General features: G+C 49.5%; 1 protein-coding gene across 1 annotated transcript; it reads right to left on the bottom strand.

Annotated features, from left to right (window-relative positions):
• Positions 1 to 9636: 9636 nt before the first annotated feature.
• On the bottom strand, positions 9637 to 55309 carry LOC115383365 (protein INSYN2B). The gene is made up of 3 exons (XM_030085551.1): positions 54112 to 55309; positions 50067 to 50141; positions 9637 to 9826 (listed from the first exon to the last, which is right to left on the bottom strand). Exons 1-3 carry the CDS (start codon positions 54741 to 54743, stop codon positions 9637 to 9639), a joined length of 897 nt encoding a protein of 298 aa, XP_029941411.1. The 5' UTR covers positions 54744 to 55309.
• Positions 55310 to 65000: the final 9691 nt, after the last annotated feature.

Genomic DNA, 65000 nt, shown 5'->3' with positions numbered 1-65000 from the left:
TTAAAGGATGAGTACCAGGACCAGGTCTCAGCGGCTTGCTAATGCCAAGCAGTCAGAAGAGGCTCTGCTCACCGCCAGCAGCCTGACAGCCTGCAGCTCACACAGCTCAGCTCAGAGCGCCCGCCGCACGCCCACACCACTGTTAGCATGTAGCATGTAGCAGCACTGGAGCATCAGCCTGGGGTGCTTTAGAATGTAGCATGTAGCATGTAGCATGTAGCAGCACTGGAGCATCAGCCTGGGGTGCTTTAGAATGTAGCATGTAGCATGTAGCATGTAGCATGTAGCACAGCTCAACCTAAAATGCTCCTGATCCACTAAACAGTTAAATTGCTGACAGACATGGTTTACTGTCTGTTTTACTCATTGAGTTGCTGGTTAAATTGATGATGAAGTTACTGGTTAAGCTACTGGTGTTGTACCAACTGTCTCTCTCTTCCTCTTGAGTTTTTCAGAACATAGTTCCAGTACCATGTGTCTGCCTGTTGGCAGACTGTCCTTGCTGTGGACATTGCGGGTCCTCTGTTGACAGAGGGGGCAGCGTCAGGCCCGGTGGCCGGTCCCGGTGGCCGGTCCCGGTGTGGGTACCGGTCGTCGCCGGCTGCAGCCCCTCCCCCTCCTCCATGTGATTGACTGTGAAGTGACCTGTTCAGCTGTAATGTGGCACAGGGAAACACGATATCTGGGTGACTCATGCGGCATGGCCGAGCGGGTCGGAGCTGTTTTCATTATGCTCGCTTGTTGACGCCCCGAGACACGCTCCTCTTCCCTCCTCCTCTTTCAGCGCCGCCTCCACTCATGTTGCGCCGAGTTGCATGAGCCAACTTTGACCCTTGATGTTTCTTTGAAGACGCCTGGATGTGAGCTGCTGCTTGTGTCTGCAGTGCTCCACAAGCACTGGTCTGGACCGGAGCGGGTTCTGGATCTGATGTGTCAGGGTCCAGGATGCTCTCCGTGTAAAGCTTTGGTGTGCCAGCATTCTTCAGTAGCACTGCAGCAACGCTGACAAAATAGTTACCTAGCTCACCTCGGTATCCTGAATCCCTGCACACACACACGCACACACACACGCACGCACGCACACACACCCTTCCCTTCCCTTTATGGATTCAGAGCAGCCTCTCCGGCTCCTTTGTTCGTCTCCAGGCTGGCTCAGACCCTCTGTCTGTCTGTAAGCTGGCTCTGCTCTGTCATCAGGATTACAGGCTGTGCTGTAGCAGATTAATGACTGACAACTCCACACTCCTCTCAGCGCAGCGTGGCGAGCGTGGCGCCGCCGGGACGCAGAGAGGGAGAGCGGAGAGCCTGCGTCGTGCTGGTCTGACAACGGGATGGAGATGGCGCGGCTGGTGTGGCGGGGAGATGGCGAGCAGCTTCACACCTCGCAGTCGAACCGGCTCAGGTCGATGACGGGGAGGAAGGACAGAGAGTTGTGACACTTTCATTACGTTGTTGGTGAAGCTGTGTACATGACAACAACAACGCCAGCAGCGGTGGCCTCGAACCCAGCGCCATCAGGAGCGCCTGCAGGACCCAGAAATGTGCTTTCGCCCTGTTTTTGACCGTGTTCCTGTCGGCCGGACTAGTGCTGCACGATTATCGCAATCGCTATGTCAGCACGTGCAATTACTTAATCACAAAAGGGGTGCGATTGTGCAATTATTAAAAAAAGAGTAAAAAAAAAAACCCTAACCCGGAGAGAGAGCAGAGGTCTGCTGCAAGTCGTCTGCACTCGCTCACAGGACAGCCGGAGGGCAATTGTTTGGGTGTATTTGTGCATTTTCACAGCGTGTCCCGACGTGGTGCGGGGTTTGTTGGCTGCGTTTCATTGGTCAGGTCAGCACAGGGTGCGCTCGCGAACAACACCAGCGTCTCCAGGAGAGGTGGAGCCATCATGGCGGATGCAGAGACGAGCGGCTCCAGGAGTGGCGCTGAAAACTCAGGTCTTTCTTTCTTTCATGTTGTGATTTTTTTTAATAATTGAAGTTATATAAACCGGAGTTTAAAAAATAAAACGGGACAATGAGCAAATGTGATAATTTGGTTATTTTTAAGCAACTGAATTTACAGGGGAAAAATACATACGGTGATTTATACAGTTACCGTGATGTGAAATTTGTGATACCGTGATATAAGATTTTGTCGCAGCGCCCAGCCCTCTGTGGTGAAGGTTTGTGTTATCATTCCAGTGTGTATCACACAGAAGATACTTCACTGTTTTCACTTTACAGAGATGTGCCTTTTAGTTTGCATAATTGTGCTATTTTGGATAAAAACAGAACCGTTCTGTTGTGCTGGACACTGTTGTTTGCTTACAGTAAATTTGGATATTTTGAGAATTATTACACAATTAAAATCCTCAGTAATCCATCTCTGCTTTTACCTTCATTTACTCCCCGTGATAACCAAGCAAGTCTGAAGACTCATGATGAACCAACTTTTTTTATTAAATCACAAGCACAATTGTAATCGCAATATTGTCCACCTAATCGTCAATCGCACCTTTTCCCCAAATCGTGCAGCACTAGCTCGGACTGGAAATCACCAGAAAAACTAGTCCATTGTCTGCATTTGGAAGGCGTCCTCTCCAGGTGTGTTAACAACAGAAAGCATGTCCGTGCACGTGAATCTCAGCGAGCCCGTCGTCAGAGGTCTCACAGCAAGTCCAGACTCAAAGTTCGTCTGCTCAGTGGACGTTACTGGTTTTCACAAAGAAAAGTCAGACTGGGCTCAGAACACCAGCACCTCAGGTTTGGTCCTTTTTCGTCACATGAAACCTTCTGAAAGTGAAAACTGCTGCTGTCAGTTTTAATCACATTAATCATGATTAATTAAGGGAGGGCTGTCAAGTGTTCATTTCTTAAAAATTGTGATCAATCTGAGAGTTGGGGTTATCAGACAGGGCTGTTAGAAGAGAGGAGAGGAAACTCCTGTTCCCGTCACGGAGACTTCCTGGTTTCTCCTCCTGTTCAGTCCAGCTGGTTCATGAGGATTGATTCTTCATCTGAAGCTTGAAATGTTCCAAACGTCCTCCTGAGGCGTCGATGTTCTGGACTGTTCTACACCCAGACAGACACTGGGACTGACCTTCCCTTGAGCAACTCAACTTTAATATGTTGGCTGGTTCAAATCCCACATTAGTGTTTTCTGCTGAGAAACTGCTTCAGTTCAGTTAAAACATTCACAGAAAGACGTTTTACTGCCTTATCTGGTGATTTTTTTTGTGTCCATTTCAACTTCACAAACGATGTGATTAACCGTGATTAATTGAGGTCAGAGTTGCAGTTAATTAGTTTTTTTAAAAAAATTATCAATTGACTGCTGGAAGCTACGGAGCCCCGGACATGACATGGTAAAAAAAAAAATTTAATTGTGGCCACGAATTACTAATTCGTTCCCACGAATTAGTTCTATCATTCATATACTGAACAGTTCAGTAAAGTTGGCAGCATATTGACAGATACGGACTTTCAGTCTCAATAACTCTTTAACAGAATGTCAGTAACATACAAAGGGCGCCTGGATCCCATCGTTGTGAGGTGGACGATATGCTACAAGCTCATTTTATTAAAAATATCTGTCTATCAGGCAGCAGAAAGTGCTGCGGGCTTCAGGGACCGTCTACAATTTACAAGACGCTGCAACAGTGAAGACAAAGACCATATCCAATAAATTTGATAGGAGACAAATGAGGGTTGTAGCGATTATGGCGACACTGTAAATCCCAGTGGTGGTATTACGTTTTTTTTGTTGTTGTTGTTTTAGTTGTTGGTTTTTTTTTGTGTTTTTTTTTGAGCTATTTGTCTTCACTGTCGCTGCGTCTTGTAAATTGTAGACGGTCCCTGAAGCCCGCAGCATTACCGGGTGCTGATTGAAACCAATATTGTTTCTGCTGCTTGATAGACAGATATTTTTAATAAAAATGAGGTTATAGCATATCGTTCACCTCACAGCGATGGGATGCAGCGCCCTTTGTATGTTACTGATGTTTTGTTAAAGAGTTATTGAGACTGAAAGTCCGTATCTGTCAATATGCTGCCAACTTTACTGAACTGTTCAGTATATGAATGATAGAACTAATTCGTGGGAACGAATTAGTAATTCGTGGCCACAATTACATTTTTTTTTTACCATGTCATGTCCGAGGCTCCGTAGGAAGCACATTGTTTTTGTGTTTTCCTTCACATGATGTCTGTTTCCATGGAAACGGCAGGAATGCTGAAATGGGTGTCGTCATGTGCAGCGAGTGAAACACGCCTGTGAGGCTGGCCGGTCAGATGAAGCGGTGGAGGGGTGATCTCAGCTGCAGATGTCCAAAAAGTGTATTAAAAAACTTTCAGTTGGTTCAAAATGCAGCCGCCAGATTATTAACTGGAACTAGAAGACGTGAAGACATTACTCCCGTTCTAAAATCTCTTCACTGGCTTCCAGTCGAGTTTAGAGTTAGATTTAAAATCCTTCTCCTCACTTACAAAATCCTAAATGGGATGGCTCCAACCTATCTCCAAGATGCTTTAACGCCTTATCAACCAATCAGAGCACTTCGCTCTCAAAATGCAGGGTTACTGGTGACTCCTAGAGTCTCTAAATGGACACGAGGTGGAAGAGCCTTTAGCTATCAGGCACCGTTTTTATGGAACCAGCTTCCAAGTGGTGTCAAAGAGGCAGACACAGTCTCCACATTTAAGGTTAGGCTCAAGACGCTTCTCTTCAATGCAGCCTATGATCAGGTCAGCTAGGGATTCTAAATTAAACTAAACTAAACTAAACTAAACTAAACTAAACTAAACTAAACTATCTAAACTACACCAACTAAATACTAGTTTAAACAGTTAAGTATCCACAAAGCTGCCCTAGGAGCTAGAATGCTGTGGGAAGTACGGTGCACTGAGCCCTGTCCTCTAATGTCTGAATGTTATTCCCTTTAGTCCGTTCATTGCTTTTCACCTGCTGTCCCCCCCTTCGAGGGGGAGTCTTCTCCAGTTTCAGTTGCTGACTCCACTATTACGAAGGCCTACGAACAAGCTCCATCCGGACCGGGAGGACACTCCTGTCGGTCCTGCCCGCGGACTGGCTTCAGTTCTACCTCTGGGATCCGTGGTTCTTGTGCTGGACCGTCCAACGGACTGTCCTCAACATAGTCCTAGGCTTTACTTCTTGTTGTCTCATGCTAGCTGTTGCCAAAGCTGTCCGTCCCTGGGAGAGGGATCCCTCCATACTGTGGTTCTCCCCAAGATCTCTTCTTCTCCCACTGGGTTTCTGGAGTTTTTTCTTGCCGGATGTGAGGGTCGAAGGCGGTGGTTGCTTCGTTCTGTCTCGTTACTGGAAATATTGACATATTACCATTATGCTTATTCACTGTTTTTACTTTAACCGACCAATGTAACATCTTGAAGCCTCTGAGGCAACTGTTGTTGTGATACTGGGCTATACAAAAATACATTGAAATTGAAATTGAGATGTTTTGGTGTGAAGCTGCCGGTGCTCACCAGAGGGGGCAGGAGTCAGGCTGTACTGAGCATGCTCAGTCAGCCACTTCCTGTCACAGCCGGCCATGTTACAGCTCCAATCGCTCTGCCCTTCAGAAGCAAAAACACCAGAAAAAACACTGGCAAGTGGAGGAAGAGTCCAGTGAATAGAGGAGTGTGGACGGCTGCCTGACACTCTGCAGCAGCTCAACGCGTTTCCAGCTGCTTTGTTTGAGGCAAAGTGGAGGCTGGCAGCAGCCGCACCGCCCAGACAAACCCAGAGCCGAGTCCTTCCCCAGCTCACGTCACGCCACCGCAGAGCCTGGCTGGGGAGGAGGATCTGCCTGCTCCTCCACATGTTCCTGGAGGTCAGCAGTCCTTCAGCCAGCCCCACCAGAAACAACCTTTCACCTCAAAACCGTCTGTTCACACAACAACGCTGCTCGGACCACTGAAAACACACCTCTGCTCCCTCCACATGGAATCGGGGGAAAACATAACTTATTGGAAACACAGCTCCTTCAGGGAAGCTACTTTTGGAAAAGCGATGCCACAATGAACTGTGAAATACAGTGGTAAACTGGTGGACTCGTCCATCACCAAGCTGAAGTCTCCTCGGTGGCAAGGCACCGGCGGTGAACGAGATTCGCCCCGAGTACCTCAAGTCTCTGGATGTGCAGGGACTGTCTTGGTTGACACATCTCTGTAACATCGCGTGGCGACCGGGGCCACCGGGGTGGCGGTTCCTTTTTTAAAAAGGGGGACCAGAGGGTGTGCTCCAACTACAGGGGGATCACACTCCTCAGCCTCCCTGGGAAAGTCTATTCCAGGGTCCTGGAGAGGAGGATTCCACCGATAGTCGAACCTCGGATCCAGGAGGAACAATGCGGTTTTCGTCCTGGTCGCGGAGCCCTGGACCAGCTCTAGACCCTCCATAGGGGCTGGAGGGTTCGTGGGAGTTTGCCCGACCAGTTCACACATGTTTTGTGGACTTGGAGAAGGCGTTCGACTGCGTCCCTTTTGGTGTCTTGTTTGGGGGTCTTCCGGAGTAGGAGTCTGGGCTGCATTGTAAGCTGGACCTGTTCCCGGTGCCTGTTGGACTCCGGCAGCGCTGCCCTTTGTGACCGGTTCTGTTTATAATCTTTATGGACAGAATTTCTAGGTGCAGCCAGGGGCCGGAGGGGTCCGGTTCGGGGACCGCAGGATTTTGTCTCTGCTTTTTGAAGAGTTTGCCCTGTTGGCGTCATCGAACCTGGACCATAATGCACTGGGGGAAGCCGAGTGTGAAGCGACAGGGATGAGAATCAGTACCTCCAAATCCGAGGCCATGGTCCTCGATCGGAAGAAGGTGGTCTGCCCTCTCCAGGTCAGTGGAGGGACTCTGGCTGAAGTGGAGGAGTTTCAGTATCTTGGGGTTCATGAGTGGAGGAAGGATGGAGGTGAGACTGACAGGAGGATCGGTGCAGCGGCTGCAGTGATGCAGTCGTTGTTTCTGTTGTGGTGAAGAGGGAGCTGAAACGAGAAGCTCTGGATTTACCGGTCAGTCTACGTTCCCACCCTCACCTCTGGTCATGAACGTTGGGTCATGACCGTAAGAAAAGATCCCGGATACAAGCGGCTGAAATGAGCTTCCTCCGTAGGGGGGCTGGACTCCCTTAGAGACAGGGGGAGGAGCTCAGTCACCAGGGAGGAGCTGGGAGTAGAGCCGCTACTCCTCCACATCCAGAGCAGCAGCTGAGGAGGCTCGGGCATCTCTTCAGGACGCCTCCTGGACGCCTCCCTGGGGAGGAGTTCCGGGCATGTCCCACCAGGAGGAGACCCCGGGGAAGACCAGGACACGCTGGAGAGACTATGACTATGTTTTCATGCAGTCAATATTGGGGCTAAGGTCAGTATTCCGGTTTCTGAAACATTTGGAATAACTCGTTTACATGCCTAAACAGAGTTACTGCTGTTTACATGATCAGAGTAATGAGCTGGATATCCCCATCCAAACCACGGTGCACAGACGACCTCATGACACAAATTGCATCATTTCCACACACAAGTTGTTGTATTTTATTTTAGTATTGATTTAAAGTTATTGATATTTGGACAGTTCACCTTTAATAGTTAAAAGAAAGAACATTATTGTGTTTAATAGGATGTTGTTTAATTCACCTGCATTTGCACTTCATGCCACTAGGTGTGCTGTTTGCATGTTCAACATTATTTTTACACAGACACCACAGAAGAAGAAGGGCCCCTGAAGCCAGGCTCTCTCTGCATGTTGTTAGAAGCCCAGAAGAAGCTGTAACGTGTTCAATGATGCGATGCACCGTTTTTCAGTAAAAGGAATAATTGAATGATCGTTGGTTAAACTTTATCACAAGTAGCTCCTGTACTCAAAAGACCACATTCCTTGTGGATAGAACACGGCACAGCAGTATTTCTTGACCCTTTCAACCGGGATATTCCGATGTGCATTTATATGAGCAGAAACTCGGGTTAGAAAAGGAGTAACCTAGAGGTAATTTTCAGGTTTTTAAAAACAGGAATATGAGCATATTGGGGTTTTTGCAGGTGTTTACGTGGCTGTGAGCAGCCAGGTTATTGTGAATATTCCGGTTTAGAAAGGGTTACTGCCTGCATGTGAACGTAGCCTGTCTCTGGGCTGGTCTGGGAAGGCCTCGGGATCCTCCAGGAAGAGCTGGAGGAAGAGTCTGGGGACAGGAAGTCTGGACATCCCTGTTTAGACAGCTGGATGGATGGATGGATGGATGGATGGATGGATGGTAGTAAATACGTCTCGTATCAAGAGATAACACTTATTGAGCTAAAGTCAAGTCAGCTCCAGACTCCACCCAGGCCTTCACCCATCGTCTCCATTTTCACCTGACCTCATTAGATTCGTCATTGGATTAACCAATCACTGCTGACCAAAACCATTTTCCACTCAAGAGCAGTGAGGACGGAGCACATGGAGGACATTTCAGAAGTATGACCTGAGGAGGGAACCCTGAAGCTGTCTTCCTGGAGTGTGGCAGCTTCCTGCTCAGTGAGCCGCTTACTGGCTCCATTTATTTCATTCATTCATTCATTGAAAATGTATCTTTTGAACATCCTATTGAATCCTATCATCCAAAATCATCAATGGCATAGTTACACATGAACTTTTCTTAATTTGTCCACTTTTTACAGATTTCTATTCAATCAAGCAATGATAAGAAAATCATGAAAATCCTTTTATATCCGTTGTACATCCAGTCGTTTTAATCATCTTTTCTAATGTAAATGTTGTCAAAAGTGGACTACATGATGAGAAAAGCTGTAAGCAGAGTCAAATGGCTCTCAGGTTCCACTGTGAGGGGCAGAGGTGAAACTGAAAGACACGACAGACACCAGGCAGCTGTGGTAAAATACTTTTTATAGAGCAGTAATCCATATCTGAAATATAGCATCCAAGCAGATTCACTCTGCTATTTACAGAACTCTGCGCTCCTTTTCTCCACTTATATAGCTTTATTTGTTAATATGTCCATTTATTTGTGTGTGTGTGTGTGTGTGTGTGTGTGTGTGTGTGTGTGTGTGTGTGAGACGTGTTGTGGATGTTCATCATTACAGTATATTAAAAGTTTTAAATACAGCTCATAATAATTCTTTTCTTGTTAAATGTCTGATATAAAAGCTGGTGTTCTGACCCTCATTATTCCAGTAATGCAGAGAAACCTGTTTCTCAGGAGCTCTCTTCTTCCTGCTCCGGTCGTGACCCTTTGACCTCTGTGTGAGTCCTGCTGTGGCTGAACGCTTTGCAGCTGCGTTTGGACCAGCAGTGGAACCGTCGCCATCGGCTGCTCCTCCGCCCACAGCTCCAACAGCTCCGCCCACCGCTCCAACAGCTCCGCCCACCGCTCCAACAGCTCCGCCCACAGCTCCAACAGCTCCGCCCACAGCTCCAACAGCTCCGCCCACAGCTCCGGTGTTTTCTTTGCATTTTAATCCTCCTGGTCATTTCAGCATTTTTTTTTCCCAAATAAATCTTTACGGGTGATATTTTGTCTTTTTCTTGGTAGTATGCAGTGCGTTCTGGCAGAGACGTCCTGCCCCGCCCCACCCCGCCCCGCTCCACCTGGTCCTGCCCGTGCCATCCCGTTAGGGCCCCGCCCCACCCTGTCTGGCCCCGCCCCCCTCAGAGGAACCAGAAGCATTTCTTGCGGTTCTTCTTGGCGGGGGCGGGCGGTCGCACTGCCTGAGGGGAGTCCTGCTGGCTGGGCGTGGAGGGCTGGGGGGTCGGGGGCTGCGGCGAGCCCTCGGGGGGGTCGCCCACCTTCCAGGTGCGGACCACCTGGCCTTCCTGCAGACGGAAGTCGTGCTCCACACTGCAGAGGGGAAGAGAAAGAAGAGAGGAGGCGTCAGTTCACCTTCTGTCCGTTCTTAAAGCCACTCAAATCCAGCTTCCTGAAAACGGCTCCCAAGGTGGAACTTTCTGAAAATGCATGGGAATGTTGGGTTTTTCCCCGGTTTCCACGGAGATGGAATCAGAAAGAACATAAAGTTTATGTCATGAAGAGGCTGAATGTGGCTGAGTGGCTGCAGGACGGCTGGGACCACGCTTCGGTCTGACACCGCACTGCTCTGCAGTGTGTCGGGCTGCTGGGCCCGGCTGGGTGTGGGGGGGTGCTGGGTCTGGCTGGGTGTGGTGGGGTGCTGGGCCTGGCTGGGTGTCGGGGGGTGCTGGGTCTGGCTGGGTGTGGGGGGGTGCTGGGTCTGGCTGGGTGTCGGGGTGCTGGGTCTGGCTGGGTATCGGGGGGTGCTGGGTCTGGCTGGGTGTGGGGGGGTGCTGGGCCTGGCTGGGTGTGGGGGGGTGCTGGGCCTGGCTGGGTGTGGGGGGGTGCTGGGCCCGGCTGGGTGTGGGGGGATTGGACCACGTCGTACCGTGACAGATCAGACTGAATCTTTGTCTCCAGGAGGCTGTGTGCTGTGTCCACCCTCCACACTCCGGCAGACTAAAGCTTCTCCAGGAGAGAACCGCCATCGAAGGCCAGACAGCTGAGCAAGGAGGCGGTACAGGTTCCATAAACGCTCCCACAACCAGTCAGGACCCTGCTCTGACCACCGCTGCTCCGACGCAAACTACTGGGCTTCAAGCAGACCATAATAATCCAGAGGTAAAACGCTGAGCATCAGTGAAATGTTGCAGCACGCACGCACACACACACACACACACACGCTCAGTCTTGTATTTCTATCCTTGTGGGGACCGTCCATTGACTCCCATTCATGTCTAGCCCCTAACCCTGACCCTTACCCTAACCCTAACCCACACCACAACAAAGCCTAACCCTAAAGAAATGTTTTTGCACTTTTACTTTTTTCAGTAACAACAACATGGTCAAGAAAACACTGTTTCTCCTACTTAGGACCGGAAAAAGGTCCCCACAAGGCACGTCGTTCCACGTTTTGCTATCCTTGTGGGACATTTGGCCCCAACAAGGATAGAAATACGAGAACGCTCACACACACACACACACACACACACACACACACACCCCAGAGGAGGAGTCAGCCAGGTGAGGCGATGGCTCGGGGCTCCGCCCAGCCGTCCAGAGGTCAGTCATATTAAATGGAGCCTCTGCAGTGAAGGAGTAGGGACAATGTTTGCTGGCTGAATCACTGTTGTCAGCAGTTGCATGCTGGGAAAGCGTCCCCCTCGTGAACCGAGTCTTCTCTCTGGTTCCACTCTGCTGCTGTTGGTGCTTATTATGCAGTGGCCTAGTTAGCTGGAGCTCCTCATCGCAGCACATGCTGAAAATAAAGAGGACTCCCTCAGCTGAGGATGTGAGCGCAGAGCGCTGCAGAGGAAGTGAGGAGGAGGGCGGCGGCGGCGGCGGCAGCGTGGCCGGGAGTTTTCAGGAAAAGAACAATGAGGACTCTCACATTCACATGGATCCAGCTTTATAACTCCTTCTGTCTCTCCACACACACACACACACACACACACACACACACACACACACACACACACACACCGGAGCACAGTGCAGTCAGCGGAGTGAGAGGGTCCACAGCGCTGGAGCTGGCAGCTCTGACCGTCATGATGAAGGAACCGGAACATTCTGAGGCAGAGCCGCTGTGGCTCGGCCGTGATCGAACCGTGAACCTCTCAGAGCAGCAGAGGAGCGTCACCTCTTCACCTCTCATCTACCTCTTCTCAATCCGTTCCGTAAATAGAACGGTCTTTTCTGATTGGTTGGGAGGAGGTCATGACCTGAGTGCTTGGTGAATGACGGACAGCTGCTTCTCAGTTTACCTCACCACAGTAATCAAACCAGTGTTCTCCAACCCTGTTCCAGGAGAACCCTGTTCCAGGAGAACCCCTCTGTTCCTGGAGAACCCTGTTCCTGGAGAACCCTGTTCCTGGAGAACCCCTCTGTTCCAGGAGAACCCCTCTGTTCCAGGAGAACCCCTCTGTTCCAGGAGAACCCCTCTGTTCCAGGAGAACCCCTCTGTTCCTGGAGAACCCCTCTGTTCCAGGAGAACCCCTCTGTTCCAGGAGAACCCCTCTGTTCCAGGAGAAACCCTCTGTTCCTGGAGAACCTCTCTGTTCCAGGAGAACCTCTCTGTTCCTGGAGAACCTCTCTGTTCCTGGAGAACCTCTCTGTTCCAGGAGAACCCCTCTGTTCCTGGAGAACCCCTCTGTTCCAGGAGAACCCCTCTGTTCCAGGAGAACCCCTCTGTTCCAGGAGAACCTCTCTGTTCCTGGAGAACCTCTCTGTTCCAGGAGAACCTCTCTGTTCCTGGAGAACCTCTCTGTTCCAGGAGAACCTCTCTGTTCCAGGAGAACCTCTCTGTTCCTGGAGAACCTCTCTGTTCCAGGAGAACCTCTCTGTTCCTGGAGAACCCCTCTGTTCCAGGAGAACCTCTCTGTTCCTGGAGAACCCTGTCCAGCATGTTCTAGTTCCCTCCCTGCTTCCACACACTGAGCAGTGCTCAGTGCTGATCTGGCAGTGAAGCAGGAACGTTCCCCGTTCAGCTGCTTTAGACGGAGAACCACTATGAAGAGTTGTGATCTAGATGTTTCGGAGGTCGCTGTGTAGAACCAGAGAGCAGCAGCAGGAGCTGAGAGCCGGGAGAGCAGACGTCACCGATCGAGGGATAATCATCAGTCCTGTCAGAGTTTCAATCAGTCCAGAGCTAAGCTAAGGGGGAGGAGTCAGCTGGTTGATTGGTCCAGAGCTAAGGGGGAGGAGTCAGCTGGTTGATTGGTCCAGAGCTAAGGGGGAGGAGTCAGCTGGTTGATTGGTCCAGAGCTAAGGGGGAGGAGTCAGCTGGTTGATTGGTCCAGAGCTAAGGGGGAGGAGTCAGCTGGTTGATTGGTCCAGAGCTAAGGGGGAGGAGTCAGCTGGTTGATTGGTCCAGAGCTAAGGGGGAGGAGTCAGCTGGTTGATTGGTCCAGAGCTAAGGGGGAGGAGTCAGTTTATTGGTGCATTGCTTCCTATATGTAGATATATACATTTTCACTGATACAGCATGATATTAGTTTACTATTAATTTATCTTACAGTTTTTTACAGATCCCAAACTGACTGGCTGTGGCTCTGGTCAGACGGGGACGAGACCCAGCCCGGGTCTTGCGGGGCTCAGTGTTTGATCAGATTAAAGGAGTGTGAGTCTCCTGGGTGTTCACATGAGAGGAGCTGACATTTCCTCTGTTTGACTTCTGCCAGAGAGCAGTTACCCTCTGAGACGACTTCCTGCTGTACAACATGACAATATTCGTCTGATAGACACAGTCAGCCTTCTCTGCAGCTACATCAAGAGAAATATTGCAGATATCTGTATCAGGACCAGCTGTGAGCCCAAAAATCAGACCAATCAAATCCCAGACACTGCTTTACGGGAACGAATTAGTATTCGGACACCTTTTGAATGTGTGCTAAGTCCAGTTTACTCTGTCTAGTTCACGCCAAGTTCAGTCCTTTACACATCATCATGGCTTCAAAACATTCATTCCTAGAAACTGCTGTAGTTTAATTTTTATGACAGAATTTGTTTAAAAGTGAAACTTTAATCCAGGTAAATTATGACTTATTGACAAAGTGATAAAATGCTGGGAGAAAAATAAGCTTTAAAGAAAATGTGTTTTCTTGTCCAGCTGAAGCTTTGGGTTACGGCAGGCGTAACGGAGGAGAGTTTCAGCTCTTCTTTCTCTCAAGTCAGCACAGAGAAGCAACTTCCAGAGAATCACATGTTAAAGGAGAGACTGAGTCATGACTGAGACTTCTGCCGTCGCTGCTTCTTGCTGTCAATGATTCTGTCCAAACAAAGTCCAATTATTTTAAAACAAAGGTTGGAACTTACTTTTAGGGAATTTTCTCTGGCCAAATGATCACAAGAAGAAAATATCTGATGAATACATTAACAAGGCAATTTTTGAAAACTACTGTTCTTATTTATCAATCTTACGCAGAAAGCAGAGCAGATCTGAGCGCAGGATTCATCGTATGACGTGAAACATTCTGATCTGACCCGTCAGCGAACAAATGCGCCGGTCTCGATGAGTACAGCGGCGGAAGCTGATTGTTAGAAACATTAAATATTCATGGTTCAGAAGCCCCGCCCACTGAGGTCAAACCTGGAGAGGAGAAGCCTGGGTTAAAAAAAACAAAGTTCTCTGAGGTGTAAACTGATCCACTCACATCTGGAACCTGGTCTCCACAAAGGGACGTTCAGAGGAAACTGAACAGTGGAGCACGGAGAACAACACACTCTGACAACACTGGAGAACACGGAGAAAAACACACTCTGACAACACTGGAGAACACGGAGAACAACACACTCTGACAACACTGGAGAACACGGAGAACAACACACTCTGACAACACTGGAGAACACGGAGAACAACACACTCTGACAACACTGGAGAACACGGAGAACAACACACTCTGACAACACTGGAGAACACGGAGAACAACACACTCTGACATCAACACTGGAGAATACAGAAAACTGTTTTTTGTACCTGTTGAGCAAAACTGAAGTCAACTGAAGTCCCGGCCTGCAACAGTAACACTATTTTTTGGGGAAATTCGTCAAACACTCATGACTTTGAGAGTAATTTGCTCACAACCATCTGACTGATTGGAGCCTCCTGTGAGCTGGTTTTGGCCCCTGGGCCTCATGTTTGACACCCCAGACTTGAAGTCCAGCACATGGGCTGAGAAGCTGCTGGATCGGCGGACTCTTCGGGTCTTGACGGGACCGTGGCTCTGTGTTCTCAGGCTCTCAAGGCTCCCAGTGAAGCGGTGAATCCTGAGGAGGAAACACGCTGTTCGGCGGCTCTGCAGCACCAAAAGGGTTTTTTCTTCATCAGGCCAAGGATTCTCCGCTCCTCCGCCAAACTCATGTTTTTCTTGTGAACAGTAAAAATTGAGCACTTGATTTTTTTTTTTTTTTGTTTGGCAAACCGAACATGTTCATTATCTTCCAGGCAGATTTTTGTTGTTATTTTTTTCTTTAACAAGACTGATGAGAAATGGAAAGTGAATAGTTATATTCTGTTGAGGCTGAAACTAGATGGAGGGATGGATGGATGAAGGATGGATGGATGGGTGGATGGTCTCAGGACAGAAGTTAAAATCACAAAAATTAAGAAGAAAATGGCAAAACATAACCGTGTAAAATTGTTTTAAAAAGTTAAATAAGGGCAAAGTTCTTTGGAAGTCAAATCTAAAATCAGTATTAAGGCCATCTCGTTGTCAGGAAGTCAAGTCATACAGCGGTCAGTGTGAAACGCGTCCAGCTGACCACAGTCCACACACCACACCACATTTTGAAATCATGATATAACTTCTAAACGGGAGCTACTTTCAGACTCCAGGTGCTTTCATTGTCAGGACTGATGAAATGAAATTACAATCCGATGAGAGCACAGCCTCGGTGTCCCTGCTAGCAGACACCCCGGTCACAGAGGGACCAGGGTCTGCTGCACGAGCCCAGAAACTCGAGCATGAAGCACAGCGTGGAGGAAATTCCTCCTGGATCCACTTAGCAGCTAAACTAGAGAGCAACATGGGGATAACTGTGGGCTAAAACATGTAAACTGCAGAGGAACGACGTTATGTAACACCAACCGGGGGTCAGCACACCGGTGTCCTACCACCACCTTTCTAGAGGGTTTTTTTCCTTCATTCTCAATATGGGACTGTGACTGACTCTAGGAGAAACAAACGCAGATGACAACCTCATCGAATAAAGTCTCTGGATATCAGTGTGCAGCTGTCTTCTCCACAGCAAACAAACCATGACGGACGCTACTTTCAACGGTGACTGTGAAGCCATCAGGCTGTAGCTCCGCCGACAAAAACAACCAGAGAGAGAGACACTGGAGGACGGAGACAGAGACTCTGTCTGGAAGGAGGAGAAGGTCTGCCGACTAAAGTGAAAGGATCGACTCGCTCGGGCACCTCCCCGCAATTCAGAAACTTAAAAAGGCAAAATAAACTCTGATATGAAATGATAATAGACGAGCAATGTATGAGCTTCATTTTCCATAAATATTCTGTAATGAAAGAGCAGATAAGCAGGCGGGAGCATCGGGAAAGCTCCCCCAGGATGCCTGGATTGAACGTGTGCCGCTGAGCCCAGAATGTAGCAGGAGAACAGACACGTGCGCATCGGTGGTGCACGGACGCTCCACAGCGGACATGTGAAACATGGACCAGGCTTCACTGAGCACACATGCTTCTATCAGGAGAGACTCGCTTTATTAATCTCCCTCATAATCATTCAGTTTGGGAAGCAGTGACCTTGAGCAGGAGGTCAAGGCGGCCACGGCGCTCCTCTAGAGAGGACCCCATCAGCTGATTTGCAATGAAATTTAAGGGGATTCAAATTTATATACAACAAGCAACAACGAGTCACGACTAACGTACAGGTAGAGATGCCCTGATCAGGGATCAGGTTCCACACCGCACAGAGTGCTGCTGCTCGTGAACGACCCCGACAGCAGCGTGGCCAGAAAACCAGATGGTACAACGCCAGCAACTTAACCAGCAACTCAACCAGCAACTCAACCAGCAACATAACCAGAAAGTTAACCTGAAACTTAACCTGAAACTTAACCAGCAGCTTAACCAGCAGCTTAACCAGAAACTTAACCAGCAACTTAACCAGCAACTCAACCAGCAACTGAATCAGCAAATAAACCAGCAACTTAACCAGCAGCTTAACCAGCAAATTAACTAGCAACTCAACCAGCAACCTAACCAGAAACCTAACCAGCAACTTAACCAGCAGCTTAACCAGAAACTTAACCAGAAACCTAACCAGCAAATTAACCAGCAACTTAACCAGCAAATTAACCAGCAACTTAACCAGCAAATTAACCCGTAACTTAACCAGCAACTTAACCAGCAACTCAACCAGCAACTTAACCAGCAACTCAACTAGCAACTTAACCAGCAACTCAACGAGCAACTTAACCAGAAACTTAACTTGAAACTTAACCAGCAAATTAACCAGCAACTTAACCAGCAACTCAACCAGCAACTTAACCAGTAACCTAAAGGTGCTGTAGGCAGGATTCGGCATCTCCGCCATCTTGCTTAGGGTTACCTAAGCAAGATGGCGATTTGACCCATCTAAGATGGCGATTTGAAACCCAGCACAGCCAATCCTGTCCCGTTTTCTCTGACGTTACGCCCTTATGCAAATTAAGCCCCTCCCACAAGAACGTGCGATGAATGCCCCTCGACCAATCATGGTTAGAGCCTCATGGGCTCTTCTGATTGGTCAAAGATACCTGGAGCTGTCGAGATTCCTTTTCAGCTCAGAACAGAGACAGATGGAAACACTGTGCCCTCGTGGTAGTGCAGTTATGCTACACTCCTAAAGGATTATCAATGGATACTCTAACATTTAATCCAAAGAAAACACAAAAAAATTAGCATTGACTAGCAAAATCCTGCCTACAGCACCTTTAACCAGAAACTTAACCAGAAACTTAACCAGCAACCTAACCAGAAACCTAACCATAAACTTAACCAGCAAATTAACCAGCAGCTTAACCAGTAAATTAACCAGCAACTTAACCAGCAACTCAACCAGAAACTTAACCAGCAACTCAACCAGCAGCTTAACCAGCAACTTAACCAGCAACTTAACCAGCAAATCAACCAGCAACTTAACCAGAAACTTAACCGGCAACTTAAGCAGCAGCTCAACCAGTAAATTAACCAGCAACTTAACCAGCAGCTTAACCAGCAACTTAACCAGCAACTTAACCAGAAACATAACCAGCAACTTAACCAGCAGCTTAACCAGTAAATTAACCAGCAACTCAACCAGCAACATAACCAGCAACCTAACCAGAAACTTAACCAGCAAATTAACCAGCAGCTTAACCAGTAAATTTACCAGCAACTCAACCAGCAACTCAACCAGCAACTTAACCAGCAACTCAACCAGCAACTCAACCAGCAGCTTAACCAGCAACTTAACCAGCAACTTAACCAGCAACTCAACCAGCAACTTAACCAGCAAATCAACCAGCAACTTAACCAGAAACTTAACCGGCAACTTAAGCAGCAGCTCAACCAGTAAATTAACCAGCAACTTAACCAGCAGCTTAACCAGAAACATAACCAGCAACTTAACCAGCAGCTTAACCAGCAACTTAACCAGCAACTTAACCAGAAACATAACCAGCAACTTAACCAGCAGCTTAACCAGTAAATTAACCAGCAACTCAACCAGCAACTCAACCAGCAACATAACCAGAAACTTAACCAGAAACTTAAACAGAAACTTAACCAGCAACTCAACCAGCAGCTTAACCAGCAAATTAACCAGCAACTCAACCAGCAACATAACCAGCAACCTAACCAGAAACTTAACCAGAAACTTAACCAGCAAATTAACCAGCAGCTTAACCAGTAAATTAACCAGCAACTCAACCAGCAACATAACCAGCAACCTAACCAGAAACTTAACCAGAAACTTAACCAGCAAATTAACCAGCAGCTTAACCAGTAAATTAACCAGCAACTCAACCAGCAACTCAACCAGCAACTCAACCAAAAACTTAACCAGCAACTCAACCAGCAACTCAACCAGCAGCTTAACCAGCAACTTAACCAGCAACTTAACCAGCAACTCAACCAGCAACTTAACCAGCAAATCAACCAGCAGCTTAACCAGAAACTTAACCGGCAACTTAAGCAGCAGCTCAACCAGTAAATTAACCAGCAAATCAACCAGCAGCTTAACCAGAAATATAACCAGCAACTTAACCAGCAGCTTAACCAGCAACTTAACCAGCAACTTAACCAGAAACATAACCAGCAGCTTAACCAGTAAATTAACCAGCAACTCAACCAGCAACTCAACCAGCAACATAACCAGAAACTTAACCAGAAACTTAAACAGAAACTTAACCAGCAACTCAACCAGCAGCTTAACCAGCAAATTAACCAGCAACTTAACCAGAAACCTAACCAGCAAATTAACCAGCAACTTAACCAGCAACTTAACCAGCAAATTAACCAGTAACTTAACCAGCAACTTAACCAGCAACTCAACCAGCAACTTAACCAGCAACTCAACCAGCAACTTAACCAGCAGCTTAACCAGAAACTTAACCAGAAACCTAACCAGCAACTCAACCAGCAACTTAACCAGAAACTTAACCAGCAAATTAACCAGCAACTTAACCAGCAACTCAACCAGCAACTCAAGCAGCAGCTTAACCAGCAAATTAACAAGCAACTTAACCAGCAACTTAACCTGAAACTTAACCAGCAACTTAACCAGAAACTTAACCAGAAACGTAACCAGCAACTCAACTAGCAACCTAACCAGAAACTTAACCAGAAACTTAACCAGCAACTTAACCAGCAACTTAACCAGCAACTCAACCAGCAACTTAACCAGCAACTCAACTAGCAACCTAACCAGAAACTTAACCAGAAACTTAACTAGCAACTTAACCAGCAATTCAACTAGCAACTTAACCAGCAAATTAACCAGAAACTTAACCAGCAGCTGAACCAGCAGAGACATGAGGACTACCAGAGCTCAAAGTCAATCAGTAGTGTAATTGCTGAGGATTTTGCTGTGCTGTGCTACATGCTACATGCTACATGCTACATGCTACATGCTACATGCTGGAGAGTTTCCGGCTCACACCCTGGTGATGCTACATGCTACATGCTACATGCTACATGCTACATGGTAAACATGAGCCCACTCTGGCTGATCCGCTCCCTGAGGCCAGCTGGGTCCCTGGGTCTTCGGTCCTGCAGCGCACGGCGCTGTGTGTCGACGTGCACGGCACCGTGACTGTTGGAGGCTGTTCGGAAGCGTTCATAACAACATATAGCGTTTGCATATTGGTTGCGTGCGGCGCATGTATCCGGCTTTATGGCATTTGATTAGGTTAGTACAGTACAGTACTGGTACCGGTACCGGTACCGGTATCGGAGCGTCCCCATTGAGAAGGAATGGGAGAGGTGTAATACTCTGACTCTGTGCTGTAGTTTTGACTGTAATCAGAAGTACAAGCCAGTTACATTCTACTGCAATCTGTGTGACGGTAACTGACTCTGCGCCTGAAAACGTGACAAGCCGAAAACCATATTTTAAAAGTATATTTCAAAAGAGTCCAAATACAGAGATTGAGCCGAGCTTCATTTCTTTTTCAGCCTTCCAACTATAAAACATTCATTCAGCTGCAGCAGCAGGAGATCATCATTTCTCCTCCGTCTCTCCAGCACCGCGCTTCAGACGAGGCTTTCAGCTGAAATACAGCAGTGTGAAGCCAATCAGCCCAGAGTCCGTTTTCTCACCTACAGGCTGAATGTCCTGAAAAAATACAGCTTATTTCCAGCAGTAGCGGTGATAACCCATCACACCCAGACATGTACATGGTACACTGTGAGAGTGGCTGTGCTTATCCTGACCTGAAGAAAACTTGTGTGTAGAATGAGAAAACGCTGTGAGTGTTGACTCTTCAGTGAGTTGTTGAGCTCTTCTATTTTAATAAATCCAGCCGAGGGAGGAGTAACGACCTGCCTCCATGACGGATCCGTGCTCCGCTCGCTCCAGTCGTCGTCGGTGTGTGTTTTCATTACCTCTGTGTTTCTCAGATCCCAGCTCAATTCTCTCATTCTGCTGCAGGTGCAACCAAAGGACAAGTCTGTTTGTATTTTCCCCGGAAGAATGAGACGCCTTTCATAATATAATGGCTTCAGATGTAGGGAGAGCGCATGAAACGGGGAACGCACGGCGCTGATCAATACTTCAGAAGTCATTAAAGGAAGTCAGGTGAGGCGAGCGGTGAGCGGCGGCTCTTGGGGAGCTTCACTTAAAAAAAGCCATCAAGGCCAAATTCTGCAGGGTCAGAATCTGGCTGAGCCCTTAAACTGAATGAGACGGGAAGAAAAGAGAAACAGATTAAACTGGCGGTAAGAAGATTACAGCGCCACACTGAAATCAGACCGCTTTAGCAGACAGCCAGGAGCTCCACTGAGCGAAGACGTCTGCAGCCGCACGGTGGTATGAGCAGCAGAGTGACCGTCCACACTGACACCAGGGACGCACCAGTACAGACACCACAACCAGTACCGGGTCCGATCCTGCAAGGCAGAACCACGTCGCTCAGTAGCTTAACGGCTCTGGGCTGTGCTTCATGCTACATGCTGCATGTAACATGTAGCATGCTACATGCTACATGCTACATGCTGTAAAGACCATGTAGGTCCCTACATGTTTCACCCAGCAGGGGCGATTAAAAAACAGTGGCGAGGTTGTTTTGGAAAAAACAGGCGAATTGTTGCAATGCTACGTGCTACGTGCTACGTGCTACGTGCTGCATGTTACGTGCAGGCGCGCGGGAAGGTGCTTTAAGGAGGTTGGGTTGGATTCGTTCCATTGTTCCCCTGCTGTACAGCGCATCGCCACTCAGGCTGCTGGCTGGAAGCCATACGATGCACACAAATAAACAGTAGCAAGTTCTAACAAATCCACATTTTATTACAGTTTTTCTGCATCAGGAGGTCGGGAGCTTTTGACCATATGACCAGACCAGAGGACAAAAACACTGCCCAGCAGGGAATCACTGCCACTTGAAGCGCTGTCCTTGGTGCTGAAGATGCTAAAGAACAGTCAGGCGTCTTCTGAGGAGACGGGTGGTGCTAAGCTGCTAGCTGACAGGACTTCAGCTTCTGCTGACACTATGTTGCTGTTTTCACCTTTGTCATCCTCGGGAAAATTTGATTTGGATTTTTTTGGAAGTATTGGCTCTTCTGCTGCTGTCTGCCATCGGTGTTTGATGTGAAGAAGCTGCTTCCGGGTGAGGGAGGAGTCTCCTCAACTATTTAAATTTAATTTCTTTTAAAATACATTTGTCCACATATCCCCACAGCTCTGTGTAAATCCATTCTACACATACTTTTTATATTTTTACATTTTTTTTTTTTTTTTTAAATTAAGTTCACAGTCAACGCTAATGTAAGGGGCTACAGCTGGTGGCGGCTGCAGCCCCAGCAGGACACCCCTTCCCGCTATGCGGTTACATGTCACATGTCACATGTCACATGTCACATGCCACATGCTACATGCTACATGCTGCATGCGCCATGCTATATGCTACGTGCTACGAGCTACGTGCTATGTGCTATGTCTGACTGATGGGAGCTGGGGTTGTGTGTCTGCAGGACTCCATGTCAGCGTTGACACTGAGGCTGTGTTTTCCTGTCAGTGTAACTGTATTTAATAAGTCCTCCTGTCGGGTCTCGGGATCAGCAGCTGGTTCAGGTTAGCGTTGGTACCTGTGCATCTAAAGCAGCGGAATGGGAGCATCCCTGACACTACGACTGTCCTCTTCCCACAGTGCTGCTCCGTCTGAGTCACTCTTACCAAAATGATCCGTTCACATCGTCTGAAACCTCCGGATGACAGACCAGTTCTGACGATCTACCCTCTCCTGCTAATGAGATAATTAAGATGTGAAGCGTGACGCTGAGTCAGCGGTTCCAGCTGAGACTGACAACCAACAACTGACAGCTGGCCTGGGAGTCGGCCAAGGGTCAGGGGTCATCTCAGTCTGAAACTCAGACATAAGAAAATGTTTCATCCCTCAAAACAAACAAAGCAGGTCTGGAAGAATCTAATTAAGAGTCTGAATAGGCACAGGCCTCCAGTCACAAGACGCCAGACTCCGGCTGAGAGCCGCTGAGCAGGGCACAGCCAAGACGGGCCAGAGTCTCCCCACCAGAGATCATTTATGCTAACAGGATGCTCATCTCTGCAGCGCGACGGCAGTACAGCACATTGCCGTCTGACTGGAGAGAAACACTCTGCTGCTGGATCCAGGTCTGCTTTTCTTCAAGGTCAGAACGTTTGACTTGATAACTAAGAGCAGAACTCGCTGGCAGCGATTCAGAATAAACCAAAGGAAACCTGTTTGTTGAGGATTTGAACCTTGTGCAGCATTCATTCTCCATCTCTCCCTGTGACTCCATCCTTTCCCTGAGATTTCAATAATGAAGCACAAAGCACTGTTTACATTTGAGAGCAATCACACTCCCGGGCTTTACCACGGGATCGCACTACAGACCTCTGGTACTTTCCTCGGGCTGGTTTCTGAAAATCTGAGAACAGAGAGACTCGAGTCTCATCTGGTTTGTATTTCTGTCAATGTGCTGAATAAATAAACTGCTGTTTACTAAAGCAACCAGACGAAGAACCAGATGAAAGAAAACCCTCAGCATCAAACAGCTCGGTGAACAGAGCAGGTCGGAACCAGAGCTCAGGGTTGCCGTCTGGACACAAAATGTCTGTGGAGAACGATAAGGAGAACGCTGTGGGAGAACACTCCAGTGTAGCGAGGGAGTGTGTGGCTGTGTGTCTCCCAGCCAGATGTGAAAGATGAATGATGCCAGATGTCCAAAACCTTCACCAACACGTCCACTGCTTTAGGCATGGCTGCAACAGGTTATGAAGCCTGTTCTCCCCAGAGTCCACAGAAGAAACGCCTCACTAATTCATTCAGGCACACATCAAACCAGGTTTTCCCCGAGCGTCTCCACACTAAATACTGATATTTTGGGTGATTTGGGCATTTTTGTGTTACTTTGTGTTTGGAAAGAAGTGTGCGAGGCGGATGTGTGACCAGGACATCAGGAAACTGCAGTGCCAGGCCTGCACAGAGCCTGTGAGCGCTGCAAGCAGCTGGGCTCCATTCGCCGTGTCTATATCCAGTGTGTGGGTTCCACCAGGTGCAGGGGGCGCTAAGGAGCAGGCTGTCTGCTGTTCCGCACCGGCTGACGGAGAACGCGGAATACTCGACCACATTTCACTTTACAGCCTGGCTAGTCTGAAGAGTGTGCATGCTAACACGTTCACTCCTCGTTTCAGAAGAGGTTTGTGTTGAAAATGAAGCCTCTTTGTTCACAGACCTCAGAAATGCTAACATGACAACATTTTCAACTGGGAACACACTACCTGCTATTCAGTGTTCTGCTGTTTAATGTGTGAATGTGAAGCTTTTCGCACCACTGTCGTTTCACTTGAAATGTTGTGGAGCTGGAGTCTAACGTGCGCCCCTGCTGGCCCAGTCCATACATTGCAGTTCATGTGAATTTGTCAGGCTGGTGGTATTGGTCCAGTTCAGGCTGTTTGTTTGACCCGCGGGTGTAGATGACCCTGTTTATGCACTGGAGTCGTCCCGCTGCAGTCCGACGGAGGCCGGCCGGCCGGGGAGCGGGGGCCGGCCGGGGAGCGGGAGCTGCCCGGGGAGCGGGGGCCGCCCGGGGAGCGGGGGCCGCCCGGGGAGCGGGGGCTCCCACAGCAACACTTCTGCAGGCCGGGAAACCAGGAGACCAAAAGGCTCTCCGGGGCGCTGCGGCCGCCGCGGGCCTCGTCACTGGAGGTAACCACCTCACATCACACAACATGCCTGAAGATTATCGATCAGGACAGCTTTAATTTACTGCTCCTGAAAAGCTGCGTCCAGCACAACGCTGGGCTTCAACCGCTGAGTAGACAAGAGGCAGCGGCGTCGGGGGGCTCGGCCTCCAGCTCTTCAACGGTAAATCTCTCTCATGTCTGCAGTTTGCCGATACAGCGCTGTTTCTGAACCGCTGAGCAGGAAACGTGGAGCCGGGAGGTTAACCGAGCTTTTCACCACGGCCGTTAACTGCTGGACGCGTCGTTTCCGTTCACTACAGCGCTTCACGGCGTCACAGGAGAGGTGTGCTGCTGCCACACACACACACACACACACACACACACACACACACAGTCTTGTATTTCTATCCTTGTGGGGACCGTCCATTGACTCCCATTCATGTCTAGCCCCTAACCCTGACCCTTACCCTAACCCTAACCCACACCACAACAAAGCCTAACCCTAAAGAAATGTTTTTGCACTTTTACTTTTTTCAGTAACAACAACATGGTCAAGAAAACGCTGTTTCTCCTACTTAGGACCCAAAAAAGGTCCCCACAAGGCACGTCGTTTCACGTTTTGCTATCCTTGTGGGGACATTTGGCCCCAACAAGGATAGAAATACGAGAACACACACACACACACACACACACACGCACACACACACACACACACGCGCACACTGCAGAGTTCAGGCAAACAGTGTCTTCTCCCAGATTTCTCCAGGACAGACAAAGCAGCTGCACAGTGATCAGCAGGAGGCGGCGGCTGACCCTGATCATCCTCAGCTCCTCTGATGTATGGAGTGACAGGTGGGGGGGGGGGGGGGGGGGGGCGTCATGGCAGTTTACCACCTGAAGAAAATAACAACCGAGCCTTCATCCTGATGTGTCACACCCATTCATACAGACAGCGGCGTGGGACGCTCTGTGGGTGCAGGGCGGATTGGGCTCTCACCTCTCCAGCTTCGGGAGGCGGGACCGATAAACCAGCCTCGGGGGGCAATGAAGGTTTAGAGCCGAACACACAGGAAAGAAGTGGAGAACAAAATGCTGGAGCTTGTCTGGATTTGTCATGATGTTTTCTCTTCATTTCTTTATCTAAATGGGATTTGTGTTTTGTGGGGACTGAAGAGGTCAACCATGCAAATCCAGCTTATTCAGCAAAGTGATTTGTTTTGTTATCTCTGCCAAAGTCCGCAGGGTTCTGCAGTGGGAGCTCTTCTTTCACCCCGTCTGGACTGCATGAGGGGATTCAGAGATTACTGTCACAGAGATCGCATTGTGAGGAGAGTCAGGGTAATCAGTGAATCCTGAGCACTGTGGGGGTGATTAATGTCACATCGACATGTAAAAAATCCTCCCAGGGTGAAACCACCGGGCCACTAGGGGGCGCCATCAGCTGTGTCTCAGTTTGCAGTGGCCTTGACTCAATCGAGAGGTTGCAGGTTCAGTTCCCTATCTGTCCACATGTTGAAGTGTCTCTGAGCAATGGATGGGTTGAGCGCCTTGCATAGATTCCGTCTGTGTGTGTGTGTGTGTGTGTGTGTGTGTGTGTGTGTGTGTGTGTGTGTGTGTGTGTGTGTGTGTGTGTGTAAATGGGTGAATGTGATGAACGGTGTAAAGTGCTTTGGGAACTGCTCACCCAGTAGAAATGTGAGATGTAAATGAGATGCATTTATATAGTTGGTAATGAAACACACACACACACACACACACACACACACACACACACACACACAAAACCCTCCACACTGAGCAGTTCCAAGACGACCTGGAGCTTCGTTTGCCTTTAACTCACTGAAAGACACTGTTCCTGGTCAATAAGGACTAAGAGTTCTCAGACACTCAGGAGACTCATGCCAGGCTCCAGAAGTCCTGCTGGGACGACAGGAGAACTGCTCCACCTGCTGCCTCCTGATGGAGACGCCCTCCACACAGTGTCAACACCGTCAGCAGACACACCCTGGTTCCTGCACAGAGACCACCGTCTGCTCATTCGGCTCATTTAAACAGCGTTTCAAGAGAAAATTCATCATTTTTACATTTCAGAAAAGTTGGGCAACATTTTGAAAATGAAATGAAAACGTGTTAAGTGTGTAGCATTTAGTTGACACTGTTCTTCCTGAATCAGGTTCTACAGAGAGTCTCCTCTGGTCTGGTTCTGCAGAGAGTCTCCTCTGGTCTGGTTCTACAGAGAGTCTGGTTCTACAGAGAGTCTCCTCTGGTCTGGTTCTACAGAGAGTCTCCTCTGGTCTGGTTCTGCAGGAAGTCTCCTCTGGTCTGGTTCTGCAGGAAGTCTCTGGTTCTGCAGGTGTCTCCCAGTTACAGGGAGCTCTTTCCTTCAGTCTCCTGTACTTGTGGAGCTGTGTGCGTCTTCTCAGTGAAAGAGCCTTGAAATGACGGCGTTGTCTTTGGCTCTAAAGAATTCAGTGAAATCTTGGTTGAAGACACTCCAGCAGCCAATCAGGTGTCCTCCAGCCCGCAGCGCCGGCGTTCTCCACTCATCTAGCAAATAACTGCCACCTCTGGCTTCCTTTTCAGGCCGTCTTCATCCCTGCTGTAGAGCAGCAGTACGAGGAAGAAGACGCTTGTTGGGATGCTGTTCAGCGTTTCCTATCCTGTTTACCGATCATCTCCGATAGCGACAGAGGCTGCCGAAGCGCCCGGGAGACGGCGTGTGGATGAGCTTCGGGGATCTAACTCATCTGTGGGTGAGACTGTAGCATGATGAGTGTTTCTGAGCCGCTCTCTCCTGTCCTCATGTCAGGCCTGGTCCGCCTCTCTCCTCCCTGCTGCAGACATGGCGGCGCGGTGATGGGCGCCATCTGGCCCTCGCTGCTGGCTCCACTCGGTCGCTGTGATGATCGCCAAACAGCACGAACCGGGCTCTCGGTGTGTCTCTCACTCGCTCCACCTCCTGTATCCGTCATTTCCAGGATCAACAACCTCCACAGTGGATGGACACGCATTTGTGAGGACACGTGGCGTTTGAGGGTCGCTGCTGGCCGTTCGGACACAGCAGCGTTTTATGATGTATGCGGCGCCGACACGTCACGCACCGCCGTCTGTTTTTTCATATCAGCTGAGCCGATGAGAAACAGAGTATGGAGCCAACAACACAGTCCTTTCTCCATTCCTTGCTTCCTGGCTCGTGCCGACTGGGGTCTGGTGTGAATGAGCGTGATGCCGACGGCGTGTTTTCTGGCCCTTCCCCTGCCAGACGCCCTCCAGTGAAGACGGATTATTGCAGGCGATCCGCCCGCCCTGCCCTTTACACATTTCACACACACACCACTTCTCCATCATCAGCCTCATCACGGATCCTCTCACACACACTCGCTTCCACCAGGGCTGGAGCTGTTAGCAAAAGGTCAGGCTGGAGAATCTGACAAATCTTCCTTTACAGACGAAACGCTCAGTGTGCAGTTAAACCCCAGATACAGCAGACGTCATCTTTCTGTCTTGCTGCCTTTTTCTCTCACGATCCACTGAAGGTGCACAGTGAGTAATGCTACGTTCACACCGAAAGCGTCGCGGGCGTCGTGAGCGTCGCTTTTCTATGCAAAGTCGATGGTGGACGAGCGTCGTGGAGCGGCGGGCGGCGGGGCGGCGCATCAGGAGCGTCATGAGCATCGCTTTTCCAGCGTTTCGAGCGTCGACGCCCACGACGCTCGTCCCCGGCGTCAGGAGCGTCGTGAGCGTCGCTTTTTGAGAGTTGGGAAAACTGAACTTTCGACGCGCTGCCGCTGAGCGTCAACCAATCAGAGACGATCCCTCCGGTGCTACGTCACTACGAGTGATCCGAGCACCGATGCGGGCCAACCAGTGTTGCTAACTTGACGACTTTCTCGCTAAATCTGGCGACTTTCCAAAGCCTCTTGGCGACGTTTTTTTGTCAAAAGCAACTAGTGACAAATATAGCAACCTTCTCTGGTGCTCTGGAGACGTGACAGGACGTGTCGTTGCTGTCGTCAATGAGCAGCGGGTGCTGCGTGAGCCCCTCCCCCGTCCCAAAGCGCTCACAAGCGGTCAGTCTCAGCAGCGCCCCCTGCTGCAGTCAGAGCAGAGAGGAGCAGACCAGCCAATAGCGACTTTTCCGACGACGACGCGGTCTAGCTTTATTTAACAAATAAAGCCAAGCCGCTCTCCTGATGCGATCCGCCATAGCTGGAAACAGAAATCAGCCTCCTGCGCGCCAATTAACTGACGTGCATCAAGAGCGTCGTGAGCGTCGCGAGCTTTGTGACCACCCGGTGTCAAGCGTCGTGTTTAAAGCGTCACAAGCGTCAGCTTCGAGGCGTCCCGAGCGTCGACGACGCCCGGGACGCATTCGGTGTGAATGCAGCATTAGAGACGGCTTCACCGTCAGTCTGCGGTCAGATGTAGAGAGCCGGGACACCTGGAGTCCTCGCAGTGAGGAGATGATGTCCAGATGTTCTGACTCCAGGTTCAGGAGGTGAAACCCTTCCGGCTCCTGGAGGTTTGGATCTGAACGAAGTGGCTCTCAGTGCGGCAGCGTTCACCAGGTGACCGTTAGAAGAAGTGCTCGGGTCACGGTCAGGTGTCCATGTGCCTTTTGGTCGCCGTGAGCCGGACGCACGGTCAGTCCAGTCTGCTCATCCTGCTCCTGTTATCGTGGTATTACGGTGAAGATCTCCTAATTTGGCACACAGACATTAACTAACTCAAAGATCTGATGGCACTTCATCGTTGCGCTGCTGTGCATATGTTTTGGTGAGTTACCAAAATAAGAGCATCAGTGATGCGGCACGCCACCAGCAGTCTTCAGAGGAGGGTTCTGAGTGGCCTGCTTCCACTTCCTGCTCTCCCAAATGCTGCTTGCTCATGAACATACTGTAAACATATTTGTGAGGGCTGTTCTTTCCCTTTTGAAACAAAATGTACTTGGTGATGTTAGCGCTCGTGCCTCATAGCCAGAAGGTCCTGGGTTCAAACACCGGCTGGGGCCCGGGGCCTTTCTGTGTGGAGCTTGCATGTTCTCCCTGTGTGTGTGGGTTCTCCGCGGGTTCCCAGCTTCCTCCCACAGTCCAGAAACATGCATGTGAGGTTGACTGGTGACTGTCATGGAAGTGACAGTGACAGGTTATCTGTGTCTAATACGCCGTCTCCTCTGGAACCAGCGGGCCGACCTGCTATCAGAACCGCCTCCTGCCCCACCGCCTGCAGACCCGGGTCTCTTCTCCTGCTGGCGAGCCGCGTCGCTGCGTTTTCCCACGCTCATGGTGTCCCACATTGATGACATCATCAGCGTGACGGAGCACAACACGGTAAACAATGGAGAGGAGTCGACGAATCTCCTCTTCGCCTCGGACCAGGAGGAGCTCTCTGGTCTCACTGTCTGGACAATGCTGGGTCGTCTTGAAGGAAATCTCAGGCTACGTCCAGAAACAACAACTAGCATGCTAACGTAGCCACGCTACCGCAACGTCAACATGGAAATTACCGCGCCGACCCGGGTCTGTCTTTCCCACTGAAGCTGATCGGAGGCCGATGAAAGCCCGGTGGCTTGCAGGGTGGATCGACCCGGGGCGGAATGCGGATTAAACCCTTTCTTCCTGCCACGAGGAGCCGGGTGTTAGCGGGTTTAAACGGGGTTTTGACCAGAGGGAATGTGTCGCCGTGAAACAGACCGGAGACCTGCCCAGGTGGACCCCTCCCTCGCCAACAGCAGCTGGGACTGGCTCCACCCCTGCCACCCTGAGAAGGACCGAGCGGGTTAGATAATGAATACATGGATGGACAATGTCAGAAATCCTTTGTGATTGAACATAAACTCCATTATTAATGAAAGTTCAGGAGAGGGAGAGTACGGCTTGTATACCTATCAGATAAAGATCACATTCCATCACTGATTATTATGACTTCCAGGTCATTAAAGAATAAATCTAGCTGAGATCAAAAAACAGATTTGTCAAACATGTGGAAAGTCTGCCCTCACTGAGGAGCCGTGCAGAGCAAACATGGGCTCTGCTGGAAGCTGGAACATGTCAGCAGGATAAAAAAAAACACAGCAAACAAAAATCTTTCCATAAACAATCAGTAAAGCTGTCCTACAGCTAGAAACCGGAAATAATCCATAATCCATCCAACAATCCAATCTGCTGGTCTGTCCTCTCCAGCGTCCGTGTTTCCCAGTGTGAATGTTTAGAGTGTATTGTTCTTCATGTTTTCTATTGTTGGTGTCGAGAGTGTATGGTTCTCCATGTTCTCCCAGGGTGGCTAAACAAAACAAAACAACTCAAACAGCACCAGCTAGTGGCCCAACAGGAAAATGACATGGTTTTTAACCCCCCAACCTTTTCTGTGAAATAATTTCTAATGGATGTAAAATCAAAGCGTTGTGTAAACGGGGCCTTAAATCAGTAAATTAAACATGTTGCCTTGGCTTTTGAGTCCAACAAAGTTTGACATTGAATATACTGAGATTTCTGACAATGTGCTGAACTTCTATGAGGCTGTAGAAAAGCTTAAAGGGTACGGTGCTTCTCAAACCACCACCCACGAGTCACCCCGAGCCGGAAGTCCTCCTGAACCAGAAGATGAGGGATTTCACCTCAGGGGACAGAGAGGAGCAGAGGAGAGTCCAGCCTGAGCTCCAGAGGAGGATCAGGAGGACCAGGAAGGACTAAGGCAGGAGGCTGGAGGAGGAGCTGGAGGAGGAGCTGGAGGAGGAGCTGGAGGAGGAGGAGCTAAAGGAGGAGCTGGAGGAGGAGCTGGAGGAGGAGGAGCTAAAGGAGGAGCTGGAGGAGGAGCTGGAGGAGGAGGAGCTGCAGGAGGAGCTAAAGGAGGAGCTGGAGGACCAGGAAGGACTAAGGCAGGAGGCTGGAGGAGGAGCTAAAGGAGGAGCTGCAGGAGGAGCTGGAGGAGGAGGAGCTAAAGGAGGAGCTGGAGGAGGAGCTGGAGGAGGAGGAGCTGGAGGAGGAGGAGCTGGAGGAGGAGCTAAAGGAGGAGCTGGAGGACCAGGAAGGACTAAGGCAGGAGGCTGGAGGAGGAGCTAAAGGAGGAGCTGGAGGAGGAGGAGCTAAAGGAGGAGCTGGAGGAGGAGCTGGAGGAGGAGGAGCTGGACGAGGAGCTAAAGGAGGAGCTGGAGGAGGAGCTGGAGGAGGAGGAGCTAAAGGAGGAGGAGCTGGAGGAGGAGGAGCTGGAGGAGGAGGAGCTAAAGGAGGAGCTGGAGGAGGAGGAGCTAAAGGAGGAGCTGGAGGAGGAGGAGCTAAAGGAGGAGCTGGAGGAGGAGCTGGAGGAGGAGGAGCTAAAGGAGGAGCTGGAGGAGGAGCTGGAGGAGGAGCTGGAGGAGGAGGAGCTAAAGGAGGAGCTGGAGGAGGAGGAGCTAAAGGAGGAGCTGGAGGAGGAGGAGCTAAAGGAGGAGCTGGAGGAGGAGCTGGAGGAGGAGCTAAAGGAGGAGGAGCTATTCTGTTCTACAGTTACGAGAGCGATGCTGCCTGTAAAGCACATGCAGGTTCAGATCCCTTAAACTGAACGCTGGAACAGTCCATCAGGCTGTGATTCTTTTTAACATTCGTCTGCTGTCCGTCTTCCACAGCTTCCTCCGCCACTCTATGCTTTAAGTTTCTCCTTCCTGTCTGCTGGTCCTCACTGCTTCTCCAAACACAGATGCACTTTCCTCCTTTTCTCTCACCTCAGTATTCTCCCGTAGAGTCCTACGTACTGTGTTCAGTCTCCCTGCTATGATAATGGTGGAGAGTTGTCAATGTTTAATGAACGGCTTTATCCAGGTTCAGGGAAGCACTGGAGTGACCGCGAACATGAGAAGCTCATCTATAATTTGCTGCTGCGTCAGTGTCTCTGGGAGACACCACACCCGGCCGAACGAGAGCACGCATTTAATTTAGAGTTTCTCCTTGTTTGCATGTTTTGGATGCACCGAAATCACTCTTTTAAATGACGATTGAAAGCACTAATCTTTAGCCACCTGTCAATATGGAATACTGATACAAGTACTTCCTAAATCCCATAAAGCCTGCTGATTCTCCACAGGCCGGGGCTGTCCAGCTGCAGTCCTCCAGGGCCGGCGTCCTGCATGCTTTCACTCTTTCCCTGCTTCAGCACACCTCAATCTGAGGTGTATCAGTTATTTTTTTAAATTCTATAACACGATGCATTGCCAGTTTGTGAGCCCTGACACTCTGTAGCATGTAGCATGTAGCATGTAGCATGTAGCATGTAGCACGGCTGAGCAGTTAAACTTCTCAGTGACTTCGTTCTAACTCGTCTCGTCTCTGCTGATGCATGGCAGCACTGCATACTCGTCAGGACGCCCTGACACCGATGCTGGTCTCGGGGCTTCTCAGACGGCTCTGGATGGACTGGGTCAGACCTGGTTTGGGGCTCATGTGGCCGTGCAGAGGAGAGCAGAGTGGAAATAGCCGTCTGGGAAATCTGTCCTCCCTGACGCTCGTCTCACCCTCCAGACCTGCCGGTTTGCACCACTTTTCCTCATCCAGGTGTGAAATGTATTCAAAGCAGAAGGGAAAGGGGGGGGGGGACATAACCAATCTGCTGGAAAGAGGTGCCTCTTTGTGATGCCTGTAAAGTATTCCTCTGGATAAAAGCAGGACAATGAGCCAGACGCCGGGGCCAGTGTCAGAGAATGGTCAGGGTATTGGAATTGGACCCTGACGCCCATCTGGGCCACATGAGGCTGATTCAAAGCCGGTGAAAGGAAACTGGAGCCCCAGCTGAGAAGCAGCACTGCAGAGCCGGGAAACACATTCCGGACGTATGAATGAGGCTCCATGCTCAGGAGCTCTCAGCTCCTCACAGCGGCTCGCCTGACAGAACACATCCTACCACTCCTCGTCCTGCAGGTTCCACTTTATCAACGGGCCACAACAAGCCTTCAGCTACTTACCCATGGTGCAGTGCGTAGCAGCTTTCTCCCCCCTGTCCTACGCATTAGCCAGCATTTTGAGCGTTGGGGTCCCGTGGCGTCCCGGCAGACTGGTTACACCCGTCTGTACCCAGGGTATCGGGCTGATGGTATCACACCTCCACCTCACTTCAGAGAGGTTCATCCAGCTCGTTCTGGACCGTCTCCTCTGTCCGGACTGCCTTAAGGCACTGAGCCTCTACAGACCTCCAGACCTCTCCAGACCTCTATAAGGCACCGAGTCTCTGTAGACCTCCAGACCGCTATAAGGCACCAAGTCTCTGTAGACCTCCAGACCTCTATAAGGCACCAAGTCTCTGTAGACCTCCAGACCGCTATAAGGCACCAAGTCTCTGTAGACCTCCAGACCGCTATAAGGCACCGAGTCTCTGTAGACCTCCAGACCTCTATAAGGCAGAGTCTCTGTAGACCTCCAGACCTCTATAAGGCAGAGTCTCTGTAGACCTCCAGACCTCCAGAACGTGTGTGCTGAACCGTGATGCTAAATGCATATCTTTGCTCTGTTGCAGGTGAGAAGGCGAGCTGGAACTGTTCAACTGATGGGGGAATGTGTTATGTGTGGGTTTATCATGCCGGTTGGATGTTATGTGATACTGTTCATGGATGTTTCTTGTTCAACTGACGTAATGTACTGAAAACAGCTAGTCGATAGCACTGGTTGCCTTAAGCGCTTGTGAAGCTGGGATGTGGAGATAGTTCAAGGAGTAGTTCAAGGACAAATAACTTACTTAGAGTAGATACATGACTGGTTTCATGATTGTTATTCTAGTTTTTTGATTAATCAAAACAAAACATAGCAAAAAAAGAGAAAAGGAGAAATTGAAGTTTTCACAAGTCAACAAATCAACAAGACTGGTCCATAGATGAGAAGAAAAAGAGAGAAGTTCAGCGTTCAAACTCAAGCAGTACAAGAGTCATTCTCATGATACACATACATTGGAATTCCAAGAAGTTCCAATGGTTTCTTCCATTTCTGCTGGGATGTGTGGATTCTTCCATTAATATAATGTCCCGCCTTCTCAGACCTCAGATATTTCCAAGTAACCACAGAGGGAGGCTCATCTCCCTCCCATTTCACCATAACTGCTGTCCTTGCCAGCATTAATAATGACTGAGTCACTTCCTTGAGGTGTTTAAAGGAGGGGTAATATGCAAAATCCACTTTTTTGAGCTTTGTATAAAGCTATAGTGTCATTTCCCCATTAAAAAGACGCATGGAGTTGTTTCCTGAACCATTCACGCCTATTTGAGCAATCCCTGAATCTCCGCCTGGCAGCCATGTTGAGAGCTAATGCACAGCTCCACCCATAATGCACAGCTCCTCCTGCACAGCTCGCTCCCCCGCCCCTCTCCAGTCTCAGAGAATGTGCATGGAGATGGACGCTTCTCAGATGAGAAGACTGATGGGGCTTTATGAAGAGCACAGCTCTGGGCTTCTCTTTTTCTTGGTTCTTAATATTATAGTGGCTCTATACATTGATTCTGGAAGTCCAGAGTGTTCAAGAGACTTACTGAAGACCTTCAACAGCAAATGACTAATTTTCCCTTTCATTACTTTAAAAAACTCAGCTGGGAAGCCATCTTCTCTGGGACATTTACCTGATTGGAGTGCAGCTAGCTTTATCTAACTCGAATTGTGAAACAGGGGAGTCCACCAATTTTACTTAATCTTCTGATGGTTGTGGGGAAATCTAACTGCCGTTCTAAACCTCTCTGGATCTAAATGAACTATAAAAATGAGCAGAATTTTTTTTAAACTTTCATTAATCTGACGATTGTTTGTCCATGGCCAGTAATTCTGTATGACTGAAATAGAAGATTTACCAGGTGCTTTCCTGGCTGGTGGTGCCAAAAGCTGATTTGTTTTATTAGCCAATTCGTAGAATTTTTGTTTAGTAAATAAAATACAGTATGTTTTTTCTGCCTTCTTAGTTATATTAAAGGGCAACTCCGGTTTTTTGACACCTGGACCTTATTTATAGGTGTGTGTCATGCTCATATACTCACTCAGACAAACATGGTGCAGCTTGGAGTCCTTCAGAAGTTATTTAGATCCAACCGATGTAGCCGCACTAGCGGGGGTGCCACAGCAATGGAGCGTTAGCGCGGGACATAATCTCTGCAAAGTTGCTCAATTCGGCTGTATTTTTCCTCCATCGGCGCTGGGTTGCCTTTCGGTCGGAGGGGGGGCCTCCGGCGGTGTCCCGCGGCCGGCCCGGAGCGCGCATCCGCCGGGGAGCGGAGATACGCTTCCTCCCGGCTAGGAGAGACGTCCAGCGGCCCAGCGGCCGTGCGTGAGCCGTGCGTCTTCGCCGGTGTCCGGAGCCTCCGTGGAGCAGCTGAGGGCCGTTTTCCAACTCGGCCCCTGGAAGTCAGACGCCGGGGCACCGTGACAGCCGAGGCCGACTCAAAGTGCCTCTCTGCTGGGGAGAGGAGCTCCGCAACGTTCCCATCCGAGCTAATTGTGGCTAAGTTAGCGAAAACTGTCAGCTCTTCAGCTGACCCACCTGAAGACGGTAGACGAGCTGACTTCATGATAACACTGGCGATGGATGAAGAAATACAGCCGAAATGAGCGACTGTGCAGAGATTATGTCCCGCGCTAACGCTCCATTGCTGTGGCACCCCCGCTAGTGCGGCTACATCGTTTGGATCTAAATAACTTCTGAAGGACTCCGAGCTGCACGATGTTTGTCTGAGTGAGTATATGAGCATGACACACACCTAGAAATGAGGTCCAGGTGTCAAAAAACCGGAGTTGCCCTTTAAGCAATGCTGGTTGCTCTAAGTTCAATCGAGGTCGTACCTGATTTGGTTGCATGAAAAATTTCGAACCCTTTAACCTTTCTTTTGATTTCAAGTGACTTTGCTAGTTGCTCATTTTTCTTTTGACTATTATGAAATAATCATCAACCTCATAAAGGCCATGTAGGCATCCCACACAACTCTTGGCTCAGCTGCATTTTTATTACGAATCAGCCGATCATCGGAGCCAATATTCAGCATTTTGATGCATATCTGCATCGGGCTTTTGCCAATAAGAGGTCAATATGAAACGGGATTATTTTGACTTAGCATTGTTTTGCCCACAGCACCGTCTGATTGGTTACACTCAGAGCCGGCAGAGCCATAGATATATATGAGCATAGAGCCATAGATATATGTGCATAGAGCCATAGATATATGTGCATAGAGGAGATAAGTGAAGAAGCTCTGTCAGTGAAATTAGCTCTGAAGAGAAGAGATTTGTCTCCTGACTGGCAGATTAATCACATAAAGGCTGAATTCTTCTTTGCACATGGACGTGAAGCAGTAAAACAATGTAAATCACAACATGCATTATGTAAAAAGTCCCGCTAGCTTTATGCTAACTTGTATGGGAAAACCCACTGACACGCTAACAGTTAGCAAAACTGTCGCTGAACTTGCTGTAACAAATTAAATGATGAAAAACCCAGAAAACTCTGTTATTAGCCGACAAAACACAAATACAGACACAGCAGTATCCACTATGAACAAACTTCTTTTGTTGGGACGGTGATGTTGCATGGTGATGAGACTGTGAATATCAGGTTTTCAAGTATTAAAAGAATACTCTGAAGATTTTGGATCCACGCCTTACCCCTATCATATCATCCCACACAGCGGCCGAGTCTATGGCTTCTACTGCTGTGCTCTGGTGTATCCTTGTGCAGATCACATGTGCAGGTCTGTGTGTATCAAAATGGATTGAACGGACTGAAAAGAAAATACGTCTTTTAAAATGTTTCATAACCATTCGGATTAACTTCACGTGCTAATACGCCGTCCCCTGGACCACTGGAAGGAGGATTTTGTCCACTTTTGTCAGTCCAGCTCTGTCTCCTCTTCACCTCCAGCAATTGAGCTAAGCTAACTACGATGCTAACAGCTGGGATCCAGCCACTGGACGCACAGACACAAAAAAGGTATTTATGAGCTTATCTCACTTTGTAAATGATCGGGATAGGGCGTGGGTCCACAATCTTCGGAGTATTTAAAATTCCCGTTTTCTGATGAATAGCCTATGATGAGAAAGAAATAGGCCAACCCCTTCCCAGTGATGTTTTTTGCACTACTCATCAGTAAGATGTGTTCCTTGTGAGAGATCTATTTGAATCTTGTCTTTTTTTCAGGGAGTTCAGTCCAGATTTCCTCTTCACCATGTTATTCCATGTACTTATTTTGATTGAACATCAACAATGAAGAGTTTTATTATGGATTGTGTGCAGCAAACAGCTGCAATCATGAAACATAACGTGGACCGGATCTTAGCTTCAGATGTACAGTTAACGTCACTGAACTTAGGAACGTTTTCCAAGCAAGAATAAAACCAAGGACTTGAAATCACCAGCGACCTTGCAGATATAACAAACATCAAATGATAAACTACCTCACTTAGCTGCACTTTTATCTTGCATGAAGTACAGCTGTGGGCTCTGGGGGTCCATGGTCCAGACAGAGTGCAGATGTCCCTCACCAGGTTGCTATTGTGATATCAGTGTGATTCATTTATTTGTTTTAAAACATAAGAAGGGTACAGGGTAAGTCGCAAGATGCTTTAGTAAGTGTGTATTTTCCTCCATCTTCGCTCCACCTCCAGCTGTCTCTCCATTAATCCATCCAGTTTCTCAGACTGACAGGCTTTATTACGCTCAGCATCTTGTCTATGCTAGCAGTGACGCTTCTCGCAGTCAGATTGTCTCGAAGTGTCTTGATTCTCCATTTTCAGGGCTCCTCTGGGTCTGTTTCACCGTTTCCATTTGATTAGTTTGATTAAAGTTTGGTCGATATGATTTTATGTGAGAAACAAGTCGATATTGAGTGTATGACGACAGTGGTCAGGAATCGCGATGCTGCAGACGTGGTTTTTGTTTGGATGCAGGTGAAGGAGTTGATCATTGTTCTATGTTGGAATATCAAGTGTGTTGAGAGAATGAGAACACAGAGTGACGGTACTGTGTGTTTGAGTGGTGAACTGGGATGTTAAAATGCATATTTTTGCTCGTTGCTGAACAGAATAAAAGACAGCGTGTGGTGGAGGGCGTCTCCACTGTGCAGCACGCTGTGTGGAGAAGCGACCTGGTACCTGATACCGGGTCAGGACTGTTGCTTCCCCACCAGCTTCATCCAGCACACGCAGCGCCGCCGCCGCTCCGTCCCGGATCTGTTGGACGGACGCGTCTGGCAGTCCTCCTTCACCCACACCCAGCCAGCTCGCCTTTAACACTATTATTACTTTTTAAAACCTTTTAAAGCTGCTGTGATTAATTTTTGATGTGGATGAATATTTAACCGCACACCAGAGTTCGGCATTTGTTTAAAAAAAAAGAAAGTAACAGAGGGAGGAGGCCAACTCGCAAGAACAGCGATGAGGAGAGATGCTGAGATGGAGGGTCTCCCTCGCATGGCTCCACCGCTCGGTGTGCTCCACGGCGCTGGACGACGGCGTGAGGCTCATGCAGAGTGGCGTCACCAGCAGCTGGTGCATTATGGGTGTGTGCTGAGAGCAGGGAATGATGGGATCTCACTGTAGGTTCCTCTCAAGTGCTGCTGCACCGATACCACCATCAGCGAACACCAGCTGAAACCCATACCGGGTGTCGATACCGCACCGGCACGAATTCAGTATCACAAAGCCCAAGTCATACTCCACACACAAACAATACGCAAAGTGTGTGTTGCTGTGAACTGCCTGACCTCTACATGACCTCCAGCACACTGGCAGTGTGTAGACCGTTTCCACACTCATAAGCCTACTGGAGACTGGAGACTGGAGACTGAGACCGGAGACTGAGACCGGAGACTAAGACCGGAGACTGAGACCGGAGACCAGAGACTGGAGACTGGAGACTGGAGACTGAGACTGGAGACTGAAGACTGAGACCTGAGACTGGAGACTGAGACCGGAGACCAGAGACTGATACCGGAGACTGAGACTGACTGGAGACTGAGATCGGAGACTGAGACCGGAGACTGACACCTGAGACTGGAGACTGGAGACTGGAGACTGAGACTGGAGACTGAAGACTGAGACCTGAGACTGGAGACTGAGACCGGAGACCAGAGACTGATACCGGAGACTGAGACTGACTGGAGACTGAGATCGGAGACTGAGACCGGAGACTGACACCTGAGACTGGAGACTGGAGACTGAGGCCGGAGACCGGAGACTGACTGGAGACTGAGATCGGAGACTGAGACCGGAGACTGACACCTGAGACTGGAGACTGAGACCTGAGACTGGAGACTGAGATCTGAGACTGGAGACTGAGACCGGAGACTGAGACTGGAGACCAGAGACTAAGACCGGAGACTGAGACCGGAGACCAGAGACTGAGACCGGAGACTGAGACCGGAGACCGGAGACTGAGACTGGAGACTGAGACCGGAGACTGAGACTGGAGACCGGAGACCGGAGACGGAGACTGGAGACCGGAGACTGAGACCGGAGACCAGAGACTGAGACTGGAGACTGAGACTGGAGACCGGAGACCGGAGACTGAGACTGGAGACCGGAGACCGGAGACTGAGACCGGAGACTGAGACTGGAGACTGAGACTGGAGACTGGAGACTGGAGACTGGAGACTGAGACCGGAGACTGAGACCGGAGACCAGAGACTGAGACCGGAGACTGAGACCGGAGACCAGAGACTGAGACCGGAGACTGAGACTGGAGACCGAAGACCAGAGACTGAGACTGGAGACCGGAGACTGAGACTGGAGACCGGAGACTGACTGGAGACTGAGACCGGAGACTGAGACTGGAGACTGAGACCTGAGACTGGAGACTGAGACCGGAGACTGAGACCTGAGACTGGAGACTGAGACCGGAGACTGAGACCGGAGACCAGAGACTGAGACCGGAGACTGAGACCGGAGACCAGAGACTGAGACCGGAGACTGAGACAGGAGACCGGAGACTGAGACCGGAGACTGAGACCTGAGACTGGAGACTGGAGACTGGAGACTGAGACTGGAGACCGGAGACCGGAGACTGAGACCGGAGACTGAGACCGGAGACCGGAGAGTGAGACTGGAGACTGGAGACTGGAGACTGAGACCGGAGACTGAGACCGGAGACTGACTGGAGACTGAGACCGGAGACCAGAGACTGATACCGGAGACTGAGACTGACTGGAGACTGAGACCTGAGACTGGAGACTGAGACCGGAGACCGGAGACCGGAGACCGGAGACTGAGACCGGAGACTGGAGACTGAGACCGGAGAAGGAGACCGGAGACTGGAGACTGAGACCGGAGACCGGAGACTGAGACCGGAGACTGGAGGCTGGAGACTGAGACCAGAGATTGAGACCGGAGACTGAGACTGGAGACTGACTGGACTCTGGAGACTGAGACTGGAGACTGACTGGAGACCTGAGACTGGAGACTGAGACCGGAGACTGGAGACTGAGACTGAGACTGGAGACTGGAGACTGGAGACTGACTGGAGACTGAGACCTGAGACTGGAGACTGAGACCTGAGACTGAGACCGGAGACTGAGACTGGAGACTGACTGGAGACTGGAGACTGAGACTGGAGACTGACTGGAGACCTGAGACTGGAGACTGAGATCGGAGACTGGAGACTGAGACTGGAGACTGGAGACTGGAGACTGGAGACTGAGACTGGAGACTGACTGGAGACTGGAGACTGAGACTGGAGACCTGAGACTGGAGACTGAGACTGAGACTGGAGACTGAGACTGGAGACTGAGACCGGAGACTGAGACTGGAGACTGACTGGAGACTGGAGACTGAGACTGGAGACTGACTGGAGACCTGAGACTGGAGACTGAGACCGGAGACTGGAGACTGAGACTGGAGACTGGAGACTGGAGACTGAGACCTGAGACTGGAGACTGAGACCGGAGACTGAGACTGACTGGAGACTGAGACCGGACTGAGACCGGAGACTGAGATCGGAGACTGAGACCGGAGACTGAGACTGGAGACTGACTGGAGACTGGAGACTGAGACTGGAGACTGACTGGAGACCTGAGACTGGAGACTGAGACCGGAGACTGGAGACTGAGACTGGAGACTGAGACCGGAGACTGAGACCGGAGACCAGAGACTGAGACCGGAGACTGAGACTGACTGGAGACTGAGACCGGAGACTGAGACCGGAGACTGAGACCGGAGACCAGAGACTGAGACCGGAGACTGAGACTGACTGGAGACTGAGACCTGAGACTGGAGACTGAGACCGGAGACTGGGACTGGAGACTGGAGACTGAGACTGGAGACTGACTGGACACCTGAGACTGGAGACTGAGACTGGAGAGTGAAACTGGAGACTGACTGGAGACCTGAGACTGAGACTGGAGACTGACTGGAGATCTGAGACTGGAGATCTGAGACTGGAGACTGAGACTGGAGAGTGAGACTGGAGACTGACTGGAGACCTGAGACTGGAGAGTGAGACTTGAGACTGACTGGAGACCTGAGACTGGAGACTGAGACTGGAGACTGAGACTGGAGACTGAGACTGGAGACTGACTGGAGACCTGAGACTGAGACTGGAGAATGAGACTGGAGACTGACTGGAGATCTGAGACTGGAGACTGACTGGACACCTGAGAGTGAGACTGGAAACTGACTGGAGACCGGAGACTGAGACTGGAGACTGACTGGAGACCTGAGACTGGAGACTGAGACTGGAGACTGACTGGAGACCTGAGACTGGAGACTGAGACTGGAGACTGAGACCGGAGACTGACTGGAGACCTGAGACTGGAGACTGAGAATGGAGACTGACTGGAGACCTGAGACTGGAGACTGAGACCGGAGACTGAGACCGGAGACCGGAGACCGGAGACTGGAGGCTGAGACTGGAGACTGAGACTGGAGACCGGAGACTGGAGACTGAGACCAGAGACTGAGACCGGAGATCGGAGACTGGAGCCCGAGCTCACTTTGAATGGCTGGGTCATGGCTTATGGCTTATGGCTTTAGTCATGTTGAGCATCTAGAGGAGCCATCATTTTAGCATCAGGGGAGCCGTGTGACGTCAACATGGGAAACAGAGCGTTTTCACGGTGGGAGGGGCTGCCTCTCTGAGCAGCAGAAACACCAGGAAAGCTCAAACACACAGGCATGAAGGAAAAAAAACGCTTTGGGGTGTTTTTGGTGAGTACATAACTATATAACAAGGTTAAAACATGCAAAAAGTGAATTTTGCATGATACAGCCCCTTTAAATACTGACTTGTTTTGTTTCTAGACAGTGATGTATGTTGTGAAGCATCTTGTGTGTTTGTTCACTTCTATGTTTCTCTGGTTTGTTTCAGTTTTACAGCCTTCAGGAGAAAGTAATAAAAGCTCAGAGCAGCTGAAATCTCCTACTTTCTTTCTGAAGAACTGTTCTCTACAGGCCAAACTGAACCCAACATTCAGGAGGGCTGAATTATTAATGTTCATGAAGTTAAATAGAACGTGAATTTGATGGTTATAAAGTTATTTACATCATTAATGCAGTTATTGAACCTTTGAGGTACTTAATTGTTGCTTATTTTGAGAAAGAGAATATATTTTTTATTTAGTACTGCAGTGATATTTTTTTTAATCTTAAATCACGTGAAATGTTATCTCTGTTGTGAGTTTTTGAGTTTAAATAATTGTACAATAAAAAGTTCTTTTATTCTAAAGAAAAAGTTCCTTTCCCACAGCATGCTGGGATGCTGTGGGATGCTGTACTCAACAAGTCGGACTGCAGATGGCGCTGTTCTCCCGCTTCCACTAGTGGGAGAATAGCGCCAAAACCTGTATAAATCAGCTGACAAGATACGTCACCACAACATCACGTGACAAACACTCTGAAGAAGACAGCTGACAGCTGCCGAAACCATCAGGTAAATAACTAAATACCAATCTGGTCTTTGGAAAAGAACCTTTGTTTTTGGATTCAAAAAATGATGTTTGAAAAATAGGGGTCATCTTACTATGAGAGTCGTACTATATTTGGGCCAGTACGGTAATCTACCGTCTGTCTGAACTTTTGTCCTCTTCCTTTGTAAAGACCGTCCAGACCGTGGACGTGGCTCCTGCTGGACACTGCTGACGGGGGTCGCATCCCTCGCTGCTGGTATCGGATCTATGACAGGTCCAGCACTCGGTGCAGTGGCAGACTCCGTGTCCAGTCTCAAGCCCTCCCAGTGGACCGTCCAGAGCCTTCGTCCTCCCAGTTCCAGAGTGTGAGGAGAAATCCTCCGCCACGCCACCCGGCCTGCTAACCGCTGATGTGAAAGAGTCAACCCGGGCCCTGAGCGGAGATGAGCAGGTGCAGATATGAAACAAGCGTGAGCGGCATCAGCACAGCTCAGAGTCGGCCAGGAGGAAGAGGAGAGGACCAGAAATGCTTCCTCAGCGCTCCTTCTTCGCAGCGATCTGCTGTCCAGTGAAGAATTGCATTTGAAAGAGGAAGAAACTCTGAGCAGACCTCTGGTTTAGCTGAAAACGTTTGGTCCAGAGAGTCATTAATCCCTGTGGGATCGGCGGCCCATCCGGCTCCTCCGGCCAAGCGCCCGACGGAGCGCAGCTCTGATTAGGCTGCTGTCTCCCCACACTCCTCAGGGATTAAGCTCAACGCCTCCTTGTTAGACGTCTCCACTTTGTTCCATACAGCACTTTCGCCATTAGCAAAACGACAAAAAAAATCACAGCTGATCTCACTAATTAACACTCCTGCATGGCCACACGATCTCCACACAATCCTATTCCCATGCTAGCATGCAGTGAATGTGCCAGTGGTGCTGGATGAACAACTTCAGACTCATCATGCATTATTCTTCCTGTAGTCCGAGCCCTTAAAGAACACAACAGATGAAGTGCTTACTTACGAGTCCTGCTGGGGTACGAAGTGTTCGAATGTTACATTCTGGAGTCACAAGTGCCGACATTTGCATGCTTGAAGAGTCATTAGCATTTTTACTGACCCCGGAAAGACGTCCGCAGTAAGAACAACGTGGAAACACACAAGCACGTCCTGGAACACACACACTTCCCAGCACGCCTCATGAGTCCAGGCTGAACAACATCTCACTGAATGATTCTGTCTTTCTCCACTGAAGTTATTCTTTTATTATCCAGGGAATTTCTCTTGTTTAGGGTTTCAAACAAGTTTTATTTATTTATTTTTTCATCCTTAAACCTTGTCTGATCTCAGAGCGCTGAGAGAGAGAGCCGTCCACCTCCAGCTTATTGGTCCAGATCACTCCTTCTCCTGAATCGTGGCTCAGAAAGCCGACGTGGAGCTCATTTTTCCGGATGTGTCTGAGCCTCTCGGGGAGACTGACAGCGTGGCGTGCTGAGCTCTGCTTTTCTTAGAGGACTAAGATTTCAAGAAGCTTTTTAATTGATGGAATCTGTCTTGTCAGCTTTCATGGCTTTTCCATCACTCACTGAGTTTTGGGCCTTCACTTCATCTTCACCTTTCTCTCTCTCGCTGCCAGACTCTCGTCTGAAGCTGATTCTGCTCCGGTTTCAGGCCAGCCCTCCGCTCCGCTCACACAGGAAGCCGGATTTCTGAGTCCGGACAGGTTTACACCGGTTCAGGTGGAAACGCTTTCCTTGTATTTGGGGTCTTGGTTTCCATGGCAGCAGAGCTCGGGCCGACTGTCTGAAGGGGGAACTTTTCAGATTTGCTCAAGCTACGCTCCCGTGTGAACAGGCCAAAACACAACTTTTTAGTAACACTCATTGTTGAGACGCTGCTCCTGTCCTGGACGGGTCGTTCCAGAACCGGCAGCCAGTCAGCTGACGCGAGGTGAAGAATCTGTGTTGATTTTGGACTTGAAAAGAAAGAAATGACTGAGTGTTAACGCTGACACCAGCAAATAAAGGCCTTCCTGTCAGTTTTCGAAGTGGAATCACTCCGGATTGCTGCTCAGGGAGAACATGAAGACCCAGCCGTCACGAGGAGTGATGATTGGTCAGTTTTCTTATTCGTGTTGAGATGAGGAAGCTTTGCTGACGTTTCTGAACAGTAAGTCTCAAGTTTCAGGATGAAAACGTATTTAGATTATAAATGAATCTTTTCTTTCTGGGCTTCTTCTGCCAGTGTCCCCCCTCCCCCCCCCCCCCCCTCTCTCTCTCTCTCTCCGTGTCCATCTCTCCTTCTTTCTCTCTCTCTCTGTCCCTCCCTCCTGTCTCTCTCTCTCTGTCCCTCCCTCCTGTCTCTCTCTCTCCCTCCATCTCTCCTTCTCTCTCTCTCCCTCCCTCCTTCTCTCTCTCTCTGTCCCTCCCTCCCTCCTTCTCTCTCTCTCTCTCTCTCCCTCCCTCTCTCTCTTGTTCCATTTCTCAATCTTAGATCTTTTCTCTCAGATCTCTCCACTCTGATTCTCAGCCATCTTTCTTCTCATCCCCCCCGCCTTTGTTCCCTCGCTCGTTTCTTGATTGAGGAGGTTTGCACACACAGCATAAATAAATGAGTGAGCATCACCAGATTAAAATAATCATTTGCTTGATTCATGTATGTTGTTTACAGTAAGTGAACTTCAGCTATGATATTGTTTGTGGGAGAAAAGGGTTTCAGGGTGAGGAAGTGCTGCAGCTACAGGAAACACCTTATTAGCAAAAACGATAAATAATAAATGGGCGAGCGAGGGAGCGAGGATCAAATCAGTGAAATCAATCAGTGTGAGGTGTGCGCACGCCACGTTTCACAGCTCCGCTGCAGAACTCCACAGACTGCTGCTGAAAGTTGGCCTGCTAATTGGGTTATGCTCTCTGAGACGGTGATATGATTTGACTAATATAACCCCTGCGAGGTGTTTACATGGAAGTTTCAATAATGAGAGCTGCTTTAATCCTCTCTTAATCAAATCCTATTCAGGCATTCAGGGGTGCTTGTCATGCTTCCGATCCCATCACGCTGCAGATCCCTCGCTCTCACACACACTCTCCTCTCCCCGCTGTCAGCCGTGAAATCCTGTTTGTTCGCTGATTGATTTTCAGGCGTGTGTGTTTAGAAGAGAGACCTGGACCGGAGAAGACTGGCGCTCCGTCTCCACGACGGAGCTTCAGCTGACGACCCGTCGCTTTACTGAAGTGTCGCTTTTACACCGAAACGTCCGAAGGACTGAAAACCAAGCAGTGAACAAGTGGAGCCGCTTTAAACACCGGATAAAGATTAAATCACTACGGCCCCGGACCAGGACCAGACCCACAACCAGGGCCAGAACCACAGCCAGGGCCAGAACCACAACCAGGGCCAGAACCACAACCAGGACCAGACCCACAACCAGGGCCAGGGGTAGGGCCAGGATCAGAACCACAACCAGGGCCAGACCCACAACCAGGGCCAGGGGTAGGGCCAGGGGTAGGGCCAGGACCAGAACCACAACCAGGGCCAGGGGTAGGGCCAGGGCCAGAACTGTTGCCTGTTCCCAGTTTCCAACAGAAATGGAATCAGAACATTTTCAAAAAGTTGCATCTTCATCATGGTATGAAATGACTTTAAAAAAATGCAACAAAAGTCAACAAATGTCTGGAAATCACTGGAGTCCTTGTTAAAAGTGAACCTCGGTGGATGAGCAACCATTTCTGCAGCCTCCCAGAACAAGAACCAGTAGTCATCACTACAGCAGATGAGTGGCAGAAATGAAGACCAGTACAGCTCCAGGTCCTGACCGGATCCACACCTACTGGCTGAAGAAGCTCCCTGCTCTCCATGAAGGCCTGGCAGCCCAAATGACCCAGCTGCTGAGAGAAGGGAACCATCCACAGTGGAACCCAAGGTCCACAGTCCTCATCATGAAGGACCCCAGAAGGGAACAACACCGTCCAGCTACCGGCCTAGAACCTGCTCAGCTACATGGAAGCTCCTGTCTGGCACCACAGCGGCTAAGATGAACAGGAACATGGAACAACACCTGAGCAGAACCCAGAAAGGACCTGGCAACAACAGCAGAGGAGCCAGGCAGGTACTGGTCCACAGGGCGACTGAACAACACTGTAAGAGCAGAACCCCCAGCCTGAGCCCTGCCTGGACTGATTATAGAAAGCCTCTGACTCAGTGCTGCACACATGGATCCTGGAGGGTCTGGAACTGTACAGCATCAACAGGGAACCCAGAACCTTCCTGGAAACTCAACGAGGCCATGAATCAGCTCTGGAAGCTGACTGGAAGCCAGAGCAGAGGAGAGCATGAGATGTGGCAGATACCAGGACACACTCTGTCCCCCCTGCTGTCCTGCAGAGACCTGAACCCCCTCAGCCAGACCAGCACCAGGAGTGGAGACAGGACCCGGTTCCACAGTGGAACAATCGCCAGTCACTCCTCTACATGGACGACATCAAGCTGCAGCCAAGACTGACCGGGACATGGACTCCCTGATCCACCTCTCCAGGACATCCAGCAGGGACATGGACTCCCTGATCCACCTCTCCAGGACATCCAGCAGGGACATGGACTCCCTGATCCACCTCTCCAGGACATCCAGCAGGGACATGGACTCCCTGATCCACCTCTCCAGGACATCCAGCAGGGACATGGACTCCCTGATCCACCTCTCCAGGACATCCAGCAGGGACATGGACTCCCTGATCCACCTCTCCAGGACATCCAGCAGGGACATGGACTCCCTGATCCACCTCACCAGGACATCCAGCAGGGACATGGACTCCCTGATCCACCTCTCCAGGACATCCAGCAGGGACATGGACTCCCTGATCCACCTCACCAGGACATCCAGCAGGGACATGGACTCCCTGATCCACCTCACCGGGACGTCCAGCAGGGACATGGACTCCCTGATCCACCTCTCCAGGACATCCAGCAGGGACATGGACTCCCTGATCCACCTCTCCAGGACATCCAGCAGGGACATGGACTGCCTGATCCACCTCACCAGGGACGTCCAGCAGGACATGGACTCCCTGATCCACCTCACCAGGACATCCAGCAGGGACATGGGGACGTCTCTGGGACTGGATCAGTGTGGACAGATGGTATCAAGCAGAGGGACGATGGTCCAGACTGAAGGGCTGAACTACCTGAAGACATCAGAGCTGTGGAAGAAGCTCCAGATACCTGGAGAACCACAGGATGAAGCAGCCCGGAGGTCAGAGGTCAGAGGTCAGAGATCAGCCACAGCCAGATCCCTCCAGAGGGTGAGACAGGTCCTGAACAGTCAGCTGGATGGCAGGAATCAAATCCAGGACATTAACATGTCTGTCCTACCAGTAATCAGATTACCCAGCTGGTATAATATCCTGGACTCTGGAAGAGATGAGAGCTACCGACATCAAGACCAGGAACCTCCTCACAAAGCAGGAGGGTTCCACCCCAAGTCCAGGTCCTGAGGCTGGAGGCCGAGGACTGGGGAGGGTCAAAGGTCAAAGCCAGCATCCAGGAGGAAACATCCTCCCTCCAAGAACACATCCAGAACATGACCCAGTGAGAACCTGCTCAGTGAACGCCTCAGACGGTGGAACCCCGAGAGAACCAGGAGCCAGAGGAGGATCATGGGAAGACAAAGCCCTACAGGGCATGTTCCACCACAGCCTGAAGAGGCTGACAGAGAGAGAACAGAGAGAACATAGAGCGAACATAGAGCGAACATAGAGCGAACATAGAGAGAACATACCAGTGGGTGTAGGTGTGTTGACATACCAGTAGAGATTCCGATGGTACTTTGTTATCCTGGTAGCTGATCTCGTTATTATTTGGTCAACTTTGACCTGTCGTCCTGGCTCCCCCTAGCTGTAGCATCTATATATATGTACATAATCAGATCAGATCACAGACTGACAGTGTTTTTCTGTCTTCCTTTGTTTTCACGGTTGAAGTTGCTCTTAAATTAGTTACATTTGAGCAGGAATCCCATTCTTTGCATTGAATGACTTCAGTTTGGATTTCAAGACATAAAATCTTTAAAATAGTTTCCGAAACAGTTCAAACGAAGAAGCACAATAAAAACCATCAAATGGAGAAATCGCTGGATTGGAATCAATATGGACTTCATCTTCATAGCATCCGCTGGCTTTATGTGTGTCATCTGATGTTTTTCAGTTCAGACGTACAACTTTCAGCTTCCTCAACAAAGCTGTTGCTCTGCTGGTTGCTCTGCTGGTTGCTCTGCTGGTTGCTGGTTCTCCTCTTTCTTCTGTTGAAAATTGAGTTGATTTCTCACTCATTATTATAGTTTGGTCAACAATTCATAACCTTCAGAAATACTGCTGTAAAGCATTGGAAAGGTGTGATCTTAATGTCATGTAACACATGCAGATACACAGGTCGATTTATTGACTGATTTACTCCAGAGGAGGAACAAAGTGGTTGTGGCTGTACGAATACACACATCTGACAGTGTGAATGACAACACTCGGTCGTTTCATGACCTACATAGCCACTAGGAGGCGCTGGGATTTAAGAGGTCACTGTTGAGGGGGAGGCAGACACAGCAGGGAACCTCCGAGGTCTGCGTTGTTGTTCAGTTCATTAAAGTAGAGAGGGAGTGCATGAGAGTGTGTGATCAGTCCACATCCATGTCTTTTGGTGTTAGTGATCAAACCTGCGGCGGTGTTTACGCTCCGGCGCTGTGCGTCCGGCTGCACCGTCACACCCAGCAGAATGACAGCCCGACGCGCTCCCACAAACTGACGCCATGGAAACCACAGCATGAACCACAGAGCCGAGCACCGGCGCCCGGCCACGTGGAGGAAGGCACGTACACGTACACGCGCGTGTGTGTGTGTGTGTGCGTGTGTGCGTACCTGTAGATGATGCAGGCGCAGTCCCTGCAGGTCCCACAGTTCTCAATGTCCTGTCCGGTTCGGTAGGAATGCCTTCTGTTGAAAAGCAGCGAGATGACATATCAGGGGGAAAAGGAACGTATGGAGCGTGCGTGTGCTTGTGTGAAAAGACATATTCAGGCTATCGTTTCTCTGTTTCCCCACAAATAAACCAATCCTCTCTCTGAAATCAGCCCTGATCATTTTTTAATGAACGATACCGCTTCCAACAAGCTCAGCCTGTTACGTAAAGCGTGACTCACTGCTTCACTCCAGGCATAAAATAATGCTTATGAGGTAGAAGTCTGCATGCAGAGCACCAAATCAGTGAACTCCCAGACGGAAGAGGCCAGATGTGTCACCCTCTGAGACGGAGGGCCGTTCAGTCACGTGTTCGGACGTCTGCACTGCTTCTCTTCAACACTCAGCTCCACTTCAAGTCAAAGCTCTAAACCTCGGTAGCATTCTGCCCGCCTGTTTATTCGAACGGCAACTTTTGGAAAGGGCTGTCCAGGTGGAACTTTTACAGAACGCTGCTACTGTACCAGAATTTAGGAGAATGGATGATCTTGACCAAAAAGCTTGAAGTGAATCTCTCTCGAAGCACTCTAAGATCAGACATGCTACAAGACCCGTGAGAAGAGTCACTGAAAACACTACAAAGGTCTGAAGATCTAAACCTCAGTCTTTCATTGTCTTGGGTTTGGTTTTCTTCAGTGTGCTGCTTTTAGCTGCAGACATACGTACAGGCCTTCCTTACACGACAACGTTTTTAAGCGAACAACCAAAGGTTCCTGGTGTTCCTGGGGAGCCGCACTCCAGCGGCTCCCCAGGAGGAACTTCTTGAAAATGTGCTGGCTCCATCGTAGTAACCGTGGTGGCTGCACTGCTGTCATGTGAGCCACCACTGCAATAAACGTTAGTGGGTCACATGCTTAGTCTATGGACAATCCCAGTCCTCATTCTCCCGGTCCTGGTCCATTTTCTCTGGTCCTGGTCCCAGTCCAGATTCACCTGGTTCAGAGTATACTGTTCTCTGCAGTGTGTGTGTGGTTTCATTAGGATCCACGGCACCAACTAGTGGCCTGACACGCTCACTACATCCCTTTCTGTATTTTCCCTTCTATGTGGAAACACACATTGGGTTATCTTATCACATCTTGTGGAACTAAAGTGCAAAAACAATGAACTTTCACTTGAAACGTTGTGGAGTGAGCAGGGTCTCCGGGAGAGTCTTCATGCCAATCGCAGCTCTGGCTTGTCTGAACCTACATCTTTAACTGCTCAGACTTAAGCGTGGCCTGATTGTGGATTCTGCCGCTCAGATATCCGTCAGCCCTTCCATTGATTCATAGAAGCACATCCTTCCCAGGATATCACGTCCTATCCAGTATTTCTCTCACACATCCCCACATCATGTACGTTTTGGTGTGATAAGGCGGGAGAAATTACTAAGCAGCTTACGACGTAAGAGGGAGATTAATTAAAGAGTTGATGAGAATGGTAAACGGTTTACACTAAGAGGCATGGAGCATCTGAAACCACCAAAACCATGACAGCCAAATACTGATCCTATCTCTCCCCGTCTGCGGCATGCATGCACGAGGGAGACCGCTGCAGCAAAAAAGGTGCAACCAAACTCCCAAAAGACTCCCTGCGGTCTGGCATGACGTAAGTTCCTCAGCTTGAGAGCCGACACCTGCATGACTGACACCACCCTCCGTGGAGATGAGTACAGAAGCTGCCTTGCTCTCTGCTGCCTTTCTCTCTCTACACATCACCCTTCTCAGAGCCGTGCTGCAAGCTACATGCTACATGCTACAAGCTAAAGAGCTCCAGGGCTCACACTCCAGCAATGCTACATGTGAGAAGATCACTGATATATTCCTGGTCAAAGACTCCGGTCCCACAGGGCTGTTCACATCTGGCTTTAATGTGTGTTTCAGCTGCTCACCTCACATGTGGCAACCCAACAGAACAGTGTGAACAGCTATCACTCAGACCACCAGTCCATGCCTGGAGGTCTGCAGAGACACGGTGCCCTATAGCAGTCTGGAGGTCTGTAGAGACTTTCTGTCTTATAGCAGTCTGGAGGTCTATGAGATGCGGTGCCTTAGATGTAGGAGGATTTTTCCTCAGGCCATGCTACATGCTACATGCTACATGCTGAGCAGAACTCGTCTGACTGATACGCTCATTGACAGCCAGCTGGAGTGTGTGGCGGCACACAGCAGACTCGGTCTTTCCGTCTTCCGGTGTACAGTTCGCATGGGGAGTGTGTAAATCAACGCCGCCCAGTGTGTCCTTCACACTGCGAGGCTGTTGGAGGCGACGTCGTGTCAACACAGAGACAACAAACTATTCCAGTGTCATCTGCGTATTGGGTATGAATTTAGCTTCATGGTATTTGATAAGTACCTGTGTCAGTACTCAGTATTGGAAAGTGGCTAAAGGTTAGTTCTCCTACTTGTACTTGTCCTTTAAAAAGTGCCGTTGGTGTGTCCCCAATATGCATCACATATACGTTGTGTTCTGTCTTCACAGCTCTGTGTTTACAACATTTACAAAGCAGGGATTGGCTATAAATAGAGGAGCTGCATCACAGCGAAGCTTCGGCTGACTACCATCTATCTGTGATATTCACAACACAATACAGCGAGGTTATTATGCTGGGCTGTGGATCTTCCTCTTTTTGGAGAAGAGTAATCTGCTTCCAACTACCCACATGTCTACTGCATTCCAGGAGAGAGGAGACAATCTTTTATTGCAAAGCTGCGATCACAACATCACGTCTGCTCCTTGTTTGTTTTGGTTTGGTTGTGTGTGTGTGTGTGTGTGTGTGTACAGCTAGTCGGGTTCTTAGTAGAAAAATTACCAGTGTGGAAAGAAAACAGCAGGCACTTCGGCTGCATGCTGGCATGTCTTTTGCAGGTCTCCAGAAATACCAGGGACTCATAACTTACACTGTCTCAGTGTTACTTCCTCCCCCCTTCCCGACTACTGGTGTATACCTTTATCATCAGGGTTAAAAGAAGACTGAGTGAAGACTACCAAATGGCTTTCCACGCAGCAGTGGGCCCTGTTAGGCCTGAGTTTATGGCTCCATCAGCCTGAGGGCTTCAGTCATTTCACATTTACTACTTGAATTGTGGGATAGCTCTACTTTTGGCCCAGGCTTCAGCGCTGCACTGCAACCCAAACAAGCCCCTTCAAAAACCCTCTTTAACCCTGGGCCATGTGACACTTTTCACACTAACTGTTGGCGCAGAAAACAATACTGTGTGCCCAGACCATCTTCTCCTCCATGTGAAAGTTCTAAAATTGAACTCCTGCAGTAAACTTTTAACATTTCAATTATGTCTCATGGTCGAAGCGGACCCTGGAATATGCTAATTAAAGTTAACACTGTTAGGAGGATCTGCTAGTACAGACTTTTACACTATACCCCACCTACAGGGTGGTTTCAGTATTTTTTCCACATACAGAATTTTGGCTTGTTTATTCCTTGCATGAACTTAGGTTCCGACTATTCTTTCAGTTGTACTAGTTTCATTACTATGCACACTCGTAATAAGTGTTGCGTTATGCCTAGAAGAGTTTTGCTGATTCAGGGAAAATTAAATGCACTAACTCGGGATGCACCAATGAGGCGATTATAAATGATGAGTACAAGCAGGACTTGCTGATACTATCCTAGTTTATTCTCCGTACACAAACAATACAATCTATTGCGACGTTGCTGGACATGACGAGACATGATATCCTCAGGGTCAGAGCATTCACATGCACAAGTACCAGTACTCTGCAGTGCCCTGTGCCAATTGGCATAGGTGCATCCCTAATAAAATCTAACTAATGTGAGCAGTTGTATGAAAGTGTAATTATGTCTAATATTATAGTAAGCATGCCAATATACTGTATCATTCTTACATTCTGACAAAAGTTTAATTACTCTCAAACAGTGTTGAGTTGATGTACCTTCATTACTTTTTATTAACTGGCATGCTGACATGAATGATTGCCTCACCCGTCTCTCTCGGCTTCCTTCTTCTCGAGGTCTTGAATGACATCCAGCAGGACCTTAATGGTGTTCTGGCTGGTCTCCAGGACGCCCTCCAGGCTGTGGAGCTGGGTCTGCAGGCTTCGGATATCACGGAGAGGTCCGTTGGGACTCAGGAGCCGTTCTGTCACCCTGGCTGGGTCCAGTTTGCACCTGGCACCCGACACCAACCCTCCCAGAATTTCCTGGACCTGTCGAAGAGTGTCGGCCTGGGTGGCGGTCAGCGGCCCAGCTGTAGGTCTCTCCCCAGAAGCACAGCAGCCCTTGGCTCCAGAGCAGCCCTGCTGGTTTGGGGGGAGAGCATGCTGGCTGTTGGGAGTGTTGGGCCGGGCACTGGCTCCTGAGCAGAGCATTTTGTGTAGTACCCCAAGCTGAGCCTGGGCTGAGCTGAGACAGCTGGGCTTAAAGCAGGCCTTGGCAGGAGAGGAGGTGGAAGGCTGCTTTTCTCCCTTCATCACAGCGACTGGCGGAGTTTGTGCTCTGTGCTTCAGAGAGCTGGCTCTCTCACAGAGCTTTGGTGAGTCTGTACATTTCACAGCTTCCTTTCTCTCCTTCTCCTCTTTCTCTTTGTCATTGGCCTTGCTGTCTACCCTGAGCATGGGTGTTCGGGTTGCAGGACCTGGCGGATCATTTCCCTTTTTCCGTGGTGTGTATGGTGGAGGCGGTGGGGGAGGAGGTGGAAGTCGAATGCCCCTCTTATCCTGAGCGCTGTGGGGGGCCTGAGAAGGAGGTGTGTAAGGTGGCGCAGCACGAAATGTGGAAGAGTACAGAGGAACAGCTTTAGTTGGTGTTGCATTCGATTGAGCATTTGGAAGATTGGACGCAAAAGTTTTCACAAGTAGAGGCGGAGAAGTGCAAGATTTTATTTTTGGGACTGGGGAGGAATAAGGGGTTATGCCGGTGTTGGCAGAAGAGGTATTTTGCAGAGCTTGGCACGGAATGTTGCAATGAGATACAGTTTGTATGACAGTGGCATAAGTTGGTACCGTTGAATTGAGGTGGGGGGCAACGGGAACGACTGGATGTGTGGTCGTGTAATATGATATGGAGGTGCAAGACAGAGCAGTTTGAGTTACAAATGTACAAGGTGCCAAATTTGCTGCAGATATAGGATTTGACACAACTGATTGTGGCTGATGTGTGACATTTGAAGCAGGGACTAGGTGCTTGATAGGTTCAAAGGGAGTCATCAAAGGGGTTACTACTGGAGTTGCGGTGGTGGAGGTCAAGGTGGAAGATGATACCAGGTTAGAGACAGGGGAGGCACAATTTTGGGTGGGGCATGGTGGCGCAGCCGAAGCAGGCGTGGGACCGATGACAGCTGCACTGGGTGTGGTTGGTGGTGACACGACAGTATAATAAGGAATGGGGTGTTGGATAACAGCTGGTGCGGAAATGGAGCAGGGAATAGGCAGAGTGGGTGGTGGAGGTGGTGTGCTGCAACGAGGCTTGGCTGGAGAGGAACACGGTGGTTTTGCGCAGTGTTCAGGTGTTTGTGAGGGTGCACATGTAGTTGGGGGAGAGGAACAGTAAGGCACGGTAGTTATTTCAGTTGTGGGAGGGTCTGGAGTTGCAGGTGGGGATGCAGGTCTTTCAGACTGAACTGGCAAAGAGCTTGGTGATAGTATCGGAGATGGAGAAACAGGGCTGGGAGTCTGGTTCTGTGTAGTGCAAGGCTTATGATCAGGAGGAGAGTGACTGGGGGAGTCTGTTTGTATTTGAGTGGTACACTGTTCAGCATTTGGAGGTAGGGCTGGAGGAGAGCTAATGGTTTCAGTCTGGGCTGTGCATGGTTCGTCACTCAAGGATTGCAACTGAGGTTGATTCTCAGTCTGACTTTGGATGGTGCAGTATTTTGAATTTACAGGTGGAGAAAGACTCTCGGTTTGAACTTGGGTGGTGCAGAGTTTGGTAGCCGATGGTGACGGGGATGCACTTCGACTTTCAGTCTGTGTAGGAGTAGTGCAGTAGTGCACTTCTTTTCCAGGATCACTTGTTGTCCTATTCAGCCTCTTCCGCCTCCTGACCACTGAGGGAGTGCTGCTTCCCTGACGCTTGGGTCCATCTCGGCAAGACACCGAGGAACAGTGGCATGGCTCGGTGCTGTGAAGGACTGAAGGAGGGCAACTATGCCTTGAGCTTTTTAACACACTAACAGCAGACTTAATTTCTGTTCTGGATACTTTAGACCTTCGGTCGACTGCAGTTCGATCTCCAGGGCCAGGTGGTCCGTTCTGGTCTTTAGAGCCAGGCCGCAAAACATGGTTGTGCGTAAGGTATTCGTCTTGAGAATCATGTTCATCGTCACCATCCACACCAACAGAATCCCCAAGACTGTGGCTACGAGTGTGAGTGGAAGAGAGAGACTGGGGCTTCTTCAGGCATGGGGAAGTCTGGATGGCTGTGCTGGTGCTCGTACTAGACCTACGTGTCATTGGCAAAGTTAAGGAGTTGCTATGTGGTGGTGCCCAACATCGTCGTGTTGGACCCGGCGTCAGAGGGTGAGGAGGGGCCCGGGCTAAAAAGGCAGCCACCACTTCTATGGTGCTCGCCATGTCCCCACGCACCGCCCCCACCACAGAGGTCTGGCCAGGTAGAGCCTCAGACTGGGGCCTGTCCCTGTTCGTCCATGGATGCGGGGACCTGCTGCTGTGTTTCCGAAGAGGATGTGGACTGTCACAGTCTGTGGCAGGCCTCTGATGGCTATGGTTTTCTCCTGTCCCACTGTTTCCGCTGCTGCTACTGCCATCCTCCAGGTCTTTGAAGCGAACCTGGTGGGTGCGGTTGCGACGCCGCTTGAGGCGACTTTCAATATCTGGAGAGTCTCGATTGAGCAGGACAGAGCGCACAGTCATTGTTCCAGGCAACTTGTCGGCCATGGTGCTCTTGCCATTGGTTTGGCCCGTGAGCAAGTGGTTGGGTTCTTTGCTCACCATTTCTCTGGCCTCACTTGCTCTGCCAACATTCACGGGTTCTGCAGGCAGTTTGCTGTTGTGATGGCCTTGTCAAGTTAGTGTGTCAAAAGGGAAAGTGGTTCTTCTAATACATGCTTCATGAAGTGACTGATCTTTCCAATATAGCTTTAAACATATATTATTTGTATAACTACTCAGCTTAACTGTACACTGAGTGTTTCCAACAAAGGGTTTATCCCATAATCACAGTTCAAAGTATAGTAATATCAAGCAGAGAACCTAAGAAACTGATCACTGTGACAAATGTGAATCCACAAAACCTTATGTGTCTTCACCTCACACTCGTAGAAAAATAAATATATGCATCATCAAAGTTTCTTTAAAATAAGCACGTCCTTTGTGTTTCATGTCTTCTGGATTTGTGCACTGTTGCTCCTTATTCCCAGTTCCCCTTTCCTTTCCAGGGAGATGAATTCTTGACAAGGCCGGTGAGGTTACCTGTGAATAAGAGGAGAGGAAGGGAATGCCTGTCCATCCTTGGCGTGCCCATCACATTGGCTCATCTCCTGCTCGACCGGCCTCGTCCCCTGGGCCCTCAGGAGATTGAATGGTCAGAGTATGGGATGGGCTTGTGTGCTTCCTCATAATGACCTGTCCTTTTGAAACTTTTCTTGGTTTCCTTTTCTTCCTTTCTTGATCTGTATCACTTTCTGTCTCAGTGTGTTTCTTTCTTCTCTCAGCTCATCCCTCAGTGAGTCATTTTCTCACAGTTCAGACAGTGTGAGCACCTAAAAGGAAGAGAAAGACAAAGAGAGGAAGAGGAGGAGTAAGGCACTGTAATTGTTTCCATATTATTGAATTTCCATTGAAATATGATGCATTTGTTCTCCAGGATAATGAGGAAGATGTAAGATGAGCAGATATTTTAAAATGTATGAGAGCAAAGTCAAATGGAATAGGAGAAGAAGAAATTAATTCAGGGGAAAATGGTGGAAGTGTGGAGGTGGCAAATGAAAAAGAAATGCACAGTATATTATCAGCAGTGTTGAAATATGTACTCAAAACAAGTGAAAGAAGATTGTAATTAAAGCCTATTCACACCAGCTAAAGGGGATATCTATATATATATATATATATATATATATATATATATATATATATATATATATATATATGTAGATAGATATATATATAAACATATTTTATTCCCCTCTCATTATTAGTACAAGCAGCTGCATTGTAGCAGTCTGCAGGAAGAACTTGGTATCCGTGAACCTTCTGATGGCAGTTTGTTTGATCATTGCTTCTTTTTGTACTTTTTTCTCTTTCGATCCCCTAAAACTACAGGAACAGTTTGAGTCCTCCTCTGGGTCTGGTTCTACAGAAAGTCTCCTCTGTCGCCGTGTTTCCACCAGACACATTTAACGCGACTGCATTCACTCCACAAATGACACCACGCTGCGCTAGACGCACGAGTTTTATTGCTGGTAAAAATATGCAAAACCAAACATCCTGCAGAAACATCACCGTCTCCTGCACAGCAGCAATGGACAGGATTCTTCTGATGTTTGTCCCACAGTCTTGTGTGCACCCTCTCTCTCTCTCTCGCTCTCTCTCTCTGTGCATACTGATCGATGGTGCGGTTTTTGCTCTTTTTAGTTTTTATGACTGTTCTTACTGTTCAGCACTTTGCATTGTTTTTATGAATATGGAAAGTGCTTTTACAAATAAAGATAGAGATTGAGATGGCTCGGACGGCCACCATCGCTGCTCTGTATCTGGCATTGGGAAGTCAGCGTCGGCTGCAGCCGAGGCGCCGGCGTCGCTTCTGGATCATGCTGCCCTCCGGAGGCGGTCTGAGCTCGGTGAGTTCCACCGTCTTCTGCAGGAGCTGCGCCTGGACGGCCGGTTCCAGCGCTGCTTCAGGCTGACGCCCGGTTTCCACCAGAAGCGGTACGACGCTCGCCGCATGCCGCTCGCTGCACGCCGAACGCCGCATGCCGCTCGCCGCATGCCGCTCGCCGCACGCCTTGGCATCACGCCAACTGTTCTGCGTGGTCGGAGCCCTGCATGTCCTCCGTCAGCACGTCCGTGGAGACCTCCACACTGAAAGGCTGTCTTGGTGCTAATTCGCTTGAAAAGTTCAATTATTTCAACTCGAGTGACAAGCAGCAAGCAATGGAGTGGCGGGCGGTGGGTGGCGGGCGGCGATCATCGAGCGGCGGGCTGCGGCACGTGGCAGTGCAAGTCGACGGATGCGCAAATCTTTCCCTGTAAACGCTCACTGCTGGCCGCTCGTTGCGTCATCGCTCGCCATCCGCTGCCCGCAGCTCAAGATTGAGTGAGAATTGCATCAATACATTGACTTTGTATGTAATCTCATCACATGAAAAATTTGCGTTGCGTCTGGTGGAAACACAGCGTGAGTCTGGTTCTGCAGGAAGTCTCCTCTGGTCTGGTTCTGCAGGAAGTCTCCTCTGGTCTGGTTCTACAGGAAGTCTCCTCTGAGTCTGGTTCTACAGGAAGTCTCCTCTGGGTCTGGTTCTACAGGAAGTCTCCTCTGGGTCTGGTTCTACAGGAAGTCTCCTCTGGGTCTGGTTCTGCAGGAAGTCTCCTCTGAGTCTGGTTCTGCAGGAAGTCTCCTCTGAGTCTGGTTCTACAGGAAGTCTCCTCTGGGTCTGGTTCTACAGGAAGTCTCCTCTGGTCTGGTTCTGCAGGAAGTCTCCTCTGGGTCTGGTTCTGCAGGAAGTCTCCTCTGGTCTGGTTCTACAGGAAGTCTCCTCTGGGTCTGGTTCTGCAGGAAGTCTCCTCTGGTCTGGTTCTACAGGAAGTCTCCTCTGGGTCTGGTTCTACAGGAAGTCTCCTCTGGGTCTGGTTCTACAGGAAGTCTCCTCTGGTCTGGTTCTGCAGGAAGTCTCCTCTGGGTCTGGTTCTGCAGGAAGTCTCCTCTGGGTCTGGTTCTGCAGGAAGTCTCCTCTGGTCTGGTTCTGCAGGAAGTCTCCTCTGGTCTGGTTCTACAGGAAGTCTCCTCTGGGTCTGGTTCTGCAGGTGTCTTCCAGTGCAAAGGGAGGTTTTCCTTCTCCACAGCCTCTACTTGCTCCTGCAGAACTGTTTGTTTTTCTCTGTAAAGTGAAATGATCGTCTTGTTTCTGCCACTATAGGAATAACGTTGAGCTGAAGCGACTTAAATTGAAATGTTCCTGCCCTTAATTCTCCATCCTCCTTCAATGCGTGTCTTTCTCTCCATGTTTCCGCCGTCAGCGGCCCTGTTGTGGGTCCGTGACGATCTGCCATGCTGACATTCTTTCTGATTCATCCGGTCATTTTGTGACAGTCTGTCCGCCATGCTGTAGTTAGTAGTATGTACTCGTCATCCCGATTCTGCGGTCTGCTCTCGACGATCCGTGGCCTTGATACGTATATATCACTTCCATTTCCCGTCTGCGCCGCTGGCACTGGGGCGTGATGCTGCCGCGCTTGCCTCGCCGTCTGCGGATGTGTTCCTTGTTATCTGGTGGTGATCGCCCCTGATGCTGACAGGCTGCGGCTAATTCTGTTAGCGCGTGTGACTGGCCGTTACTCTGCTCGCCCGATCCTCTGTGGGAGGGGTAATTAGTGACTCCTTCACAGCTCCCAGGTTATTTAGGGAGAGAGATACCCGAGGGGCTGCCACTTTTATTTACATCCATTTTCCCTGTGCTTTCTTTCTTCGCCCGGCTCTGAAGAGGAGGATCTCTGTCACTACTGCGGCCCCCCCACCCCGTCAACCCCTTTAAAAACATGGTTATTAGGATTAATTATGATTAAAGTCACAGCAGACAGAGCCTGGAGGGGAAATATCAACCATACACACACACACCAACACACACACACTTTAATGTATTTAGAAACAAATCGCTGGATTCCTTCTCATTTTACTTTCCTATCAGTGCAGAGTGGATGACCGAGCTGCTTCACTATGAATCACATTTTCTCAGCCCAGGAGAGGCTAAGTAACAGGAGCAAAGCTCTGCCTGTAGCATTCACTGACCTGTGTTTATAGACAATACACATGATCCACCTTGATCATGATGCTCCTCCTCCACATTTCCTGGATAAAATTATCTCACCACTCTGTTCCTTACCATCCTATTTAAGTCAGCTGGTCACTCTTTCTCGACATTTCCTGTGAAAATCGCTCGTTTCCCCCTTCACCCTGCCTGAGCGTCATCTGGGCGTCGCCGGGCCGCTAGCCTCTCTCACTCTGGGGGGCGTAACCCCCAGTGAGCCTTCCTTCCATCTCGCTTCCATCTGGTCCCTCTCGTCTTTTCGCACCGTCACCCTTTCTTTCTTTCATCCTACACAATGTTTCCACGTCTTCTCTCTCTTTTTCAGTTTTCAGATTTTACACCGACAGTGTAACGACTCCCGGCGCTCTCAGGGCTGCTGGAGGCTCCCGGGCCGAGGCCGGCCCTTCGCCCATGTCACATTTCCATGTTGAGCTTTATCAGCAGACAAGAGATAAATCAGCAGGCTAGAGGAGGAGGAAGGTGTGCACCGGCATAATGCCAGCCAGGGTCGTAACTCTGTGGATATTATTTAAGATTTACTCGAGGCTCGCTACCCGCTGGTCCGCTTCCTGTAAGGTCACATCTGATCCTCCTCTGCTGAGCCTGCCGACTCCAAGAAACACATCTGATGAATTCAGAAGACAATAAGTGAAGACTGCAGCTGCTCGGATCTAATAATATTCTGCGCTGGAGTCTTTCGGGGATGTCGAGAATTGCGTCCATGCCAATAACACACCTCTGGGTCGCGCGGCGCTCAGGAGGTGGAAGGTGCCGTGCATTGAATGGTTATGTAAACGCATGTCAGATCGGATTGTCTGGCCATGCTGAAATTTGTCAGACAGGACTGCGATGAAGAGGAGGCAGAACGAGGAAGACGAAGGAGAGGAGGTAGCATGCTGGGTTATATTTAGAGATGCTATGAGACATAGCAAGCTGAGAGGAGTGGGGATGTGAATGAGGAGGTGGAGGCGGAGGTAGGGGCCGGGGAGCGAGGCAGGAGGAACCACCGCTGGCAGCAGAGGAAATGTCATGGTTAGGGTTCAGTGAAGTGGTAAATCAGGAGCATCAGCGTGTCAGGGCATTTAAGGGGGAACTGGAGAGGAACTAAGAAAAGCTCTATGATCAGTTATTGGTCCTGTGAGCGCATGGCAGCGGAGAGGTGTAGCTGCGCTCCGTCAAGCCGTGCACGGCCCTGCTGCCTTCCTTTCAGGTGCCAGCAGATGAGTTTTTGTTGTGTAAGCATTGTGTGGAGCGCAGCACAGCAACGTCTCAAAGAAGGGGTGTTCCAATTAATGTGATCCAGTTAAACAAGCAAACACACTGAGAAATGCCGTGCAAGCCCGATGGAGATCACCGTGTGCCACAAGACTCGTATGCAAACAGATTTACATGCATGAGCAAAAAGCACGAGCACCGCAGCAAAGCACTCCTGGATTCTTATTAGTCCTAACAGCTAGCAGTTTGTAAAGCAAAGCGGGTGAGCGCTCTATGTTTACTGGCTTTGGGGGGAAATTCTTTTATTTAAAATGTCTTCTCTGCCGACACGGAGAGCAGCAGGCAGTGAGGACAGCGTTAGCGCTGTAGCTCCCTCTGACTGATGAAATCCAGAAATTGATCACGCTTAAACAGCGAATTAAATTACGCAAACAAACAAACACAAATTAAATCAGGATCCTTAATTCATTATATCCGAGGCGACACTGAATGCAGTCATTGTGATTCCAGTCAGACGCTCCCGTAACAGCATCAAGATGGAAATGCTGGTTTGTTTATGACTTTGTGCCGGCGCCCAGTTTGGCCAGTTGTTTTCACAAGGAGCCGTAATTCAGAGACACAAGCCGCCGAGCAACTTTTATGTAATCAACATCCACAAAACTCACAGAGAATCACCGCTTTTTCTCTTCTCGCAGTAAAGCTGGCACTGCCATGGTGAGAGGTGAGGCGCTCCACCGCCTGCTCGCAATCACAGATCCTCCCTTGGCATCAGGAAGGGACGCTCCCGATCAACACTTCCAACGACCAGCTGCTCATCTGCTTAAAGAAGCTCCAGCATATTACGTTTCTTTCTACAAAGTGAGGAGGAAGCGTACGTTAGGAGGGCGATCTGGGCAAAGGATATTCAACTTCCCACAATGCACTGCTCTCTGATGGCTCTGTAGCCCAGGGTGAGCATGAGGCCCGTGGGCCAAAAGTGGCCCGTAAGAGGCTCCAAAACGGTCAAACCACCAAGAAAAATGTCAACAATTCGAAGAAAGCATTGATTAAAGGGGCTGTATCCTGCTTTTTTAGCTCGTCCAAACCCCATTATTGGCATTAACATGGCAATAGTTTATTTTTGGTGCTAAGGAAAAGTCATTTTGTGTGAAATAAAAGATTTTCTGGGGCCAATTCTGAAACCCGGAAGAGAAAACGCTCTGTTTCACTGAAATCCCGCCTCTCCCCCTGTGGACTTTGACTGACAGCGAACTTCAACCAATCAGAGCTTCAAAACAAAAACGCTGGCTAGCTTTAGCTCTTTAGCTCTAGCTTCTCCACACGCAAAAACGTCTTTTCCTGTGAGAAACTCACCAAGCGCAGACCCTCCAGACCCTTCAGACCCTCCAGACCCTCCAGACCCTTCAGACCCTCCAGACCCTTCAGACCCTCCAGACCCTTCAGACCCTCCAGACCCTTTAGACCCTTCAGACCCTTCAGACTCTTGCTCTTGCTTGACTGTTGCTTTCAGACGATGGTTAAAGTTTATCTCCGTAATCGGAGTTACAAAAAGCAGCAACGCTGATTGCCGAGGGCCTGCGGGGGGGGGGGGGGGGGGCTCAGGGGAGCCATCTTCACCGTGTGACGTGAACGTGGGAAACAGAGCGTTTTCACGGTGTGGGAGGGGCTGCCTCTCTGAGCAGCAGAAACACCAGGAAAGCTCAAACACACAGGCACGAAGGAAAGAAAACGCCTTTGGGGAGTTTTAGGTGAGAACATAACTATATAACAAGGTTAAAACATACAAAAAGTGAATTTTGCATGATACAGCCCCTTTAAAAAACAAACAAACAGGCAGACCTGAACAGAACCCTGAGACCCGAGCCCAGATGTCGCTGATGCAAGCTAGCTAACTAGCATTAGCCTCAAAGCCTGCTGTCAGGCGGAGTTTGGAAAAACGCCCAGAGTGCAACAGCTGTAGGAGTGTTATGGAAGTTCCACTGGATTTTGCAAAGTTAAAATTGGCTTTCCGTTGATATTGTTGTCATTTTCTGTTGTAAACGCAAAGGAAAACTTTAAAGTTCAAATTTAAAGGTTATTATGGCACTCTTTCCTGGCCCCGCCCCCTCAGGGGAGCTAGTAATGACCCTGAGCGAACGGACTCCTGAACATGACGTATATTTCCGGTGCTGACCAGCACAGTGAGCAGGCTCCAGGGTTCTCTGGTTTGCTGCAGGCTGTTGGTCGTGGATGAGCTCAGCTAGCTGGAGACCAGCGCTGAACCAGCATGAGCAGCATGGAAACCATGCAGGATATCCAGCTAGTAACTATCTGCTGTGATGCATTCAGGGTCTTAAAAGAGGTTATATTTAAACTCGGAAAATTGTCCAGGCTGATTAAAACACTCAGTCAGCGGCTGACGAGCGACCAAAGGGAAGCATGCTGCCGATAAAGAGTTTAATATTCCTCTTGGAGGTGGCGTCGCTGCACTCAAGCAGGAGAAATAATTACTGCAAAGTAACGTGCATGCATGTTTAATTGATGTTCAAGTCTGAGGTCATTTTTGCACTCGTCCAATCATCCAAAACTCACTAAATGTGTCGCTTTCTGCAGGTTTTTCCATTTTAACTGATGCAGTTGTGTTTTCACCTCCCACTTTTGAAGTCATGTAAACATGCATTAATGTTAGCTCGCGAAG

The sequence above is a fragment of the Salarias fasciatus genome (genome assembly GCF_902148845.1).
Source record: "Salarias fasciatus chromosome 7 unlocalized genomic scaffold, fSalaFa1.1 super_scaffold_4, whole genome shotgun sequence".
Taxonomy (NCBI): Eukaryota; Metazoa; Chordata; class Actinopteri; order Blenniiformes; family Blenniidae; genus Salarias; species Salarias fasciatus.
The sequence above is the reverse complement of the archived record's forward strand: the minus strand, read 5'-3'. Positions and strand labels throughout refer to the sequence as shown.

Bases quoted from the DNA above. Each gene is read 5' to 3' on its own strand.
- LOC115383365 (XM_030085551.1), bottom strand. From the start codon at position 54,743: ATGCTCAGGGTAGACAGCAAGGCCAATGACAAAGAGAAAGAGGAGAAG. The intron at 50,142-54,111 runs GTGAGGCAATCA...GCTTTTCAACAG, and splicing joins AAGGAAGCCGAGAGAGACGG to AAGGCATTCCTACCGAACCG. The intron at 9,827-50,066 runs GTACGCACACAC...TCCCCTCTGCAG, and splicing joins TGCGCCTGCATCATCTACAG to TGTGGAGCACGACTTCCGTC.